The 72,089-nt window shown below is 33.1% G+C and overlaps 3 protein-coding genes across 5 annotated transcripts; 1 reads left to right on the top strand and 2 right to left on the bottom strand.

Moving 5' to 3' along the window:
- Positions 1-22,594: 22,594 nt before the first annotated feature.
- On the top strand, positions 22,595-40,113 carry LOC108982957. Of its 2 annotated transcripts, none has more exons than XM_018954463.2 (10): positions 22,595-22,731; positions 32,068-32,125; positions 32,262-32,480; positions 32,692-35,318; positions 35,474-35,598; positions 35,900-37,852; positions 38,100-38,148; positions 38,237-38,481; positions 38,602-38,706; positions 39,832-40,113. In XM_018954463.2, exons 3-10 carry the CDS (start codon positions 32,288-32,290, stop codon positions 40,064-40,066), a joined length of 5,532 nt encoding a protein of 1,843 aa, XP_018810008.2. In that variant the 5' UTR covers positions 22,595-22,731; positions 32,068-32,125; positions 32,262-32,287; the 3' UTR covers positions 40,067-40,113. The 2 variants fall into 2 exon arrangements, with proteins under 2 accessions (XP_018810008.2, XP_018810000.2); XM_018954455.2 differs by having other exon boundaries at positions 32,235-32,480.
- A 4,043-nt stretch (positions 40,114-44,156) lies between these two features.
- LOC108982973 lies at positions 44,157-48,660 on the bottom strand. 2 transcript variants are annotated; one of them, XM_035685725.1, is made up of 8 exons: positions 48,340-48,660; positions 47,760-47,844; positions 47,381-47,422; positions 46,437-46,605; positions 45,813-45,865; positions 45,486-45,707; positions 44,970-45,016; positions 44,157-44,618 (listed from the first exon to the last, which is right to left on the bottom strand). In XM_035685725.1, the coding sequence occupies exons 1-8, from the start codon at positions 48,609-48,611 to the stop codon at positions 44,564-44,566; spliced, it is 945 nt and encodes a 314-aa protein (XP_035541618.1). In that variant the 5' UTR covers positions 48,612-48,660; the 3' UTR covers positions 44,157-44,563. The 2 variants fall into 2 exon arrangements, with proteins under 2 accessions (XP_035541618.1, XP_035541617.1); XM_035685724.1 differs by having other exon boundaries at positions 44,157-44,613.
- A 5,154-nt stretch (positions 48,661-53,814) lies between these two features.
- Positions 53,815-54,701, bottom strand: LOC108982611 (expansin-A23-like). The gene is made up of 2 exons (XM_018954045.2): positions 54,602-54,701; positions 53,815-54,437 (listed from the first exon to the last, which is right to left on the bottom strand). The coding sequence occupies exons 1-2, from the start codon at positions 54,699-54,701 to the stop codon at positions 53,815-53,817; spliced, it is 723 nt and encodes a 240-aa protein (XP_018809590.2).
- Positions 54,702-72,089: the final 17,388 nt, after the last annotated feature.

Here is a 72,089-nt window from a genome sequence, read left to right as displayed (position 1 = left end):
AAGTAGGCTAAACAAGTTTAGGAAACATGTCCTTTAAATCAACTCTTGGTCCCTTATTATAAAAAGGTTAGCTTATCAACATTTTGGACTTTTGGGTTAGGTAGAATTTAACCAAACAAGGGACAACATAAATGGGCTATTTTTACATCAAGACATGGCGTGACATGGGCTTAGGGGTAATTGGACAGCTTTGCATATCATAATATATCATGTATAAGCAATCTCTTGTATCTAAATTAACTAAGCTATAACCTATTCACAGAAGCAATATTTTAATTAGTTTAGATAAAACATCCCATTAAAATTAAAGTAGCATAAAGTATAGCAAAATTACCCATTAAGAAACCTTAAAAATTTTAAACACTTAAGCTTATGCTTAACTCACTTAATACCTTTTAAAAGGAAGATGTAAAATTATGAAACCAAGCAAAACCTTTTAACCAAACCTCTAGCATTCTAAAAATAGATTACCAACCAAATCTCAACACAAGGCACATGATACCAACATATATAATTTAAAATTACTTTAATCATCACCTATGATTAAAAAAAGTTTAATAACAATATAGTATTTTCGAAATATAGGACAATACGTATCAAAACAACTATAATATCATTCGGTTTGGACCAAAAACAGGATATACATATTTATTTGTAATATAGGAAATTAACTACATCAAAACACAAGCTAAAACAACTTAGTGAGCTTCCAAAATCACATTAAAAATAAATAAGTCAAATTAAGATTTTTACCTTAAGTTCTTATCCCATTTCAAGAGACAAGATAGATGACCAAATAGTAGTATAGCCGTGTGGATGAAGAGCCAAAATAATAGAATTGTTTTAACCCCAAAACCGAAACATAAAAAATCATCAAAAGAAAACCCACTTGATCAATCATGGCTAAATTCGAAATACACAAAGGAGAATGATTAAGGGTACTCTTACCTTACTATTTTCCTCTTGAGAAGAAGGAAAATGGATACTTGGCTTGAAGGAGATGAGAGGAGTTTGTTTTCTTGAAGAACAAAAGGGAGGAGAAGAAGGCTTTAGCTTAGAGGAGAAGGTGAAACTTTTTCTTTCTTTTCCTAAGCATAGTCGACGGCTAAGGGGACTAAAGTGGGTAAATTTTAACTTTCCCCCTTTATGTGTTGCTTTAACCAATGGGTGCAAAAGAGAAAGAAGGTATTTGTTCATTCTCTTGTAAGCCAACATGTAAACGATAGAAAAGGAAATTCTATGGCTTACTTAGGAAGCTTACGTCCAAGGAAGGAAAATGAGTTAGTTTATTTGGTCAAAATTTATCACATAAGCTTGGGAGTTGGATGGTGGAGATCTATCCACCTCAAGGGTAATTTTCACCTACCAATCTAATGGTAAAGAATAAATGGGTCATTTCTTAAATAAATAAAATTAAAGGACTTAAGAGAAAATATTTCAAAATCTTACAATAATACCCTCGATTTATTTTAATAAATCATATTTTTTAAAAATAAAGCATGCTCATCTTAAAATAAAATAATTAAAAGTAATAAAAATCTTTATCTCAAAATATTTATCTCAAAGAATTAATAATATAACGTAAGGACCTACGTAGTAAGAATCGGGTATTACAATAATGCAGTAGGGTGTTGTAACTTATCTTCATAAACTAGATTCTTTTTGCGGAACCAAATAAATCTTGCAATACAGGACATGAGTTCCATATCCAACTTACTGAGTTTCTTTGACAACATTGAAAAAACTTAAGCAAAACTAACTGCATCGGTTGAAAACTTCTGCAAACCTCTAGGACCAATACTCAAAACATCTAAAGAAGATGGACATTCCCATAAAATATGTATAGTTATTTCCTGAACTAAGTTGCAGATTGGACAGATGGAAGTTTGAAATATGTGTCTTCTAAATAAATTGCTTCGAGTAGCCAGTATATCCTAAAAAGCATTTCCATATGAAGTGTTTGAAACATTCAAATTTCAAATAGTTCACCAATATGGACTACCTCCATTAGAAGAAGAAGAACCCCATTTATCTCGATGTTGAATATCCACTAAAAGATGTAATGCACTGCAAACAAGAAAATAACCTTTCTTAGTTCCCCTCCATCGCATCTTATCATCCCCATCTTAGCATTCGAATAATCTCCTTTGCATCTTCCTCTAGAAATAAATCCTTAATGAAACTAGTATTCCACCAACTCATTATTGGATTGAGCAAGGCTACAACTTTTGCATCCCTTGAGAAAGCTAAATGTTGGGATGAACAATATAGAAAAGAGGTTTAAAAATCTACCGATCACTCTATATCCTTATTTTTTGTCCATCTCTAACCCTTCATATAAGACCTTCTTTGAAAGGATCTCTAGTACTCCACATACTTCTCCACGCAAAAGATGGTTTACTGCCTTGATTAGACTCTAACACATGACCATCCGAAAATACTCGACTTTTAAGTAGAAGAGTAGATAAAGAATCAGGCTACTGGAGAAGTCTCCACCATTGGTCTGCAAGTACAGTTTTGTTAAAAACTTAGATGTCATGAAAACTCAAGCCTTCTAATTTAACTTACCACAAATTCTTCAAACTTATCCAATGCATTCTACCTGTGTTTTTTTTCTGACCCCAGAAAAAGTCCTGCATAAGACGATTAATCTGCCTACAGAACGTTTTGAAAGTTGGAAATTACTAATACAATATGTAGGAGTTGCCTGGATCACATCTTCAACATAATTTCTTTGCAGGTTTGAGACAAATATTTTAACTTCCAATTGTTAAGTTTGCTTTGAATCCTATAACGAATATGGCTGAAGGTTTTAATTTTCGATTTTCCAACCAAAACAAAAAGGCCTAAATATCTATCATAGCTCCATATAGCACTAACCCCAATCAAAGAGGAAATATTATCCTTTATTTCCTTTTTTGTATTCCTGCTAAACAATAATGATGTTTTGTCTTAGATAACTTTTTGATCAGACACTTGTTCATATACTGCCAAGATAGTTAATAAATTGCTCCATTCAAGAGAGTTTTCTTTGCAAAATAGAAGATAATCATAAGTAAAAAATAGATGAGACTCAGATAGAACTCTCAGTTATTGGAACTCCTTTAATGACACATTTCATTCCAGCATGCTTTAAAAAAATAGTTGAGCACCTTTGCACAAATAATGAAAATGTAAGGAAATAAAGGATCTCCTTGCCTAAGTCTTCTTGTAGGAGAAAAACTCTGCTGAGGCTTTCCATTAAGTGGAACTGAGGATGAAACGGATGTAACACAACCCATAAGGAGGTTAATTTAGTGCGTATGGAATCTCATTTTCACAATTCTAGCTTTTAGAAAATCTCATTCAACTCTGTCGTATACTTTACTCATATCTAACTTCACTGTCATATGACCAACCCCTTTACCTAAACGTGTATGCATTGTATGAAGAGTCTCATAAGTTGCTAGAATGTTGTATGTAATAAGTCGACTCAGGAAATAAATAAAAAAACACTTTGTTTAGACAATATAATCATAGGTAAAATATTTTTGAGGTGATTTGTCAAGACTTTAGCAATAATTTTATAAAACACATTATACAAGCTGATGGGTCTAAAATTTGTCAACTTTTGAAAACTTTTCATATTAGGCATAAGAGCTATATAAGTTTCATTTATTGAAGTTAGAGACATACCAGAGTTTAAGTATTACAAAACAATACCTACAATATCTCCCCCAATAGCAGCCCATTGAGATTGATAAAAACTTACAGAAAAACCATCAAGTTTCTGGGATTTCAAAAGGGTCATTTGGAAAAATATAATCCTAACTTCATCTTCTTGAAACTCCTTTGTCAGCTTCTTATTCATTTATTCAATTACACAATGTCCCACCACAACAAAACTAGCCTCTATACAATCTGAACCATATGTTGTAAAAAGTCTCTAAAAATAATTTATAAAAGAAACATTAATATCTTTAGCATTATATAAAACCCTTTTATCTTTAATTTCTACACTAGTAATCAAACTCCTATTCCTTCGTTGATTTGCATAAATATGATAAAAACATGTGTTTCTAAGCTGATTTTGTTTTGTCCTCAATTGCCATACCAAATTCTCCTTGTCCATCATATCAGTAATCTCTTTTTGGAGAAAGCGTGTTTAAGACATAGAAACATTATCCATCTTGCACCACAGTCGTCCCAACACCTTTATTTTTGCCTTGAGAGTTGCACTCAAACCCTTCCCCTAAAGTATCGTTTGGATAATTAGTTGAGATGAAATGAGGTGAAATGAAAGATGAAAGTTGAATATTATTTTTTAATATTATTATTGTTTTGAGATTTGAAAAAGTTAGGTTGTTTATTATATTTTATGTGTGAATTTGAAAAAATTGTAATGATGAGATAAGATGAAACACTTTCACTATCTAAACGGGGTCTAAATCTTATTCTACTCAGTAGTTGTTGTTTACTGCTACCAAGCTTGTCTGAAACCTGTGATATAGTTTCTCTTCGACCAAATGTCCTTAATAATAGCATGACATTCATCTTCCAAATTCCACCTAGCCTCACATTGGTAAAGGGTTTTCTATGTAATATAGATTTGTCCTTGAACAAAAACATAACAAAAGGATTATGTTTTGAACATATTGTAAGAAGGACCAAGACTTTATGGACAACAAACCTAGAAAACCATTCTTGATTGGCGACAACTTGATTAAGTCTTTCTCGGGTGAAAGCTGGACTAGAATGATAATTGTACCATGTGTACCTAGAGCCCGATAATCCAATTTCACTCAAATGACAGTCTACCAACACATCCTAAAAGCTTCCATTTTCAACTACTTAAAAACAAGTTGATGGTTAATTGTCTTATAAAATAAAGTAGTTTCATTTGTAGAAAAATCTTCCTCAACTTTTTTCTAAATATACAAAACTCGTTATCTCAATATATTTCATATTGTTATTAAAATATGTTATTTTAATTCAAATAAGATTTTTAATTTGAAAAAGAGCATTGAAAAAAGAACATCAAATTCATTATATATATATATATATATACACATATTAGGAAGATAATAACGTGCAAAGCACGTTTGCCTAGTTGAGTGAATTTAAATTACATGATTTTGTAAAAAACCAAAATTGATTATTGAAAAATTTAATGGTTAAAAAATAAATTTTAGCAAATATGTTTGGATAATGATAGGTTAGTGAAGTATAATAATTACACGTTTTGATAGATTAGAAAACAAAATGATAAGTTCAAAATATATAATAGTTTAATACAAGTTTAGCAAGTTTAACAAAAAGATTAGTCCAAAATGGTACGTGGTTGGTTTGTTGTGCAATTGATCATTCTACATCATTTTGTACGTGATCAATTGAGAGGACGTTGAAATTTTTTTTTTTGTTGTTGCTTTAGTCAATCAGGGTCTGCACCAAGTTGAATCATCCATTCTTTTTGTGAAACTTGTGTTACAATATTTTTGAAATATGGTAAATGTTCATGCATAATAAAAATTTCATAGTTCGGTATGATTAATAGGAAAGTAAAGAATTTATATGAAAAAAAAATTCAAAATAGTCTAAATTAAAAGAAATGTTGTAATAGTCTAAATTAGAAATAAGATTTTTTATTTAAATAATTATTATTTCCAAAGAAAAGAAGATGCAAACATTAAAATTTGATTTTAGATAATGATTTTTAAAATAAAGATTTTAGAATAGCAATACCTCGCCAGTGTGAGTCATGAAATCAATTACTGAACACCCTAATGCTTCTTCTGTAATTTGACCAAACAAAGCTGCATCTAGTTGTCATGTACCATCATCAACTTCAACATATGCTCGACAACTATAAGTGATGAAAATATGATTTTGTGTTAGAAGTAATAGAAATTATATATATATATATATATTTTTTGTAAACGACTAAGATTGAAAAATTGAAGAATGCATACCGTGATTGTGAAATGTTTGTATGTTTGCAATGATAACAAAAAAATGTTTTATTGTGTTTATTGCCCGTTCATTTGTTACAGCCAATGCATGACAAGTAAAAAATGATTTAGTGCAAGTCAACCACAATTATCTTGCCTTCTACCCAAAATTTTGCTTTCTACATTCAGTTAGAGACAAATATTTAGATAAAGTATTTAAATGCATGTTAACATTAGAAAGTACTGTGATTTATTACTAAGAATATGATTTTACCGTCATGGGTTGTAAACTTTTCATAAATTCAGCAACATCGGAAATCTTGATTATCTCTTGGAGACCAACTGTTGATACAGATGTGAATGAGTATTGTAGACATTTTGCAATTATACTATCGAGTAGTGCATCATTCAGTACCACTCTTAAAAAAAAATACAAAGGAAGAAAAAGATTATGAGAATTTAGGCCTCGTTTGTTTTTAAAGATGAGATATTTTTAGATATGTGTGAATAGTATTGAGATATGTTGAGTATAGAAGAGATAAGATAAAATATGTGTTTATTTATAGAGATGAGATGAGATTAGTTTGACTTTTCTGTAAAGTATTTATGGTTGTGGGACCCACAACCGTTTTACCTTTTTTTCTTTTTTTGCTTTTTCCTGGGCTGTGTAACTATGTTGCATTTTGTTTGTTTGTTTTTTTCCCCTAACAGTTTGGCGTTTTGTGCCTTTTTTTTTCCTTACAATTTGGCATTTTTTTTTCAGGATTTTCCTACTACTGGGACCCACTAACCTTGAGTATGTGTTGCGTTTTTTTTTTCTCCTAATATTCCGCATTTTCCTACCAGACCCACTAGGACCCACTCATAAAAGTCTGCCAAAAACTAAACACGAGAAAGAAATGATAGGCTGGCAGCTTTTTTTGTGTATAGTACAATTGATGAATAGTGATAAAATAATGAGAGATGAAATGAAATGAGATAAGATGAGATAAAAAATGAGTGTTTGTTTTCAGAGAGTATCTAATCGTACAAAACTTAGAAAAGTTTTCAAAGTTTTGTGTTTATCACTTAAAGCAAACGAGGCCTTAATTATTGAAAGAGATTAAAACAATTGTGATTAGTGAACATTAATATGGTTGTATTTGTTTAGATATATTAACAAAACATAGAAGTTACAACTTAAGTATAAAATTTAAATAGATTCATAAATAATCATGTAAATATAGATTAGCATTTTTGCAACGATGCTGCACTAAGAATAAGAGGATTGATCGTGAATCTACTTGTTGAAAGTGATGAAAGAGACAATCCTATATTGAAAACATTTAGGGTTAATTATACATAAAATTATTTTATACATAAGTTGCAAGAAAGTATGAATAATCTATATACCAGAATGAAATTATTTGATATTCATTAAGAATATATAAATTAATAAAAAAAAATTATTCAATGATTTATGATTTATTATTAATTGATAGCATATATTATTTTATATTTTATATGATCAATGATAATAAATTAGATAAAAATTATATTTTTGCAGTGAATGTTATGCACATGAGCAACACATGCAGGGGGATTGAAAAGTTTTGGAAGTTCGAGGGTTCACTTTGATACAATTATTAGTTTTGGAGACACATTATGAATTGAGTGAAAGTTCGAGGGGGCAAAATGTAAAGAACCCAAACATTTATGATGAACAATGCCAATATATATGATGTAAAAGAAAATATAGCATTGTCATTTACTAAAAATTAAAAATATTATTATAGGAACCAACTCTTAGCCATGTTCTAAGTATAAATGGCTTAGCTTTAATTATTTCAGAAATTGTTGCACATTCAGCATGTACAAATCGAACCACATAATTAAACATATTGGATTTAAGCTACAAAACTTAAGTAGAAATGATTACTAGAATATTTGCTGAATTAATAGTGAAAGTTAATTATAGAAAATAAATAAGTTAAAACATATTTTTACATTTCATCAATAATATATATTTCTTGAATAGTTATTTGTCAAAAGGCTAATTTATCTCTCTAGATGGCTTAACAAGGATTACAACCGCTAATAAATCTAATAAATGAGATTTAAAAAATTAATCTGTTGATAAATAATTTTTTTAAAATTATTAAAAGTAAATTACCTATTTCTGCAATTGAGTCTTTATAACCATCCAGTTCGTTGAAAGACACGATATTGTATTTTGGTGGTTCTAATCCTTCTTCATCATCTGGTATATTCTCAATGACTGTCCTAGAGTTTAATATCCATTGATAATGATGCATTTAAATTTTATACTTAGGATCCAGTGACTTCATATATGCATTACTGATGTAGTATGATTGATAAATGTGTAAAGTGTTATCTCGTAAATCAATATATTTATCAAATATGGTGGCATGCACTCGATTTCCCTGTAGAATATCAAAATAACTTGATTATTATAAGAATTTTGTTTTGTTTTAGAGTTATATTTTGACCATAAAAAAATATTTTTAAAAAGACGTTGATATGAACAAAAGGATATTTTTAAATGCTAATATATGACTATTTTAAGATAAATACTAACAAATGAATATTATACCTCTGCATCAATCAAAGTTAAAGATTGGTATTTCATTGGTGAGTGTTGCTCGGTTCATTTGGGTGATTTGTCTGCCACAATCATTTTAATTTTTTAATTCTTTGTACTTGGAGTAACATCTTTGATTGATATATAGATGATCTGCATCTAGGAAGCTATCAGTGTAAAAATATATTAAATGTATTAATATATAAACTTTTATTTGGATTGAATAATTGCAATAAATCAAAGAACAGAATAATAATTACATAAAAAAAAATCAAATTAGATATGAAATTGTTTTCTAATATTTGGATTTAAGTTATATAATTAACTTTAGTTACCTATATAACTTTAACTTGAAGATGCTAATCTTAATAACTCTGTATACATATGTAACAACCCGATCCTAAGTTTAGGCTATAAAATAAGTTTTATTGTAATTTTTTCATATAGCTATAAATATATTATTATTATTAATGTTATATTTATTTTTATTGTTATTATTATTATTATCAGATTTTACATTATTCATTTTAAGATTTTTATCATTTTAGTATTGGTATTTTTTTTTATGACTCGATTATTTTTTTTAGAATAACCACTAGAGTTTTATTTTGAAGTAAAACCTTATTTCTCCATATCTCCACCCATAAACCTTATTTCTTATCTCTTGATGAGATAACCCTAATCTCATTTACATTATTATTTTTTAATCTCCTAATTGATCAGGGAAGCCAACTCTAAAATCCTATCATCACTCTTTCTCTTTACTCTATAAAATCCTACGAAACCCTTTGTATAAAAGCAAGAACCTTGCGAGCCGCAAGCATCAGGAAACTCCTCCACGTCTCCTCCCCAGCCCAAATAACACTACGGTAACAAGACCCACGACCCACGACCCCTTCCTCTCTCACGGCAAGCAGCATCCATGCACGATTAGTGCATGCAGTAAACCGCCAGCCACTCCCCTCAGCCTCCTGTCGTGCGACAGTATTAGAAGTCTCAAAGACAACTCCACATTTGCGCCACCATCACATAAGGGTAGATTACTGCCCAGCCCCACGAAGGAACTGCAACCACCTTGTGGAAACAGTCAGCCGCAACACGAACGTATCGGAAACCACTGCCCGAGAACCCAGCTCAACCACGCTGCGGCATGTTGCACCGTTGACGAACTCCTCGACGCAGTCAGCGGCCCGTTCCAGGTTGTTCCACCACCACCCTATGCCGGGGACAGCTTAGGCGTCATAGAGATTGCCGGCCGATTACCTCCCGTCGGACCCACTCATTCCTGATAGCCCACGATCGTCGCCCCTGCTCTCTCTCTCGACTGTGTTTCAGCATGACAGAGCACCCTCTCTCCGACTCACGTTCTCTCTCTCTCGGCGTCTCACCACCCTGCCCAAACAAAGTAGTCGCGCTGTGACCCCTGCCAGCAACCCAGAACCACCACACGTCAGCCTCTCTCTCTCTTGGTGAGCCTTGATTCGCACGCCTCTCTTCCGAGCCCTCTGTTTTTTTTTCTACAGAATATATATTAGTGCCTTAGGTTTTGTTATAGTTTGCTTCATAAAAATGTTATGAGTTTTACACATATACCCTTTAGGCTTTAACACCTTGCCTTGTAGCTTTCCTATGCATTTCACTGAAAATTATTTTTAGTGATATTACATTGTTGCCCTTCGAATAAAAGCTATGGTAGAATACTCGGACTTGCGCTGGACTTGATTTTATCATACTTATGTTTTGAGTTAAGTTACTGTTATTGACTTGTAATATTTGGCTTAATATTTTAAAGTTGAGTTAATTTTATTAAATAAATATATTAGTCATGGGCTCATTTTTATACGAAAGTGTTTAAAGAATTTGAAATATATTTTAAAGTATACTATTGAGCCTAATATTTTAGTTAATATTTCCTTTGTCTATTTAGTAGGATTTTAATAAAATTATTATGTTATACTTTAAATAGAAAAATATAAGGAATATGATAAGTATATTTAAACAATATTAATATTTATTAGGTTTCTTATAAGATTTAATAATTTTGTTAAGAAATGAAACCTATTTTAAGAATTGAGGTTTTATTACTTATTTTAATAGAATTGATTATATCTCAAAATATTATACTAAGTTATATTTTGAAAGTAAGAATATGATATTAGTATTGTAAATAATTTAAGGTATCAGTATTCATTGATTTTTGTGATAAACAGAATATTTATTTGATTATGTTCTACGATGTGAATTTAATTAAATAGGATATTAGTACATTTTGTTCCCAAACAGATTTAGTGATAGTTAATATTTCGTATAGGTGGCGAGCTACGATGTGATATTCAAGAAGAAGTGCAGCTAGGTAAGTAATTTGATCATAAATTAGAATCATCACAGTTCAGCTTATATACAAGTATTATTCAAGCCAGTTCATTGATAGCCATTATTTATGTACCACTCATGTCATATGCAAACATGTCATCCAACATAGCATACGATCATGTCATTCCACATCATGTTCAAATTCAAAAATTATAATTATGTATGTAATATATCATGCATCTCATGTGTATAAGACACATAAACCATCTTAAATTCAAGTGCAAGCTAAGATCTGATCAGTTCATAATATGGCCATTCAGATGCACGGTACCAATGCAGTTCAGTTCAAGGTGGATGTGCAAGCCACGAACTCAGTCGTGGTCCACCATAGTATGCCATAATACTATCAGCGGCTCCCCTTGTTGCAGCGGGACGTGGGGTCGGTGCACAACCTCACACACATGGTTAAGTGTGTTGGCCAGTCAGATAAATCAGTTAAATTAGTTAAATCAGTCAGATTAGTCAGTTAATTAAGTTAAACCAGTCATACATAGTATAAGCATCAGTATAAACAGTCATGAATTCTAAACTCTCAGCATGAAAATTTTTATGAAAACCTTACGCTTACTATGTTCACGTTGTGATGGATTTCTTACTGAGTCTACGACTCATTTTAGTTTATTTTCATGTTTTTAACCACCTAGATGAGGATGATGAATACGTGCAGGCAGGCCAGGAGTAGAAGGAGCAGTTATTTTTAGGTCAGACTTTCTAAAATAAAACATGTTTTTATGACATGAATTTATCCAGTTTATTCATTTAATGTTTTTGGGAGACATTTTATTCGACATTTTCTACAAAATAAATTTCTAATTTCATTTATGAAATTTGGGATCTATTGCCGGATTTATTTTTATGAAAAATACGTGACACTCCTAGCCTACGGGAATGAGGTGTTACAACACAATATTTTTTGTGTAATTTCTTTCATATCTATCAGTTGATATTGGGCGGATTAAAATATTTATTGATGAAGCAGTCTTAGCTATTGATAAAGCCATGTATAATTGCTCGTGTGAAAAAACAGGTTGAGGTAAATATATACCAACAAAATCTAATGTATGTCTTTGTGACTTGTTTATACTCATTGCGAAGATTAATCTAATAGGGAACTGAGTTCATTTGAATGAGAAGCTACTGCTTCCATCAGTATTTGGTAAAAATGGGATTCTCAATATAAAAATCATTTTTTCACTGTCGTGTCCAACTGTAATTTTTGACGATCAAAGTTGCAACAAGTTAGACTCGTACCATTGCATAGTCCTTCTGAAAGATTAATGTTTCTAAACAACATGATTGGACAATTTTTCTTGAGCAACAATTCATGAAGAGAAAATCCATTTGGTGCCAAAGCATTTAAGAAATCTTCCATAATAACTTGTTCAAATGCATCTATTATTTCATCAAAACTATAATATCGTATAAGCTCACCAAGGAATCTCTGAATTAGAAATGCATTTATTTCATCAACATAATTGTTCTTTGGTATTAATATAACTCAATTTATCATATCTGAAATATTCTTTGAATAATCATGAATATTATGAAAAACTATATCTATCAAATGATCTAAAGAAGCAGCATTATTTTCATAACCAACAAGCATCGCATCAGGCATTTTTGTAGTTTCATCAATTGTGATTGGTGACATTCCATTGCCCAATTCTAAGACATATTTTGAAAAATTTGGATTTAATCTCACTCATATATTTTCAATTAAGCAAATCTTGATTAATGTAGGCCATGAGTAGGAAGAAACTAAACTGGCATCCATTTGTTTTTATCTTGTTCCTTGACGAACCACAAGTAGAATTTGACGAAAATCTCCACCGAAGACAACAACTTTGCCACCAAATAATAATTCTGAATCATTGATATCTTGAAGCATTTTATCAAAAGCTTCTATAGATTGTTTTCTTGACATTGAAGCTTCATCCCATATGATTAATTTTGTAACACGTAATAAGTTAGCAAGTGCACTTTGTTTGCTCACACTGCATGTGTTATTTTATCAAAATCTAACGGAATTTTAAATTGTGAATGTGTTATTCGACCTCTAGGTAGAATTGATGCAGCAACACCAGATGAAACAGTTACAAGTGCTATTAATTATTTTGATCTCACTACAACAAGAAGTGCTTTGTATAAAAATGTATTTCCTATGCCACCCAAACCATCAACAAAGAATGTAGTAGCTTCATTTGAGAATATTTTTTCTAAAATTGAATCATAAACATATTGTTGTTTAGTATTAAGTGCATCTAATGCGAGAACATCTTCTTCTAAAATTATGACAGTTAATTCATCATCAATTTCTCTAGATCTAAATTGGTCTTCATCAAAGTAAATATTACCATCTATAAGATGGAATGTGTTGATATCTTTTCTCATTGATTCAAGTATAGAAGAAATAGACCGCAAGACTTTTCTTCTAACATCTGTTGAGATATTTTCGATTGATTTAAAATTAGTGGACATATCTTATTCAAAACATTCCCAAAGTTCTCTTAAATTTGTAGGATTGCAATAAATCAAGATTGTTGCAAATAGTCGTCTCAAACTGATTGACATGTGATATATAGATGCTTCATGTAAACAATCTTCTAAGGAACCATCTCTTTCTAACAAACATGCATGGTAGCTGCTTCACAAAATGTTGGAGCTATAACACCGTTAACTATTTTGAGGTCATCAAATGACAAATGATCTCTTATATGATTTAACAAAATCTGTAAATAATACATTTCGTCTTTGAATGGACTTGCTGCAACAATTCGACCTATGATAGTTTTTTTTTTTCGTAGGGTCCACATTTTATATTGTTGGCCTCAAACATAGAATTCAGGGAATTCTTTATACAACAAACATCAAACAGCTTCATTTGCTTGATTTGTTGCAAAGAAATCTGTTAACATTGATTTTGTGGATAAATCAGAGTTGAGAACATTGTTTAAATTCTCATGTGCACGAAAGGCCACCAAATGTTGATTTTCAAGATACAAATATAAGTTATAAACTACGGGATACATTTCATTAATAATAAAGTCACATATTCTCCACATAGCTTCAATGAGAGTAATTCATCGAGCTGATTGGAGTTGTTCAATTTCATTGATTTGTTGATTGCGTTGTTCAGAAATCAAATTAAAAACAACATGATCGTGACCCTTGTAGATGTATTTTTAAAGATATTTAACTGCTTTAATTGTAGAACAAATCTCCACATTAATATGATAATAAAATGTTGCAATCAAATATGAATTATACGAAACAACCTAAAGGTTATCCAAATTGTGGCCTCTAACCTTGACCAAAATCTCATTATCAGAACGTCTATATTGTGGAAAGCAATAATTTTCAACAGTTGTATTCCACACAAACTTTTTGGGATAATGATTTCTGCAGCTACCATTTTCTTTTCATGCATATATTGGTCGGGTTCAACATTCTATATGGACCATGCATCATATGTTTAATAACAGCATTATATAGATGCAGATTCTTATTTCTGTTAGGTATTTTCGCTCATACAATCTCATCAAAAGATTTAGGAGTATAAAGTTTTCAATCTGTATTTAATATAATCAGAAAATGTGAATGTGGAAGCCCTCTTTTATGATGTTCAATTACATAGACATATGGTGAATTTTTGCCAAATATTTTTTGTTTGAACAACTGATCTTTTAACTCTTCTAATTTTGCTCGAAAAATTCTTACAACCAAATGAGGATGATTTTGTGTCTCTTCTTGTGGCCCCCAGTTCATTTGAAATTTCTTTCCAATTTGGGTTACATGTCATTGTTAAGAAAATGTATGTCTTTCCATAACGTTAGACTAAAGTCATTGCTTCCATATATTTTTTCTGTATATCTCTTGGACACCTAATAAAAGATGAATGCAAAATAATACGTTTGCGAATTTTAGAACTAGTAGTTTGTCCAAATGAAATACTGTCAACAATGCCTTGATATATCTCTGATTGAATTTGTTGTTGTTTATTACGAAAATAATCAAATCTCAATGTTTCAATCTTAACATACATATCAACCCCAAATTGTTGAATTAAATGACCAAACAATAACAAAATAGATCTGACATTGTCTCTAATTTGTAACTTGTAACAATAATATTCACAGCATGAAACAATCGGATCTTTTATTTATTTTTTGTTTAGCACTACAAGAAATGAATGATAAAATATCATGAAATTGTACATTTTACAGTTGAATACCTATTCAAATGCAAGAATGAGAAAATCATTCTAACCTTGCAGTTCTTTTCTAAGTAACTCATCTACTGACATTAATTGTTGAGGGTTAATTGATCGTGTTGTTTCATAATGTGGTAATGTGGTTCCCTTCTTGATCATTTTTATACATTGGTGATAATCAGTATCACTAAAAGGAAATAACAATGGATATTGAAGTGGATCATACCAGCCAAAATAATATTGAACTATATGACTTCCACCAATATGATTAAAAACAACAATGTCTCGTGCTATCTGTAGATTTGAATCATCATTCTCAACCCAAATTGCAGCCACTTATGAAAATGTTGGAGCATTAAATACACGTTGATCTAAACTAGGATCTGATCTAATATGGATCTGTTGATTTTTCAAATTGAGGAAGTCATCAAGAGATCGAAAGAAATCAGAATATGGATTGACATAAAAAATAAACATAAGTTAAGCAATAATTGATGAATTTAATCTTGTTGAATCAGAGATGATTTTCTAATGCATGCTCAGTGTCATAGAAATACAATTGTAAATAAGAAGGACGTCCATCTGAAAAGAAGTAAATCATTAATGTAATGATAGATCTGCCATTATGCTCGAAATGTGTACATTCCTTTATTTCTTTTGCACAAATCTATATTAAATTTGACTCTAAATGATGTAAAAGTAAATTTGTTATTATAAGTTCGAATATAAGTTTGACAAATTCAGTTGTGTTTGAAGTAAACAGTTGATAAAGTTGGCCAGGAACATCATTTATGGCCAAAGAAATTGTTCCATTAGTATAACAGAAGCCGTTAGTTTCATGAGAAAATCTTTTTGCTCCACAATATCTACAAGATGGAAATTGCGGCAAAGAATATGCCTCAAATGGTACAGTTTGTAATATTTGTCAGAAGCGAGCGGATCGTCGACGTCGCTTATCTACCACATAAAACAAACATGTAGCAAACAATTGAGACAAATTATTAAAATTGTTTGAATTATCTGATTACGCATATTACTAAAAGATTGATGAATAGTAACAACAAAATGAGGAAAGCTATGTAACTTTAATTTTTTTCCTTACCCTGACAATGCAGTGGTGTGCTTGTTTCAAAGTTTAATTGGAGCCGAACACAATGTTTTTAATTTCGTACCGTAGCGGCCGGTACGGTTGAAATTTTTCGTTTCGGCCGTCCGGCCGGTACAGGTACTAGATATATACCGTACCGGCTAAAATACCGGCCGTACAGGCCGTTTCGGCCTGTACCGGCCTATATTTCGGCCGGTACCGGCCGATATTTCGGCCTGTGTGTTTTTTTTTTTCATTTTTTCAAACTACAAGTTTATTTTTTGATCCCCAATTTAGATTAGACTATTTATAATTTATATGTATGTATGTATTTATATATAATTTATTCATATATAAACTATTATTTTAGAATATAATTGTTATATATATTTATATATATAATTTATTCATATATCGACTATTCCGAAACGGTACCGGTACCGAAATATTTCGTTTCAGTGTCTTGACCGGTACGCCATCCGGTACGGTATTCAAAACATTGGCCGAACAACAAAAATATCCTATCGAAAAAAATGTTTCCAATTCTCAATGAGAATAACATAACGCCTTATGAAATATCATAGAAAAGAAAACAAAAATAAGTAACCTGTTGAATTAGAAGTTTGTCACAATTGTTTGTTCTTTCTAAACATGTGTTCATCACAACTCATCAACCAAAAAACATAAACTACTTCAGTAATGTTTAGTTAAGTTCAATTAGTTTTACTTAATGAGAAGCATATCTCTGTTTTCAATAAAATCCTTCAGTTCTAATATAAAAATAAAAAACTAAAACCTGAAAAAAATGAACTAAAAATAACATAAAACCGAATACCATACAAACCGAATGAGAAGCATGTGTCTATTTTTAATAAAACCCTTGAGTTTTAATGGAAAAAAGAAAAAACTAAAATCCTAAAAATAGAATAACACTTATTAACCTATTATAACAAAATCTACAAATCCAATAATATATATAAGGGGAAAAAATAATCAACATTCAAAAAATGTAAATTTTTAACCCACTTGCTCAAATAAATACCAACATAAATATAGAAACTGGGAGAAAATAATACTGAAAGATATATACATAGTCCAAAGCAGGTTGAACTCCAAATCAAAAAATACTAACCAAAATATACAAGCTTGAAAAAAACAACTCAAAGACATACAAATCTCAAAACACCATCATTTCTCAAATAAAATACTTCAAATTTCCTGCAAGAAGCAAACCAACAAGTCAGAATAAATAAAGGGAAAAAAATTCACTAAAACACCAAAACATGGAGAAAAAATGGAAGTTAAATATTGTTTTTTAGAAAGATAAATAAACAAAAATGTTCTCTAAAGTCCATTTATTTTCATTTGTTTATTTTTTGACAAATACCTCATTAAAACCCTTAAACCTTATAAAAAGACAAGTATAAATGACAAATCCAACAATATATATAAAAAAAATACTCAACACTTTAAAATTATAAATTTCTAAGAAACAAAGATCCAAATTTTAAAAGACAGATATAGATGATAAACAAAAATTAAATAAAGCAAAAAAACTCATCAACCAAAAACCAGAAACTGATTTCGTCATGTTTGGATAAGTCCAATAGTTTTTACCTAATGAGAAGCATGTCTCTATCTTTCATAAAATCCTTCAGTTCTAAAAGAGAAGTAAAAAATAATACCTTGATAAGAAGCGTGTCTCTATTTTTAATAAAACCCTTGAGTTTTGATAAAATATATATATATATATATATATATATCTATAAGCCAAGAAAAATTAACCAAAAAAAATGTCAAACCCAATTCCATACAAATGGAACCAAATACATAAGACAAACATAGTAACTATTCTTAGAGTGAAAAACAAAAGAACATCTATTAACCTATTAATAACTAAATATACAAATTTGACAATATATGCTTAAAAAATTAAGGAAAAACAATATACAAACCAGGAAAAAAAAATGAAAGCCATATACAAATATCAAAGCAACTAAACTACAAGTAAAAAGATCTAGATTCCCTGCAAGCAACAAACTAATAAATCGATTCAATTAGAAGTTAAAATAAGAAGACATCAACGGGATGACATGAAAGAAGAAATAAAACTCATGTTTCGAAATTGATCGAGACAAGAGATCGAGACAAGAGTTAAAAAAAATTCAAAAAAGAAACATGTACCAAGAAAAGGAATAGAGAAAAACACACAGAGGGGGAAAATCACAAAACAAACATAGAACAAAGAAAAATGAGTAACGAAATAGGGGAAAAAACCACATAGAAAGACCAACACATAATATAAGAAAAAAAAGGGTGAATCTCAAAAGCTAAGAAGAAACTTGATTTTTGGAAGAGAAGATCTTGAGTGAGAAAGATGTTACACACATGAGAGAAGAAAAAAGAACACAAATGAAACTTCAAAATATGCATTACCATTTATATAAACCAAGGGTCAAAAATGTAATTACGCAAAAAAAACATAAATTAGCCAGCCACTCCATGATAACAAGGAGAAAAACAAACAAAAGCAGACTGAGCGACTGACACACGTAAACCCAACCCATTAGTCTGACACACTGTCCATTCCCTAAACACTCAACTCAACGGATAAGAATGAGAAAAAAAAAAAAACTCTGACCGACTGACAAACATAAACCAAAACACTCAACTCATCCCCTCAACATGACACACTAACATACAAACCCATCTGCCCAACCCTTTCCCCAAACTGAAACCATCTCTTTCCCGCCTTAAACAATAAAAAACCATATAGTTAATAATCATGTAGTTAAGAAACCAAATAAATTAAAAAATAAAAAATAGAACAAGCAGTGAAGTTCAACGAAAAAATGGAACTGCCCTTCATATAAATTCACAATAAAGTAAAAATATAATATCGACAGTCAAGAAACACAAAACGAATATATGTCAAACATTATGTTTAATGTCATCTTAAATATAAAATAAATAACGTGTGAGTTATAAAATGAGTTATATAATACATCATTTCTATTAAAGGCTATATATGTAGTGAATAAAAGATAATATTAGAACAATTATACTCCATACTCACTGCTAAATAAACAAAAAGCGTGCATTATATCACAATGACATACCAACCAACACAAAAGATATTTTCAATAAATGCATCAAAATTAATTTAATTCATAAACTTTTTTTTCCAAAAAAAAAAAACCACATGTTTAAAGTCTTCAGGAAATACAACTAAGCATAAATTTTTGTTATTAAAAACATAAATAATAAAACATTTGATTTCTAGAAAAAAAAATACCATTTGAAAAGTATAGATAAAGACCAAGAAAGATCACTAATTTCAAATCCTACAACCAGATTAGACCTAGAGCATTATTTGTGAGGTAAAAGGAAAAAATAAACAATGGGAATCGATAGAAATGCAAAACAGTCAGGAAAAGAAATGAAAATGCTAATGAGTCACAACAGACATAGAATACTATCGGGCTGTTTGCTTCCGATAAACAATGATAATGTCACAAAATACAAATCATTTCTGGATGCTCTTCACAAAGATCATCTACATTAAAGAAGTGAAAGAGAGAACGTTATAACCAAATCCTTAGGATGAAAATAGATAACTACCAAAAGAGGTAGAAGGTAACAGATCCAATCGAAAAACCCAAAAAAATATGCTCCATACCGATGAATAGAAATCACACGACAAGATCCAAATCCAATCAAAAAAAGGAGAAGGAAAACCCAACAAGCACAAAGAAGAAAATAAAAATAAATCCACAGGCCTTTGAATCCAGAAACAACGACAACAAAAAAATTTGAAATCATCCCTCAGATCCAAAGAGATCTAGGCATTGATCTTAACAGATTTCAAGAAGCAAAAAATGAAAAACATATTATGAGCTACTCATGAGAATCACATCCCAGCCATATAAAGAAGAGAAAAATGATCGGAAATCAACATACCCACAGCACATCAGAACCGACAACAAACAAAAGCAACCAACGCGGCTATAGATCTGAGTTATGAGCTGCAGTGAGTGGCATATCTGAGTGGAGAGCTACAATGGGTTCAAATCGACCGCATCTAAGGCGCGGTGGAGGAGATTGGGAGGTGATGGCCTTTGTTTGGTGATGACGTCCGTTCAGCGACGACCTTCGTTCGACAATAGCAGCTGCAGAGAAAGAGAGAGGGCTTGGTGTGGGCCATGACACTAATGAGAAAGAAGGAAGAAAAGAAAAGAAAATGAGAGAAGATAAAATTTGCTTATGGAGAGAAGAGGAAAGAAAAGATGCAGATAAAGAAAAAAAGACTAAAAAGAGAGGGTTCGGGGTGGGTTGTGACACAAATGAGAAAGGAGGAAGAAGAGAAAAGAAAAAGAGAGAAAAAAAACTTTACTTTCAGAGAGAATAGGAAAGAGATGATGCAGAGAAAGAAGATTGAAAGAGAAAAAAAACACTAAAACTACTAACCATGCATCAAAAGATAATTATACTCCTAAAATAAAAGCAAAACGCACAGAACTTATGCATTTACCAACACGACAAAACCGGTAAAACAATAAAAACATGAAAGAAAAAACAGATGAACAAAAGTTACTATTCATTACTGTTTCTAACTGATAGAGACTTTTAATCATAGAATAGATATATAATCAAGGTAGGACCCATATTTACAAAAAAAAACCTATAAAACTTTCTATCTCTCATCCGTTTTTCACTATTTATAAAAAAAATTTGCCATCATTTTACATTCAAATATCTCTTAAATCTCCTACAAATATTGTTGAGAATCTTCTAAGTTCCTTTCTATATTGTTAAATAAAAATAAAAAGAAAGAGAACATCTGCACACTATGTTAAGTTGTGTTTCATTCTTATCCTCATTTTTTTTATTGCACCTTGATAAACTTTTGACTTTTTAGTCGTCAATATTACTCAAAATAAGTCAACACTTGTGGACAAGTTCGGTAAATCTAAATGATGAGGAGCAAAATCTAAAGAATGTTTTTTTTGTTTAATTCAAATTTTAAAAAGCTTATAATTTTATTTTGAGCTATTCCGTTGACTGGATTTTGAGCTATTTTACAATTTTTATTTTAAACGTAGGGTAATTATGTAAAATTGAAATTATTTTTAATGGAGAAGTGCAATCTTTTTGATTGTTTATAAATGAATTATAGAATAATTATAAAAGAGTTGTAAGTTATATAATTTCCCTTCATTCAATAGTAATTAATTTAATAAACAAAAAATCTTATCACAATCCAAGTAAATGGGTAAACAATTTTATGGAAGCGGAAATGGTCTTATTTACTTTAAAAGCATATGATCAATTAGATAAAAAAAAAATAATGAGATTTTTGAAAATTTCACTATACAAGAGCAAAACATTTTTTTAAAATATGACCATCCAAGAAGGATGACCTTTTAAGAAAATTACTGTTAAGAAAAGACAAATAATTTAATATATGACTATTAGAAAACATAGGCATTTAAGAAATATGACGGTTGCCTATATATTTGTATTTAAAATATTTTTTTTTATTGAGAAATATTTTAACTATAAAGAGATTCTATAAAAATAAATTTATAAATTAACGTAATTTATAGATTTATTTTATTGTAAAATAGATATAATATATAATATAAAATTATTTTAGTTTGTGAGTTTACTTTTATGAAATTTATTTATGATTGTAACACTTATCTTTCGATAATAGTTTTTTAAAAAAAAAATATTTAAACAAAATAAAGAAAAATAGAAAGTAAGATGTATAACATTAAGAAAAACTGGATTAATATTTTTTTCTGATATATCTCTATTTTTATCATAAAAAATGGATTCACCATAATAGAGAAATAGACTTTTTTTATTAAAGTCTTATTTGGATACAGAAACGATTTCATCTCATTTCATAATATCATTATAACTTTTTAAAATTTTTATATAAAATATAATAAATAATTTAATTTTTTTAAATATTAAAATAATATTAATATTAAAATATAATATTATAATAATATTTTATTTAATTTTTAATTTTTATCTAAAATCATCTCATCTCATAAGATCTTAAATTTAGCTCAATTCTCAAAATCTAAAATGTTTTAAACACGTTCAAAGCTATCTTAAAATGTCATCCAAAATTGCCTATCAATGGCTTCACTGACACGTGGCAGAATGTAATTGCAGGACCACCGAATTCTCTCTCTACTCTCAACAACTCTTCAAATGGCCTCTCGCTGTCCCCTCCCCCGGCCCCTTTGAGAAGCAAAACGCTTTCCTTTCGCCGAGAGACCAAAGCCACCTTAGCTTCGGACCCGAACCACATCGCTTCATTCTGCAAGCCTCAGCCTCGGTCCCAGCCTCGGTTTTGTTTCTCAGTTCGTTGAAATTTCTCACTATTTCGATCACTTTATCTCTCTCTCTCTTTCTCTCTCTCTCTCTCTCTGACGCCCATTCTGGCCTCTCTCTTCGATTCGAACCCTAAAGCTTCAGAATCAGACACTATCAGTGGATAGGTTCCGAGCTTCAATGGAGGCAACCCGACGTGACTGTGAGTCCATAGTCTCTCTTTCTCCTTTCTAAAATCCCTAATTTTCACTTTCTAGGGACCATTTCCATTTATCAAGTAAATCTATGCTAGGGTTTTGTGTTTTAGGGTTGGGCAGCTTTCTAGCAGCTCATATTGTCGTTTTGCGTCGCTTTGTTTGTTTCATCACTGATTGTGACTTCAAATTATGGTGTTCTCTTCTCGATCTTATGAGTTTTGGTTATGAAATGCGGGATTTTGAGAAAATTTCCGGCTTTAGACTCGGTTTGGTTGCTGTGAATATAGAGGAAAGGGTATGAAACTGAATTTGACTCTTATGTATTTTGCCCTTTTTGTTTATTAAAAAAGAAATTTTCGGCTGCCAATGCCAAAGCCTCTTTGTGGAACCGGGCTTTTGTTTTTTCGTTTTTTCTGGAATTAGTTGTACCCGTCGTTGCTACAGATATTTTTTTTTTTCATTTTCTTGGGTCTTTCTCAGTTTCAAAATGAGGAAAGATTAGCATTAAATTGAATTATTTTCTTTCTTCTCCATTGCCTACAGCCACTCGGTACTTATAAAAAAAAAAAAATTGCCTGCAACCACTCGGTAACTAAATGGAGAGGAAGGGTTATTTTGTCAAGTATTTACTGGTACATTCATTTTCAATTTGCTCCTGTTGTGGGTGTTTGGATTTTTCTAGAGTTGGGATTTGGTGACTTGGTTATGGAGATATTAACTGCTACTTGACAAGTTTATGGCCTAGATTCTAAATCTCTGTTAACTATTGTTTGTAACGAGCAAATTTTAATCTTGATTTCATATGTGATATGATATGAGTGGTAATTAACATCTGGAACTTAAGTCATTTCCTTATGATGATCCATGGCTTCAGGTGCATGCATTTCTGTGCAAACCAATTTACTTGGTAACAAGAAAATTTATCGTAGTATAACTGTGCAGGACAGCTTGTGAAATGGTTAGATCTGTATTGTTTTGTAATGTAATGAGAATATCTGACTAAAGAGTTATGGAAATGATGCTTATTTGTTGTAGGAGTAATGCTATATACCACATTCCCATCCCACTACGTAAGATGTGACACATTTATCACCATTGGATGATGAATATCATTCAATAGAGGATTCATCATCCAATGGTAATAAATGTACCACATGTTACATAGTGGGATGGTAGTGTGGTATATAAAATTTTCCTTTGTTCCAGTAATTAGCGAAAGATGTGGAACATGGAAAAGAAAGCTTTTTTTTTTTTTTTTTATTGGCAACGGGTATTCAGAAACAACGTTCCGACTAATCCCGGGGGTGCACAAGTCGTCGGCGAAGAGTTTTCCGCAAGTGCACTTCGAGTAATTCAAGGAAAAAATCCCACAATCTGATGGCCCCTAGAGATCGTTTGCACGTAAGGGGATTTGAACCTTAGTCCTGGGAGGAGCATACCCCCAAGCCCAAGGCCTTTACCACTTGAGTCAACCCCTAGGGGTTGGAAAAGAAAGCTTTAACAGAAAAGATGCCTATCCTTGTGGTTGTTAAACAAGATTCTATCCTTAATTGGGTCAAAAAGTTCTAGTTGTTGTTGGGAATTTTCTAAAGTGTCGTCAAAGTTATCCTAAGATGGTAGGTATAGACAATATTTATGATGGCTTATTCTTGTAGAATGGCAAACACTGATGAAAGAAACATACTGGGTGGTTAGGCAGTGGAGGATGGTCAGGAGGTGGGATTACTGTGATAAATGCTATTAGCAAGAAATGCTTGAATTGTACAGATTAAAAAAGTCTGTCTTTGTGTGCTTGTGCTAGGTTTTATGATAGGGAAAAAGTTACAATCTTGGGGTTTGTTGTGGTGAAGGACATAATTTAGCACTTGCAGATTGAATCAGGGTATGAAAAGTTTGAATTTTTGTGGCTGAAACAGATGATGATGGGTTGTAGAAATCATGGGCTTTGGCAAACTTAGGTATTTTATAGCTGGTTTGATAGGTAATTACTGTAACTTGGTGGCTAACTTGAAAGAGAAAATATGGTGTACTATGGTTTTGATAGGTAAGGAAAACGACTAGATTTGAGGTTGCAAAGAAAGAAGGAAAGAGAGTAATTTCTTGGAATTTAATGGGCAGTGATGAGGAAATTATAGCTTTAATTTTTGTTTTGATTAGTAAAACAAAGATTTTATTGATGATATAAATAGGCATAGCCCATGTACACGGGACACATACTTTTTTTTTTTTTTTGATAAGTATGTACACGGGACATATACAAGAGTGACACCGAAGTACATTGTCCAACGATACAAGAAAATCATGGCTATTCAAGCCATAGGTGATATGAAAAGTAGTAGTGTGCTAAAGGGAGGGAGGGGAGGGAGGCAGACTTTAAGACACTTACCTCAAAACTCAAATCATTGATATTTCATTCATCATTTTTTTAATTCATTTAGTACTTTGAAATATATTTTTTTAATCGGTAAACAATATTTTATTGATTACAATATGGTCTCCCATCAAAGGAGGATTGGGTATTCGGATGATACCTTTGTGCTTAATGTGGTGTTTATGGACGGAAAGGAACGATATGTGTTTTAACAATAAGGAGCGTGCAGTGGGGGAAATCTGGAATTTATTTGTTTTCTCTCTTTTACAGTGGTTTTCTGCTATTGTACTAAAGGTTGGGAACTTAAATGAGTTTTTGTCTACTTTCCAGCTCTCTAGAATGTAATTAGGTGTCCCATTTTGTATACTTCATGTATACATGGACATTGCCTAGTTTCATTCGATTCAATAAAGATTCTTACTTATAAAAAAAAAAAATGGATCTAAGGTCAAGTTTTGGCATGATGTATGGTGCGGCGATAGGACACTCAAGGAAACTTATCCACAAGTTTATGGTTTAGCAAGAATGAAAGAAGCCTCGATTGCAGACCTATTAATCATCTCCAATGGTATTCCCCAATGAAATGTTACATTCCTCAGAGATGCACAACATTGGGAGATTGATGTTTTTTGGGCGTTCTTTGACATTGCTTATTCCACCCGTTTGTCGGGAGGAGTGGAAGACAAAATTTTTTGGTGCCCCTCAAAGAAAGGGATATTCACAATCCGATCTTTCTACCATGCCATGACCACCTACTACACAAACCCATTCCCATGGAAGAGCATTTGGAGGACAAAGGCACCTATGAAGGCAACATTTTTTGTATAGACGGCTTCTTTGGGGAAGATCCTCACTCTAGACAACTTGAGGAAACGTCGAATCATAGTTATGGACTGGTGTTGTACTTGCAAGAAGAGCGGAGAGTCTGTTGATCATCTACTACTTCATTGTGAGATTGTCATGACTTTGTGGGATGAAGTCTTTGCTTGGTTGGGATTAGCTTGGGTGATGCCAGGAAGGGTAAGTGACCTCGCTTCTTGGAGAGGCATTCAGGACAATTCTCAATTTGCATCAATATGGAAGATGGTCCCAATATGCCTATCGTAGTGCATTTGGAGGGAGAGGAATGAAAGAAGTTTTGAAGATCAAGAGTGTTCAATGGATGAGCCTATAAATTTATTTTTTAATACTTTACTCTATTGATCGATCGTAATTAATTTTCAGTGTATGACTTTTTATGAATTCGTCTCTAAATTAGCTCGCTTAGTTGTTGCTCTTGTATATGTCCCGTATACTTGGGCTTTTGTTTACTCTTTTGATTATTAAAAATTTGGTTACAGATAAAAAAAAAAGACTAGGCAAGAGCCCGAGTATACGGGACATATATAGGAGCAATGCCTAAGCGTGTTAGTTTAGTGATACAAGGAATTAATGAAAAGTCATGCCATGAAAATCAATTAGAATCAACCAATGGAGTAAAATATGGAAAAATATGTTTCTAAGCTCATCCATTGACCACTCTTGATCTTCAAAACTTCTTTCATTCCTCTCCCTCCAAATACACCACCATAAACATATTGGAACCATCTTCCATATTGATGTAGTTTGAGAGTTGCCCCGATTGCCTCTCCAAGAAGCTAGGAGGTCGATTACCTTTCTCGGCATCACCCAAGCTAATCCCATCCGAGCGAAGACTTCATTCCACAATGTCATTGCAATCTCACAATGAAGTAGTAAATGGTCAATGGACTCTCCGCTCTTTTTGCACATACAACACCAATCCATGACTATGATTCGACGTTTCTTCAAGCTGTCTAGAGTGAGGATCTGCCCCAAGGAAGCTATTCATACAAAAAAATGTTGCCTTTAGGGGTAGCTTTGTCTTCCAAATACTCTTCCATGGGAATGGATTTGTATTGTACATTGTCATGGCTTGGTAAAAAGAGCTGATTGTGAACTTCCCGTTGTTGAGAAAAAATATATGAAGACTTTTCTTGTACAATTAGCGTTAGAACTCCCAACTTGAATAATTGAAAGCCTTAGAAAACCGAATAGAAGACTTGTAATACTATTAAAACTTCTAGAATAATCTAGATCCAATGGTCATCTAATCTTGTCAAGACTACTTTTCCTTGGAAGCTTATTTGGAGAAATAAGGCTCCCCACAAAGTGGCTTTCTTCACATGGACAACGACATCAAAGAAAATTCTTTTGGTGGACAACGTTAGGAAATGAGGGATTATAGTGGTTAATCGTTGTTGCATGTGCAGGAAAAGTGGGTAACTGGTGGTTCACCTCCTTTTACATTGTGAGGTTGCTAGCATCCTATGGAACACGATCTATCGATGTCTTTTGGGATTGGTTTTGTGATGCCTTTCCCGGTGGCAGAGCTTCTATTATGTTGGAGAGGGCAATTTGGCAACCATCAATGTGCACTTTTGTGCAAGATGATCCTATCATGCATATTATGGCGTTTATGGAGAGAAAAAACTGGCATAGTTTTGAGGACTGCGAAAAATCAGTGTCGGAGTTGAACTCTTTCGTTCTTAACACCCTCTATCATTGGATAATGATCCAACATGGTGCTGCCCTTTTCTATTTCTAACTTCCAGGATTTTCTAGCACTTTTACATTTTGATTGTTGAAGTGGAATTCTTGTATACTTGCTGTGTACCAGGGTAATATTTCTGTCATTATTAATAAAATCTTTATCTTACTTATAAAAAATAATCTAGACCAAACCATATTACGAAACTATCTCTGAAAATAGAATTTTTTTATATGCGACTCTGCATATAAAATTGTCGGTGATTATTAAGAATTTAGGTCTTCTGAATATTTCATTTGATTTTTATTATCTTCTTAAATGGAGGAACATAGGATAAGGTTTGATTTTAACGTAGTAGGGCTTTAGGTCTTCTGAATATTTCATTTGATTTTTATTATATGCTTAAATGGAGGAACATAGGATAAGGTTTGATTTTAACGTAGTAGGGCGTTTGAGATAAATTTCGACTAGGGATGGTTAAATGTGGATAAATAGTTTGTACGGCACTGTCAGCAATTACCAAAACAAACAATTTAGAGAGGCAGACAAATGACTAGATAAGTTTCATTATGGCCAGAAGGCAACTTACAGAATCGAAGAAGAACGAAAATGTAGAGATGGAAAACTCTAGAGTTTCACTATGGCCAGTGGACACTTAATAGAATTGTTGAAATCTCTGCATCGTCTTTGAATTAAAAACTTTATTTAAACAAGGAAAAAGATTTCCTGATTACTTATTAAGACCCTTTCAACACCAACACAAGATAAATCCAAATAAACAATAAACTTAATGACCAAAAAATCATGAGCACATAAAACTAGAGAAAAATACACGTGATAGAATTTCTGTTTTCTATGAGGGCTTGTTTGGAAAAATATTTCATCCCAAAATTCTCATCTGATTTCATCTCATCTCATTCCTAAACATCACTCAAACACAAATATTTTCAAACTAATCATTACAACTTTTCCTAACTTTCAAACAAAAAATAAAAAATAAGACAACTTTTTCAAATCCCTAAACAAAAATAATATTAAAAAACTATATTCTAACAATTTTTATAACTTTATAATATTTTTATTCAACTTTTTCTCTCTCCTTTCTCAAAATCCCATAAACCATTAACTCAAACTATCTCACTACTATTCACAAACTATCTTACTACTATTCACAAAATTCTCATCTCATCTCACTCCCCAAGCTTGTCCTTACCGAGGAGACAGAAATCAAGTTGGTTCTCCACCTCCCACTAGAATTATTGAGGACGTATGACCTAAGGTGGTCCTACGATGGATTCCTCATAGGTTTTGTAAATCTTGAGATCTTCACAAGGGGAATTTAAGGGTGTTATTTATGGCTTTATCGCAGATTTGGTGTACTCTGAGGAATTGTTCTTGCAATTTTAAGCAAGAGAAAGAATCCTTCAAGGACATTTACTTTCAAATCATGTAAAATAAGATAAGGGGAAGACAGCTTCGAAAGATTGCTATATATAATGGGTGCTTCTTTTAACAATATAATTTCTCTGTGTCTTTTATGAAGTTGTCCTGGATTCCTTGAAAAATCTGTTGAAGAGTGTTGGAAGGAATCTGATGGCACTGTTAGATGGCTTCAATCTGATTTTGGTCCCATCACTGTGGTTAGGAGTGCTTTTACGGTTTTAGCTAAATGATATGACACTGAGAGTTGTGTGATCCAATGACGACTCTTTAGATAATGTGACATTATTTTCTTGATGACATTATTGAAATGAAAATTTTCTTGATAACATGACATTGTTTTCATAGGCTTCTCTCAAATGAGCAAAAAACTCCATGGTGAAGCATTTTTTTTGGCATTGGAGCTCATTATTGGAAGAAGAGAATTTGCAACAATTTTTTTGTACTCATAAAAAAATAATTTTTTTGATAAGTAATAAGAGATTTATTAATGCAAGTACATAGGTATAGCCCAAGTACGCAGGAACTCATTAAAAAAATATATATTTGTAGAAGAATTAAAAAAGAAGGGCTCAAGATAAGGACAAAGGAAAGAATCCATGGTGTAAGAAGCTTATTTGGGCTCCTTCCAAGAAAAGGATGTTCAGCATTCGATCTTTCTATAATGTCTTTAGTCCTCATGATAATAATCCCTTTCCTTGGAAAAAAGTTTGGCAGACTAAGGTTCCCCCAAGATTTGCATTTTTTGCTTGGACAACCTCTCTAGGGAAGATTCTCACCATGGACAATTTGAGGAAAAGAAAAATTGTTGTGATTGAGTGGCATTGCATGTGTAAGAATTGTAGGGAATAGTGGATTGCTCCATTGTGAGATGGCCAACACTTTGTGGATTCATTTTTTCATTTGGGTGGTTTGGTGTGGGTCATGCTCTGCAGAATTGTGGACTTGTTTGACACTGGGAGAGGGCTAGGAGGCGGTTCACAATTTATGTGTGGAGAATTGTTCCTACATTCCTCATATGGTCTATTTGAAGGAAAATAATTGATAGAGTTTTTGAGGACTGAGAATGGACGATGGAGGATTTCCTGACTTTCTTTTTCAATTCTCTCTTCCTTTGGACAGCCTCTATTGACTTTAATGCACTCAATTCACATGATTGTCTAGTATCTTTTTTGCCTTTTGTGATTCTTAATGAAATTTTAATACTAATAAAAAAGAAGGGGGGAATTTAGCCTTTGCACTTTGATGGTTAAAGTATGTAATGTGCAGGTTTTAGGATAACAAAAAAAAAAAAAAAAAAAAAAATCCATGAGAGGGATTTATAATCACGGGCACACAAAGAACAAAGATCCTCATAGGGGATGTGTAATAACAGGCACCTGAATATAATGGACAGCAATTATCAATCAGCATATTGCTGGGTCAGATATTCCTCACTTCTCTCTCCTCTCGTTTCCACTCTCTTGCTGATGGCCATTTCCGGTGTTCCTTGCTGGAGATAACCACTTTTAGCATCTTCCTTTCCTAGTTCACAAGAGAGTGAGGTCACTATGGCTCAGTTTGGATACACAAACCTCTTATCTTATCTCATCTCATCTCATCATTACAACTTTCTCAAATTTCCATACAAAAATATAATAAACAATTCAACTTTTTCAAATCCGAGAATAAAAATAATACTAAAAAATATATTCTAACAATATTTTATTCAACTACTATTCAAAACATCTCATCTCATCTCATCTCATCTGAACTGTCTATCCAAACCCAACCTAAATGTTCTCAGGACTTTGCATATTGGGTGAAGCATGGGTTGTTTGTCTTGGTTTTCTGTGGAATCTAAACTTTTTACTACTCTTTCGCCACACTGGGTGGTAGCCCACTTTTGTATTCCCAATTTTAGTACCCAGGAGTTTTTTGGCCTCTTCCCCCTCTCTCGTTAGGCAAATTTGTAGTATACTTGCTTTGTGTCGCTGCAATTTGGAAGATGGTTCCCTTATGTCTTATGCGGTGCATTTGGCTGGAGAGGATTGACCGGAGCTTTGAAGATAGTGAATGTTCTTTGGAAGAACTTAGAAGATTCTTTTTCAGTACTTTATTTTTATGGGCTTCTGCTATTGATTTCAGTGGTGCTAGTTTTCATGATTTTCTTGTTTATTTTTCCAGCACGTAACTTTTTTTTGATAAGTAATAAGAAATCAAGCACCAAACTTCTTGTAGGTGTTTCCTCTTGTATACATCCTTTGTACTTTGGCTATGCCTATTCCACTTATTCAATATAATCTTACTTCTACCGATAGAAAAAAAAAAAAAAAAAACTTATTGGCACCTACATCCAGACAACCCTTGTTATTGTTAAAGCTCCAGAATGATGCTAGATAACTGGCTATTCCCCTTTAAAGATTCCATTTCATGGCATCACTTTTTTTTAATAAGTCCATTTCGTGGTATTGCTAAACATTTGGAATTTGAATAATAATAAATTAGATTTTCATTTTTTCCCGCCTTTGTGTTGATGCTTGTGTATTCAGTTTTTAAAGGAAACTTTTGAAGAGTCACTTTGCACAATCTTTACTCCGTTGACTTTGTGATCATTGCATCTTCTCCTGCCCCTTCCTTTTCTATCATCTCAAGGAGTATAATGATGTAGGTCTGATTACATGTGACTTGATATGACTTCTTGTACAAAATATTTGTAATTTTATTCTGCCAAATGACAATAGTTAAGGTCCCGTTTGGATACAGAAACAATTTCATCTTAACTCATCTCATCTCATGTTATCTGATCATTACAACTTTTTCAAATTTTTACACAAAATATAATAAACAATTCAATTTTTTCAAATCCCAAGAGAATAATAATATTAAAAAGAGTATTCTAACAATATTTTATTCAATTTTCAACTTTCATCTAAAGCCATCTTATCTTATCTCGCTATCCAAACGGGGCCTAAGCTATTTTGTATGCTGGACTGTGTGCAGGATAAGTTTTAAGGCTTGGGAACTTGGCATTTGCAGTGACTAAATGTACATAAAAGAGGTATGTTTCTTAACACATTTGTATTTGCAGAGACTTTCATATACTGTTATATGGTCACTGATGGAAGTGTAGGAACTTGTTATCTCGAATTTATTCTTATTTCTTTTAGGTAATTTTTCTCCTCTCAAAATTCTAGCTGCTGTAAATTTGTGGGCTGGTTCCATGCCTGGCAACGAAGTTGGAGATAGGGTCCACAATTTCTTTGGTCAAGAGAACTTGTCTCAGGGCCAGCATCATTCACAGGCTGGTCACGGAAACTGGCACGGTTTAAATAACAATCCTTTAGTCGGAAACCAGAGACAGTTCGGTGCTTCTTTTATTTCTGATTTAAAGAACTACAATGTACAACAATCAGGTATCAACAAGTTTAATAAGTTGTCCTCTTGCTTAATTGGTTTCTATCTGCTTGTATGGTCTTCCAGAAGGTTTATTGCAATGAATGAATAAACTTCTCTCAATCCCTCAATTGTTCACATATCACATCAAGGATATATGGTGATCATACTCATATGGTTAAGTGCTATTACCTGTTATTAATTGTACTGCTGTTCTTTTGGTTCTAGCAGACTCTGAGAGGGGAGAGGGAAGTCGGTCTTTGCATGTGCCACATGGTTTCAACTTGACACAATCAAATGTGAGGTCTGAGTTTGGCAGAAGTTTGCCTCAGAACCAGCATACAACTTTGAATGGCCATGTGCATGGGCATCAATTTGTCCAGACAAGGCAGAATGAAGCAAACTTTGTGGGAGTGGATACAGAATCCGATTGCCATAATTTATCACTGAGAGGCATATCTATTCTTGAGTCACAGCAAGGGAATGGTCCTGAGCTTACTAAGAAAAACTCATCAAGGTTGGAAGCTGCTGAATCTCCCGTTAATTATGACTTTTTTGGAGGTCAACAGCAAATGAGTGGCCAGCAGCCTGCCATGCTGCAATCTTTGCCGAGGCAGCAGCCAGGGATCAATGACATTCAGCTTCTACAGCAACAATTCATGCTCACACAAATGCAAGAACTTCACAGGCAGCAACAAGAGGAAAGGCAGCAGAGTTCTATAAATCAGGTTTTCCCTGTTCCAAAACAGACAGTTCCCAACCATTCAGCTGTGCAAATCAATGGCATTCCTATTAACGAGGCATCTAATTCTCCATGGCTGCCTGAGCTTGTGGCAGGTAACACAAACTGGCTGCAGCGTGGTCCATCTCCAGTTGTGCAAGGATCTTCTAGGGGACTTATGTTATCCCCCGAGCAAGGCCAGGCATTGCGTCTGATGGGATTGGTTCCTCAACAGGTTGATCAATCTTTATATGGGGTTCCTATTTCTAGTGCAAGAAGTACTCCAAATCAAAATTCTCATGTTCAAATGGATAAGCCTGCATTACAGCAGGTATCAGCCAGTGGTAATTCATTTTCAGGTCATCAGTACTCTACATTTCCTGGTCAGGTTAGTGTGCAAGATGAAAATTTTTCTTCCAGACAGGATTTTCAAGGTAAAAATATGTTCAGTCCTGCTGGAGGCCAAGGCCTAAGCAGTGGATTTAATTTGGACCACGTGCAGCAAGTGGATCCCCAGCAAAGAAGTGCATCCATGCAAGAATTCAATGGGAGGCAAGAGATAGCTGGATCTTCAGAAACATCACAGGAGAAAACACTGATGCAGGTTGCCCCTTCACAGAGCGTGTCTTCCTTAGATCCAACTGAAGAGAAGATCTTGTTTGGTTCGGATGACAATCTGTGGGATGCCTTTGGAAGGAGCACAGGGGTTTGTAACATGTTGGATGCTCCTGATTTTTTAAGTGGATTTCCTTCTGTGCAAAGTGGGAGTTGGAGTGCTCTTATGCAGTCTGCTGTTGCTGAAACTTCTAGTGCTGATATAGGGCTTCCAGAAGAGTGGAGTGGCTCGACTTTTGGGGACACAGGGCCTCCGACTGGGAATCAGCAGCCCTTAACCATTAATGATAGTAGCAAACAGCCAGTTTGGACTGATAACAACTTGCAGACTGCTTCGGCTTTGAGTTCTAGACCTTTCCCCCCTTCTGATGATGCAAATAGGCCCTCTACGAGTACGAATTATTTTAAGGTTCCAGGATTTCAGCACTCAGGGCTCAAAACTTTGCATCAACAGGGTGACAGGTTACAAACTGGTTCATCTCATACAACTATTGAACGGTTTCAGCAAGAAGGAAGCAAATGGTTAGATCGTAGCCAGCTACAAAAGCCACTTGCTGAAGGCAGTCATATTTATGGAAATGTTGCTCACTCTTCAGGGGTAGAAATAAATGCCAAGAGCATTTCGGGTTCTTTGGCCCATCAGCAGAGCATATCTTCATATAATAGTGGTGGCCAGCCATACAGTAGATCAAGTGGTTGGAACTTCCCGGAATCTTTTTCACCTGATAGTGGTGCTACTTTGAAACATCATGAGAATGAAAAATCATCTCTGCTGACTCAGAGTAGTGATCATAAGGAAGCCACACAAGAAGAAATTGCCCGTGGTGCTGGTCTATGGAGGGCTGCTCCTGTTCCCAATTCATCTGTTGGATTGGAACATGTAAAACCTGGCATAGGTAGCTTGCAGGTTTACAGGGAAGTTTCCAGTTCTAGTAGTATTGTTGCGGTACCTAATTCAAGCACTGCAAGGGCCAACCAGGAAAGAAGCCACCAGCTTCAAAATAATAATAATCTTGATTTCTGGAAGGATGTTCAGTCTTCAGGGAACTCCAAAGGAAATGAGGTTGTGGGGAAATACCAGCATCATCTCGATGAGAACCCTCAAGCTTTGCAGTCATCAGGGAATAATGGGTTGGATAAGGGAGCAGTTGAAACGAATGAAATGGAGAACTTATATAAAAAAGAAAACTCAAGGGACAGTTTTCACTCTAACACATTGCTTCATACTTCCACTGGTGGCTTAAGAGAGAATGTTTGGTTAGATGCTAGTGATTCTCGTACTTTGATTGGGGGCAAACAAAAGTTATCCAATCAAGTTAATCAAAAACCTGGAGCTCGCAGATTTCAGTATCATCCAATGGGGGATGTAGATGTCGTGGAGCCTTCTTATGGCGCAAAATATAATGCTAATCCTCAGGCCTTGGCTCAGCAGGTTTCTCAAGGATTAAGAGGCCATAACCAGGTGCATGCTGACCAGCGATCAGCTGATCATACTGATAGAAATTGTATGGGATTGGAGAAGGTGATTGTTTGAATTATTTGAGAATAATGTCAATACTTTTGTTTGTTTTTGGTTTTTTTGTTTTGTTAAGTATGGTATTTTAAAACTCCTAAGAAAAAAGCTCCTTGGCACCTTTTTATTTAAAATTTTATTGTGGCCATTTACCTGGTTTTCAGGGTGACACCAAAGGCTTAGACGAGTTACCTTCAAAAGGCATGCTTCCGGGCTATGTACCTAATTCATCTGCTTCCTTTCTCAAATCTGTGGGTAATTTTACCCCTAACAAGACAGCTACATCAAGGTAGTTGAATATTTAAGACTAGTTGTTCCTCTTTTAGATTTGATATTCCGTAGATTGATTTTTTACGTTGCCAACTGATTTTCTTCTGTAAATGTTTGTTCGGTAAATTGATGTGTAGCTTATATCTTTTAGACACTGTTATAATAAGAGCATAGTTGTATTTGCTTTCAATAGATGAATGCTAATATGTTTGGTTAAATGTTTACATGCTTATAGTTCTCTCCTGTTTTCTTTGCTGTTATATCATAAGTCACTGGTGAGTTGAGTTGAATTTGTCTTCTCTTGTTTTTGATTTACACAGTCAAAATATGCTGGAGCTTCTTCACAAGGTGGATCAATCAAATGAACATGGTGGCACCAGAAGACACAGTAGCTCTTCTGACTGCTATCTGTCTTCTGAGATGCCTGAAACAGAAACTTCTGATGGACCATACTGTCACCTTCAGCAAAATCAGTCTTCCGCTACTCAGGGCTTTGGTTTACAGTTGGCCCCTCCATCTCAACGGTTGCCAATTCCTGACCGTGCCTTATCTTCCCAGAACTCCTTACAAACAGTTCTTGGTTCATCTCATGAAGCTTCTAGGACTGAGGATAAGGGTAACATGTGGTTGGCTTCCACAGCCTCTGTTCAGTCTTTGACATCTTCGTGTGAATCATCTCAAGGTGAATTTCGGAATAATGTTTCTGGTAGCTTAGGCCAAACAGAAAATAAACTGTCACAGTACAAAGTCCAAGAAAAATTTTCTACAGCTTTTATGTCTGGTTCTTCTTTCTCTAGTAATCATCCTCAAGGTCAGCACATGACTGTTGCAAGTGGACAGCAGATGCCAAATCAGTCTGGAAACATGTCTATCAACAGGTTTACTTCTCAGTCAAAACAGATTGATGAATCTGGTGAGAGAGCTCAAGCTGGTCAATCTGCCCTGGAGTCAGCACCAGATGTCTCCACGAGTACTCAAAATAACCTTGCTTGTTCTGCGGAGATGTCCCAGCTGAATAGTTGTGACCAAACTCGTTCAAGAGATCCAGCTCAACAAATCTCATCTTTGGAGGGCATGCCAGTCTCTCTGCCTTCTGTTACAGCTGGCATTTCTCGACCAGATTCCGTTAAAACAATATTTCCTAATTTTTGGAGCAGTGATTCAAGCCAGCAACATTTATTAGGTGCCCAGCCATCGAAGGCTTCATCTAACTTGTTTAAGTCCCACCTACGATCAGATAACAATTCTGGACCTTTGAATAGTAAAGATGTCCAGAAAGGAGGGAATAGTCTATCTGGATTTTGTGCAACTTCTTTAAATTCAGAAGGCTTTGTAGAGCAATCTGTGAAAGAAAGCCCCGGGCAGCAACTATCATCTGAGAATATTGACCTTCTCAAACGGACATCGAGTGTATTGCAGGGGAATGAGTCCGTTGTAAACAATCCTTCTGATTCATTTCATTCAAATGCTGCTGCTACTCAAAGAGACATTGAAGCTTTTGGCCGTTCTTTAAGACCAAATAATGTTACGCATCAGGATTACTCCTTACTGCATCAAGTACAAGCCATGAGAAGTGCCGAGATGGATCCAAGTAATCGCAGTATGAAGAGATTTAAAGGTCCAGATTCTGGTAGGGATGTACAGCACATAGCTCCTAAAGGAGGACAACAGCCATCATATGGATACAATGATATGGTTCGAGATGCATCGTGTGATTACAGTTCAGGTCCATCTGGAGATTCAAAGATGCTAAGCTTTTCAGCTAAGCCAGGGGAAAGTCGGGATACAAATGCATCTTCTCAGGATATATTGGCATTTGATCTGGACGGTTCTCATAATCTATCAAGTAGTAATAGTGTAGCTGCTGTTCGATCTGAGAATTCTCAGATTAGTCCCCAGATGGCACCATCCTGGTTTGATCAGCATGGAACCTTTAAAAATGGACAGATGTTGCCAACATATGATTTGCGGAAAACTGCCACTACGAAGGGTTTGGAACAGCCGTTTGTTGTTGGGAGGCCATCTGACAGTGTACTTGCTTGCAATTTAATGGATCAAGTTAGTGCTACCGCCGATGCTAGTTATCTAGCTAATGTCCGGCAAAGTCGCTCTACATCGGCAGAAATTGAAAAGTTGTCATCCCCTCATTTATTGCTTCCTGATGTCACTGATCAAAGTCTGGTTGTGAGATCGAAGAAGCGTAAAAGTGCTACATCAGGACTTATACCATGGCATAAAGAATTGGAGGGCTCCCAGATGCTTCCGAATATCAGGTGATTGTCATATGCAGCTCACCAATTCTATAACTTCTGGACGTCAGCATTTATTGACTTAAAATCTCTCTCTCTCATTTGAAATTTTAATTTTGGTGGTTAACTTTCTCATTTTCTTTTTTATTAAATATTCAATGTGTTATTTGTTTTGTTGACATACACAGTGGTTTCTGCCCCGTTCCCCTTATTGATTTGTCCTGTTCTTTGCCCTTTTTTGTTAACACAAGCAAAATTCTGCCTTTTACAGTGCGGCAGAATTAGTCTGGGCCCACACTGCAAATCGACTGATTGAGAAGGTGTTTTTAGTAAAATGTCATCTGATATTATGTTTTTCCTTTGGTATTCATAGTTCTTTGAGAGTTCTAATTGCTTATTTGATGACAGATGGAAGATGAAGAAGCAGTGGAAGATGGATCACCGATGCTTAGAACAAGCAGAAGGCTAATTTTGACAACACAACTTATGCAGCAGCTGCTTCCACCTCCTCCAGCAGCAGTTCTATCAACTGATCCTAGCTCACACTGTGAGAGCGTGCCTTACTTTATTGCTAGATCAGCATTAGGAGATGCATGCAGTGCAATCTCGTGCTCTGGAACGGATACCTGTGTGCCTCCTGACAGTGGAAAACTGTAAGAATTGCTCTAAAGTCATTTGAATTTATGTGCTCATGATGGATGACATTTATGATCAATTATTTTAGTATTATTTGTTATGTACTAATGCTTAGTTTTTCCAAAATATGCTTTTAGCCTGTCTGAGAAGCTTGCAACATTTGGAAGAATTGATGGTCAGTACTTAAAAGTCATGGAAGACTTTATTGGCAAAGCGAGGAAGCTCGAAAATGATCTGTTGAGGTAGCATTTATGTCTTTTCTTTTGATATCTATTCTTCTTACTGCTAACATACATATCACTATTAATTCAGTCAGTTTATTTTTCTTGGATATTCCCTCTTTTGACTTGTTTTTTTGAATTTTTTTTATTTACAATGTTCTTTACAAGGTTTCTCCATCATGTGACTGTTCCTAGTGTCATCCAAAAGTGGCAGGGCATTTATTGAGTTATAGATTCATGACAATTTAATCGTATGAAAAATAATGTTGCACTTATAAGTTTGTCTTCAAAAATCAGTACTGCAAGTGGGTCGCTGAGCCATTTATTTTTGGCTAATTGGTTTGGTCTCTCTCTGGATTTAATCAGTACACTAAATCTTAAATTGTTTGTAGGACTTTTCTGGGTGTGACTGAAGCATCAGTCTGCTGAATATCAATTTGTATGTCAGTTTGATAAATACTATTTGATTTAGTGTACCCAAATAAGACTTCTCGGGTGCCATTATATTGGGTCTGTTCTTTGTGTGCTTTAATTGCACAGCTTTCTTTGTTTAAACAAAAAATATGTAACTTAAATCTTCTTGATTGAACCAATGAACAATGCCAACTTGTAACAATTTTAGGAATTTTAGATACTCTTTCTAGAAGCTATATGACGATTGTATTATTTTCTTGTAGGAATTAATCTTCCATGCATATTTTTCCTAGATTCTCCAATCAGCCATCCGAACATCCTCCTTACACCACAGTTACACCTTCATAACTTTTTCTAAGTTAAACAACATAAGAGCACGAGCATAGGCATTCTCTTCAAGTTCCAAACTACTAAGAGTCTATTTTGGAATATAATACACAGCACAAAAGAAAAAGTCCAGAAAAGCTACCTGGACTTCCAGGTAGCAGGCAAAATACTCCTTGATATCTGTCAATATGCGGGATAAAGAAAGGCAGCAAATTGCAATGGAGAATAAACAACAGAGCTTTATTGAAACTACCTGGATTCTACAAGATGAATTAACACATAGCATGTTGCTCTAATCAGTGCAATATTATTTTTTTTTATGGTATTTGGTGTATTTCTTTGCTTCATATTCATAGCATGCAGATCTCTCTCTTTCTCTCCTTCCTAATGCTTGTGATTTTGCAGACTGGACAACAGAGTCTCAATAGTAGACTTAAGACTGGAATGCCAGGAACAAGAGAAGTTTTCTGTCATCAATCGTTTTGCGAAATTCCATGGCCGGGGGCAAGCTGATGGGGCTGAGACCTCATTGTCCTCTGATACAAATGCAAATTCTCAAAAATCTTTCCCCCAGAGATATGTTACTGCACTTCCAATGCCTAGGAATCTCCCAGACAGGGTACAATGTCTTTCACTTTGATCATTAATTAATTGATTTTTTCCTCTTCCTTGGGCAAATTGTCTTCATCCCTTGTGCTTCTCTGGTCCATTTTCTTTCAACTTATCTGATGGTGCGCTTTGACACAAAAGAACCACAGGAGTGGGAATGTAGGAGAAGAATGGATAGTAGATTGCCTCCTTAAACCCAATGGAGGCTGTTAGATCTTTGCAATCTAGGCCATTGGTGTCATTCTTGAGAAATATTAGTTGGTCCTGTATACATTGGTAGTCTAGAAAGAAACTGCATTACTGCAATGCCCCGTCATTTTTATGTAGCTGGGGAGGACAGAGGCAGAGTGGTTTTTCAGTAGCTGCTATAATTTCAGGTAATAATGTGATTTGGGCATGAGTTTCGAATCAGAAATTGGGTTCTCTCTCTTCTTTTAGGAAAAAAGGAATAACAGGGAGGAGTTGTGGGCAGAGACTTCCAATTTTTTACTGCATTGATTAGGCAGTTAGGCTGTTAAATCTACTTTCTAAACCATTGGCACTGTGTGCTTGCTCTCTCTTTCTCCTTGGAGAGGATGATTTGGCTGCACATCTCATCTCTGTCAGCTGAATTATCCCAAGTGTAAATTGGACCTAATTGCTTTAATTGAACAAACCCAGCTAAAACTAGAGACAATAACTAAAAATAAAATAAAAATAAAAGTTCCTATTCCTCACCTGCCTGGCTGGCTATCTTGATTGATAAAAATAATGCAATTCGAGGTCCACAAACAATAGTAATCAATCGTTAGCACTGCTTTTATTTCTCTCATGATTTTTTTTTTTTTAATGACTCATGATATCTTACTGGAGGTGGTGTGTTTAAACATTAACTTGTAGCTAGCAGAATCCAGTAGGGTGTTACTATGGTTGATAAGTAGAATCCAGTAAAGTTATCCGTAGTTTTGAATTCCGTTCAGGCTGAAGCTGCCGGAATTTTCCTTTCCGGGGCAGTACTCGGTACACTATGTATTTTCATTCCGTTTTGTTCTAAATTATGACTCATTCCGGCTTGTTCCTGTTAATTTTGGCCCGTTTTGGCCAATTCCGGACTATTAATCCGTTCCAAACTGTTTTGATAGCAAATTTGTAATTTTCTTGAGTTTGGATGACTTTTTTGTAAATTTAAAATCTAGATAGCATTCATGTGGTACTTTAAAATATAGTACTCATTTATATAATTTTAATTTTTTAAAACTTTAAATTGTACTCACATTCCTTTCTTCTCATCTTATTATTTTTAATAATTTTTGGATTCTTTTATTTATTTTTTCTTTGTTTTTGTGTATATCTCAACTCAAATTTGTTTTTTAATATGAGTAATGTTATATGTATTCGTGGAGTGTGCACGCTTGTGCCATACAGTCGTTTTAAAAAAGAGTGATTTATTATTAAAAAATTATTATTTTTTATGTAGATCTCGTATTTATTTATTTATTTATTTTAAAGTGATTGCACGACACTTGCGCACTTAAGATTGCAATTATTATTTCTATTAATATTATCTTTTAACACTTACCTTTACATTTTTTAATGTTTTCGACGTATATTCATTTTATAAATCTCTAATTCTTTTTATATATATATATATATATATATATACACATACAAATACATACATGATATATACTTACATATACGTGTATTCATTTTACGAAGTATCAGTTTATATGTTTAAATATATATAGCTAATTCCTAAACGATACATCGCACCGATACCAAAATCTTCTATTCCGGTATTTAAACCGGAATGATTATCGGAATGGAAATTAGGACATTGAAGTTACCGCCGGTTGGCTCCTCATCTAACGCAAAGCTAGCATTTGCCTAACAACCATTCCCTCCCCACGTCTCTCCCACTGCATAACGGCGAACTACTTGACTCCCCGGAACAGAGGACTAATTAGTAATTGCATTTTTCTGTTTAGGCTAATTTAAAGATATTGCACACGCTTTACCACCTGAGAGACATCTCTCCGTCGCATAGTAATTGCAGTAATGACTACAAGACAGACAATAATAAATGTGAACAAAAAGAAAAAAGAAATGTAACCTCCACTACTCTTGGCAGAAATCAGTATCTCTTCTATCCTTCATTTCCAATTCATTTGCAAAATGCTGCATGGAATGATGATTCGTATATTTCTGTTCAATAAAGGTGTGTTGGTTAACAAAACCTAGTTAAGATTGCAGTAGGGGTGTAACTAATCCGGTTCAATCTGGTTTTTGAGAAATTTTGAAACTGAACCGGTATATACTAGTTTTGGAAATTTAAGAACCGATACAGACTGATTCATCACCAAAACCAGAATTTTCGGTTTTTTCGATTTCATTCGGTCCGATTTTCCGATTTACCATTTACATGTGACGCTATATATGTTTAATATTATAATTTTTTTAATACTAAACTTAATTGTGAGAATTTAGTATTTATTATTAACAAGTATTAATTCTTTAATATTCAATTATAGTAGTATAATATAAGTAGTGTCTAACTTATTAGTGAGATTAATAAACTTGAATAATAAGATTAAAATAGTATACTTAATGTCTAATTATACTAGTATATTAATTTTATGTTATAAGATTAATAGACTTAAATAATAAGATTAGAATCTCATGTTATATTAATTAGAAATGTAGCATGTAATATATATAATAATAATAATAATATAAAAATTATATATAATATAAAAAGTGATCAGATGGAGACCTATTAGTTGTTATTATCTCTTTCAATGTCAAGGGGCTTGTCTTCTACATATATAGTGGTCGAGCCTGTCTTCCATGGGATGTTGGTTATGCGGTCTACCACTTGCAATATTTACACCAGCCAGATTTCAGCGTTGCGTATATATTGAGGTGGAAAAAGAAAATTGAGACTGCTTTGATTCTTGTTTAAAAGAAAAATCTATTTTTTTTTTTCATTGACAAAAAAGTAAAAAGATATTCTAAAAACTAAGTCGTTTATCGAAAACTCATTTTTTAATAATATAGAAAATTAATTATATGTTTTTGGAGTACATTATATTGTTGCCAGCTCGTATAGATATATTGTAATATTCATGCTCAATTTATAAATGTCAGACCCACTTGTTAGATGATTGCAGAAAAAATCTCCACGATCGAGAGGACCTCTACTAGTAATGTGGATTGTGATTATCGATCTAATTCAAAATGAAAGAGAAGTCATGACATACGTTGATGGTCAAGTCATTAAATTTGAAAGGTCGTGCATTAATTAATTAAGCAGGCAGTGGATGTGAAGATGTCCATTGACTTGAAAAATCAGCACCAGTAATACTAAAGCATGATTTCTATGACCCATTGATATTTAGGAAATCCCTTGAAAACTATTGAGATTTATAAGGGTGTATAAACAAATTGAATTTGTACATACGTGGCTAGACTTTAAGAGTGGAGTATGATCTAATTTTATTCAAGCACACTTGAGTTTACTTGTACATCATTCATAACCTTATAAAAACATCACTCAAGAGTTTGAAATTAAAAAAAAATAGAAAAGAAAAAAAAAATGAAAGAGTTTTTACTTTACACAATCTCCTCTACATAATAAGCCATTTTTGTGATGGCTACATGTCCTATCAATTGTCGAAATCCTTCTCGACCACTACCGCAAATGAATGCTGTTTTTTATGATACTCATATAATTTCATTCTGCCATGTTAATTATATTTTGTTTTCGAATTTTGTAGCAACTTACACATCAACATTATTAACTAGCCTGCCTCTTGTATTTTACGTGAGCATATAATTAATATATATATATATATATAATGCAATTGGTGGATTATTATTAATTATGATATGATATAAAAAATCATATAAAATTATTTTATACAATATAAAAAATTAAAAAATATATATATTAACCAGTCCAATCCGGTATTAGAGAAAGAAAAATGGGAACCGGACCGATTTTATTCGGTTTTGAGAAAAATAAAATCGATACCGGACCGAACCAAACCTACCGGTTCGATTTACTGGTTCACCGGATTTTTTTTTTCACCCCTAGACTGCAGTAAACATACCATGTAGATGGTAGCCAATGCAAGGGAGGACAGGAAATCAATGATGCATAATTTTTGGGCATTGTGATTGCCAAATAAACAAAATTGTAAAGAGCTTGCTCCAAACTAAGGGCAAGCTCTTTACACATAACTAAGGGCAACTGTTTCGTCCTCATTTGCCTTGTGCTCATGTAAAGCAGGCTTGGTTTTATTAGAAACCAAACTTCTATTGGGACGGCAACAGTGATACATTGCTGACGAAAAAATCATCAACGTGGATACAACTCTATGGCTGGACAGTTCTTCAATCTTTTGGCGCTCTGGCAAAAGTCAAGCTTTCCATGTACTGCTAGATGAGTAGATGCTAGTGTTCTGTCAATGTGCCTTGAATGTTAAACATCCTTCATGGTCTGAGGAAGTGGCAAGTTAAACCCAGTGATTCTTCTTCCAAGAGTAGCTTATGTGAGGCTGACATGCATTTCCTCTCCAATTAGAGAAAATATTTCGTCTATCCTGTGAAGAAACAAAATTGAAGGTAACTTTTGTGGCAAGTGATTCTATGTTATGTTGAAGGAAAGATAGCTTAGAAACGTATTTATCAACACATATTCCATGGGTGAATATGGTTCTATCATCAACAATTTGGAAACAGACATCCCATTTTAGTCTTCAACAATTTGAATATGTTTCTGCTCTTTCTAGCCTCCGTGCCAACTCACTTTGGGGCAATAGGTGCTGTGCAGTCGCACATTCAAGCAAGAGTCACGCTTCCCGTTCTTTATATTTTTCCCTTCCCCACATACAGCTAGGATGAAAAGAAAAGAAATAAAGATTAAAATGAGCTTGAGTTATTGAGTACTTTACCTATGAACATTTATGTTGACCTCTGCAAGCCATGTTGTAAGATAAACCTGCAATACAAGTCAAGGAATTCAGTAAAGCGCCGAAAAGAGGGAACTCAGTACAGCTCATTTTTTTCTAAAAGTTGGCAACTAGTCATTTACTACAACACTTTGCATTCCAATATTTTTCAGGACCAAAGATTTAAGAGAAAATGCTCTCACAAATTGCTAGGATATGGGGTAAACACTTTGTTCATGATGGTAATCCTATCTACATGGCCCATGAGTAACTTGAGAACTAAAAGATCTCCCCCATTTAGCATCACCTCGAGACGTTCTGACTAAGATATCTTTGATTTATTTGACAGCAAATTGGACTCTTTATAACATACCATGCATTACTCTTATGTTGACTACAAAGAAAATGTGGAAGAATTGGGTCCTAGACTTAATCCACCATTAGTCAACTAGTGCAGGTGTGCAATCGCACATGTATTTATATAGCCTATTGAGTGTTTTTTAAATGATCAATAAGTACCTGCAGAACCTCTGGATTTGGCTGGTTTTTACATTGTACAGCAGGTGTGTCAGATTTCCGATCCATCAATTTTGGTGGGACTGGCTCACAAGTTTCTTCAGAAAACAAGTTCAACGTACTCAAATTATCAAATTCTCCTTGATAAAGCTGATCCCCCCAATGCAACCCAATGTCTTGTGGAACTTCACAACTAATGGACAGAAACTCCAGTACTAGCAACCGCTGGCCCAACCACACGATACCAGTCATGAATCAAGAAAAAAATGGTCCTGAACAAGTTCAAATTAAATCAGAATTTCCTAATAGCCAAGGGAAACTGCAATTTACCTTCACATTTAGTTCCATTATAAACATCCGAACAAGCTCCTCCGCCAGTTTCTCTGACATTGTTTGAGTATAAGAATCATCACAGAAAATGAAACTAGTATTATGCAGAGAGATTTAAACTTAAACCAAACAATTTAGAATTTACTGCTTAAATAAGCAAATAAATTTATTGAGAACAATAGGGGAAAAAAAAACCTTGCAGACTAAAGTATACAGGAAAACACACCAGCAACAGAGGGCGAAACAAAAGGCAGGAAAATATCCAATGAGCTCCTCACCATAAAAATTCCAGAAATTTCTGTAAAAATGCTCCATTTATTGTTTAGACATTGCCATTTTCTTTCCTTTTCATTAACTAAAAAGTTCTGACATCACTCGTCTTCCTGGGTTGGCCAAGTTTTTTAAACTAGTTCAGTGGTTTGTTTCAGACTTTCATGAAAATGATCTAATAGGACAACTAATTACCAAAAAATTCAAAAGATAAGTCAGGGATGATGCAATTTTATGCTGTCAAAAAATGAAGAAAAAGAAAGCTCATCACTAATATGAAAAAGAACAGGATGCGGTAAAAAGAGTTGCAGATGCATATACCGATAAAAAAAAGAAAGAGTTTCAGATACATACCATGAGAAGAGATTGACAAAAATACAAAGACAGAGACTCCACCACCATCTCCAGTGTCATTCTGATCTCCAGAAGAATTAGAAAATTGTACAAGTGTACTATTGCTTGTCCCGGTTTGATAACATCTCATGGATCTACAGGCATTGACCATTTGGGTTACAGCAGCCACCTGAAGATGGCTTATCAAAACAAAGACAACAGATACAGCTACTGACTTATTTGTATCACTTACAAAAAATGTATCAATTAATATAAAAAGCAGATGATAAAAATGATACTTACTAAGGCATTGCTTGAAAGACTACAATCTTTCTCAAGAGCAAAAGATGTTCATTTGACATGATTCAGAAAAAAATAGCAAACATATCTTATTTTTCTTCATTAGTTCTTGATAATTTTTCTATAACAAAGATTCTAGCATGTCAAAATAAAAAGATCAAATGATACCTTTCAATTCATTTTATAGAAACAAAAAAGAATTGACCACATTGTCAGGTTTCAGGCTAGAGTAGAAACATTGGCTTTGAATTAGGCGTTGAAGGCCAACACCAAAGTCAATCAAATTTCTGATATTTTCCAAGATTTTGACAACACAAAAGAGAATCCCACTCAAATATTTTGCTAGATAGTAGATTCTTAGATGGTCAAATAGATAATATATATTTTTTTGATAAGTAAGTGCAAATGGATGGAAAAAAAATATATTTACAAGTACTTAGATGATCAAATATGGTATTCTAAAATGAGGGCTGCACCATATGATTATTTCCTGTTAAAGTTGACTTAGAAATAGGATATATTTGCACAACTGTAACATGTATGGCTACATTAATTAATATTAAAAAGATGCAGTGAAAAGAATTTGAAAATACCAAACAATAAAGAGGAGAAAAACCAGACCATGCATTTGGCAATAACCATTCAAAATTATTAAGCATACGTACCATGTCCTTGTATGATGATAAAAGTTTGATCCGGTAAAGTTCCTGAGACAAAATTCAGTAGATTAGTGCTAGAGCAAGGAAACCGGATTAAAAAGTACTGTATTGAAGATTTGAATACACCATAATCATAAAAGTAATTACAAGAAGCTCTTGTCTGCATGGACCAAAGGTCCTCTTGTGATTTTATTTTGATAGGTAAAATAAGATTTTATTGATCAAGTAAATAGGCAAAGGCCAGCTGCTTTCCTCTTGTGATTTTGTTATTAAACCCTATTCTTAATTTGACCTATGTAAAAAACCAAAAAACTGGTTGATGTTCAAAGAAAACATATCTGTTTGCACAGTATCAAGCACAACCACATGCATAGATAACAATTACCTGCTGCTTGCACAATTTCCGACAGGCTTTCTTTCTTATATCTGGCATATCGTTTAGAACACCTAGCTCCAACGAAGGCATGTATCTGAACCAATTATTGACCCATAGGAAACCGAATTTTCAGGACTCAAGTAAATCACAATAATAAGAACCTCACTGATATACAAAGCAAAGCTTCAACCATAACCATGGCTTTATATCAAAGTCAGCCCACAACAAAATGAAACGTAGAGTCCAAAGTCCGCATTAATTTTTTTGAGGCTAAATCAATACCGGGCACAGTTAAATGAAGCTTCTCCTTTTTTAGGATTCCAAAAAAATGAATACTCTCGATCCAAGAGGACAAAATATAAGTTAATTTTTTCTCATATCACTCAGCATTCAGAAACAAAGCAGAGAACAACTTGCAGACATAATAACCGATCCAAAACACAAAAAAATGTATGGACAAACAACATCCTAAATTTTATGTCAGCAACAAAGCAGAGCATAACATCCAAACCCCACGACCCAACAGGAAAAAAAACACCTAATGAAATTACAAATATAAACAACAAACAGAGGACAAAATGTACAATACCTCTGAGAAAGATGGACGTTGACGAGAGAATTGGCGTGGGACTTTCCACTAGAGGAAGAAGAAGCCCATTGCTGCCTATGAGAAGCCAGTTTTGACCACTGGTTTCGGAGGTTTCGCTGGGCGGCTGGCCTCCATAGCCTGCTCATCGATGAAGGCGGCGGTGATGGGCTAGAGCTAGGGATCGGTTGGGGCTTCGGATAAGAAGAGGAATAAGAAGGAGGAGTTGGCGACTCGAGGGCTTCCATTGGTGCGGTTTCAGGTGGCTCCGCCATTGTTGTGTCTAGGACTCTAGTAGCTATGCAATTGACGACTCAATTCCCTTGAGCGAGCTCAGTATACAAATAGAAATTTATAAGAAGTTAGTAAATACATTATTTTAAAAATAAATTTTAAAATTCGAATAATTTTGCTATTTAATTAATATAATTACTTAAAAATATAATAACTCTTATACAATTCGTGGGTTAATGTCATTTGAAAAAGAGACTTGCAAAAGTAAATTTTAACAAAAATTCCATTTTCGGCATAGAGCACACTCAATAAAATATTTACATGACATAATTTGATTTTAAGGTAAGTTTTAAAATTTAAATTTTACAAATCAAATTTTACCATTTAATTAATATGGGTTGTGTGTTTTAGAAATGAGTCTGGCTACTTTGTCGCTCGGAGCAGCCCGCTCTACTTGACTGATAGTTGCAAAAGTAACTTTTTTTTTCTTTTTTTTATTCACATTTTTTAATGTATTTAAATATTTTTAAAAAATAAAAAAATATATCAATACACTTAAAATTACTTCCTTCATCATTAAGTACAAAAAATAAAAAATTTCACTAAACAGTCAAATGGGGCGGTCAATTTGGGGCAACAAACTAGCTTTTTTCTTTAGAAATTGGCTTGAGAATGGAATATCTCAAATTTTAAAATTGAATTTGAGTGTTTCGAATATAAAATTATTTTTATTATAAAATAGATCTAACTAGAAAAAAGTTAGGATTACAAATTTGGAGGGACCGTGTACTTTTAGGTTTAGAATAAATAGTAGAATTGAATATTTTTAGGAATACCTTTAACAAATTGATAAAAAAAAAACAAGTACAAAATAAGAAAAAAAAAATATTTCAAACTTGTATTCTTCCATGAATGTCAGTAATTTTACATCTAAAATTTTCATATGTTACAATTAAGAGTAGATGTTAAACTATGGAAACGGTCTATATAGGAATTATAAAAAAGATGCAATATATATAAATCATAAATAAGTTTTGTATTTTGCTAATTAATAATGTATACCAGTAACGTTATATGTTTAAAAGTTTTTAAGTATTGCAGTTGCATATTGTGTAGCCAACTATCCAGTAAATATGCGATTTTTTGTTAAATATGTTTCACTCAGATAAATATAAACTTTAAAAAAGAAATAATCTAATGTAAATATTATATTCTAATTTAATTTCTTGAAATAAAACAGGAAAACAAAATATATTTATCATATAATATTAAATTATACCAAATTCTAACTTGATGATATAGAACAAATATCTATTAAAAAACTGTTGATAATTTACAAGGCACCCCTTAAGATTCGCCATTTAAGAGCATTGGCCAGTGTCAACTATGAATTGTGGACAAGAACAAGAAGAAAAGTATAAAAAACTAAAGGAGATATACAACTTAGACAAGGTTATAATATATATATATATATATATATATATATATATATTTCTTTTTGTCAAGCCTTGGGGTTGGGTGGGGGGAGCTTTTTGGTCTTTTTCCTCCATCTAACATCACATATCAAATCATGTTAATTTATCAATTTAATTTTATAATACATATGGTACCTTTGAAATGTCATTTTACATTGTAATATGCAATAGTTTAATAAAAAGACAATGATACACCATCCACTATATTATAATTCAATTATTACTATATATTAAAATATTCTTATTTAATTCAAAATTTTTGTACTTGTAACAATTTAAAGTAAATAAAATAATAATTTTTTATACTAAGTTGTAAAGTAGTATGATGCAGAGAACCACAAGACCTTTAAGAAAAAGGTAGGATCTATATGTGTATATATATATATATACACATACTTTTTCCAGAGTGGATTCCATTTTTTTTTGCAAAGAATCCTTATGCTTATATCAAGTATTACTCCAGACCTTGACAATTGTAAGAAAGGAGCACCCACTACTTCTCTTGGAGATTATGAAGTGGCACTTAAGTCACTTTATGAGACTTGATGCCTTAATAGCTAGCTCGGGGTTACGCTTAGAATAACCCATCACTCATTTGGATGACACTTGCATAAAAAATGATCTATTTCTCAAATGGTTCTCTCTAGTCTCGGTATCTAGATTATGAAATTTGTGAGTATTGTTCTGTTACTACCACGTAGCATACTTCACCATTGATATAAAGATCGTGGACGAATAACAACGCTGGAGAATCCGTGAAAAAACTGCACTAGATCTACAATTTATCAACGACATAATATTGCTTCCTGTTACATATTTTGATATAGTATTTCTAACAATAATGTATCACCACTTGCTGAATTTTAGGATATGGGTAGTAGCTGATTGTGGAAAGATTGTAGATCAACTTTTCTCTATTTTTCCTAAGTAATGTAATGTAAATTTCGTACGAATAATTTGAGAAAACTAAAACTATCATTAAAAAATAATTTTTTTGGGCGAATCCGATCTTTTCTTTCAAAGGACTTGTACGCCATAAATTTGCACAAATCATTTACTATTTTTAATAAGATAAGCCGTGAATTGCTTGTACGTACACTGAAGTGGAATGAAATGGCCAAAAAGAGTGCCATCAAATGTTGATCTTTGCTAATGAGTTTCGAAAGCTTTAATATAACAAATATAACATCAAGGGTACGTATAGATGTTCTAAAATATGGACTAAACATCGATCACTCAATCATCTCTTAGATGTTTTGTCCGTAGAGGTTAAATCCTCCTCTCCTATGGAGGGTGGACAGTGGCAGAACCAGAAATTTGTTTTAAGGGGGCCAAGCAAAGCTAAAACTATAATAAAATATTTTTTGTTCTATTTCTATACAATTTTTTCTACGGTATAGAAAAATCTGATAGTAAGATCTAAAATAAAAATAAAATACGTTTAATACAACCTATGTATTAAAAAATTATATGATATGTTAAGAACAATATATCATTGAAATAACATAAAGACACTCATACAAATATATCAAATAAAAGAAGTACAGAATGTCTAAAATTGTAACTTGCATTCTTTTAAAAAAACAAAATCATCAAGTATTGAATCTAAATAAAAAAAACGTTAAAAACACTGCATCAAATTTAATAGATTCAATACAATTATATATATATATGAATTAACATTAAAATAAAAATAAAAAAAAAAGAAAAAGAAAAAGAAAAATAAACCGTGTATCAGACAATGCAGTGGCGAAACTATCAAAATTCAAAAGCTAGCCTTTTGGCAGATCATCTAGACAAGACAAGACTTTAAAGTTTAAACTTTTAGCATAGAAAAAGAGAACTGCAGTGTAGAGGCGGCATTGAAGGAGAAAAAACCATCCAAATTTCTTTTTTATTTTTATTGAGAGTAAAAGCGTGTGATTAGGTTATTAGATTATTTTATTTTATGTGAGATGTATTTTATTTATTTATTTTTTTGAATTGGATTAATTTTTTTTAAATTGGACTTATAAGCTGTAATTAATCTATAAAATCAAAATAATTTTGTAGAGGAGGGCCACCACAAAATAAGATTAATATAATTCTATTAAATTATAAAAAAATTAATATATATTGTTATTTTTTTAAAACGGGGGGGTGCCCCTTCATAGGTACGCCGCTGAGGGTGGGGTATGAGTGTTATCTCTTAGACGATTTGTCTGTAGAAAGTTACAACAATAGTTAAGATCATATCAATCACAAAGAAATTTATGTATTGGTGAAGTTCTAAATGCAGTAATTGACTTGTGTCCGGTCATAGATATAACTTTTCTCCGATGAATGAATGAAGTTAATTTCCCATAAAGAAAAAAAAAAAATCGATCACTCAATGTTGAATAAGCTTCTAAAACATATGTGAAGTCTCTAAAGCAAATATTTCACATTTTACAAATGCAATCAGTCTTCAACAGTATTGGTCCAGGTGATCCATCCTTTGGTCATGCATTTCTCACTCTCCAATAATAACCCTGAATTTTGAGTATCTTGCACGCCATGCACCAAGATCATTTCATTTGTCAAACTACTCGTATCAACCAAATAATTAGCATATTTCTCAAAGAAAAATGAAATATCCACAAAAGTACTCATGCACCAGAATTCAGTGATCTTCAAGCTGTCGCAGCGCCAGCCACCGTCCATGGCCGGGCATCAGAGGTAGTTCCAACTCAGTCCATAGATCGTCTTGAGATATCAATCACCATATATAGACAACCAACACTGAAGTATATATATAACTTATATTAATCAGGCAATAAGAAAAAGATTACAGAATTAACCTAACAATTTCCACCTACGTACGTGTGTATATATATATATATATATGTTATTTCTGAAGCTTTATTAATATAGAAGAAAGAGTTATTTATATAGATCCAATATCATTGAAACTCAAGACTACTTGTATAATTGAGACAGCTCCTGCAAATATGAATGTCAGCATGCAGTACCGCACTAACAGCTAGCTCAGCTGATTATTTGAGGCAATCAGCACCAGCATTCCCAAGCATATTGACCTTGTATATATATATATAAAGTAAAAAAAAAAATATTAAATTAAATGGCTGATCCTGATCATATATTAAAGTTAAGGTAGTTTCGATATTGGGTGGTCATATATGTCTTTATAAAATAAATTAGCGTTTAAAAAACACTTTGTCAAAAGTGTTAATTTATTTCAAATATATTAATTCTCTCCACTTCATCTTTTTGCACCTTTTGAAGTTTCATATTTTAATATTGCCTTTTCATAGACTCACGTTGGAAAGACGTACGAGAATTTTTAGTGCTTTATCATGTCTCTCTCACATGAAATGACACATTTTTATATATTTTAGAAAAAAAAATATATTGTAAGAAAAAATATATGAAAAGGATGATCATATGATCATGTAGTCAATAGCTAGTAGCTATGACTATATATGAATGTATTGAATTATAAACTTTCCGGCTCAAACGTTGTACCTTTTTAATTAATATGCTATAAACCATGGAGATATTTTATTAATTATTCCATTTAAAACTAAAAATAACATTGATAAGCATAGAGAAATTAATTCCATAGAAAGAAAAAAGGATCATTCTTTTCCAAATGAAGAGATCCTATATATAATATATATATTCCATAATAATTCATAATATCCCCCAAATTACCATACATAAATTATAAGTAGATTATTATTCTTTAATTTCCAAATAATAAATCCCTATTATATCATGATGATCATGATCAATAGAAATTCCTACGTCCCTCATATGCCGTATTGAATTGCCAATTTGGTGGTGCAACATTTAAAGACTGCACAACCTTACCATCAGAAGCAGTCACTTGGAAAGACAAGCTTTGCCCTTCCAACCGCTCAGATGTCTGCCAATTTTGGCCCCAATTTCTAGTCATTTGTATCCAACTACTACTGTTGGAACCCTTGATCTTCACATCAGCAACTTGGCCAACACCTCCAACATTATACACAAGCACAAGTAGCCAGTACGAATTTCCCTTTATCTCAAACTTAATCCCACCTTGTTTGTAACACATGACTTGTCGATACGAAACAGGAACAATCCCAGCTTTGTATTCTGCAATCTTGAGGAACATTGGCATGGAGAGATCGAAATGTTTCTGTGGTGGGTTGCACCAAACCCCTTGGGTTTTGGTATAGTCAGGAGGACAGAAGTTGGTGGCTGTTACTCGGATTGAACCTGCCCCATGTTTGCACCAAGGTGAATCTGTGCATCTTAGTTCATAGCAAGCCCCGCATGCCGACCCATCTTCGAAAAGTGCGGTGCTTAACGCTGTTGTTGCAAGACCATAACCTTGTTTGAATAGATCTTCATAACCACAAGCTCCCACTGCATGCAACACAAGATATGATAAACAAAAAGACAAAACACATGAACCAAAAAACTCTGTCATGTATGTGTGATGGTGGTGAAATAAGATTTGAATTCATTGCATTTAGTTTTTGTGTAATATATTAAGGAGATGAAAACATTACACACACACACACACTTACTCATGGTGTCACCACCACTCATATCACCGTAGAAGGTTGCATGGGCATACTCCCACCCTGCATGAACACCATTAGCAGCAAAGGCCAGAGCCATGATCATAGCCCAATAAGCCATAATATTTTCACGACCAGTCTTCATTTTGACGAGATGACTTGACTCAACTTTTTTTTTAATAAGCAATACAAAGATTGGGGCTAGTTAGCTTCTGAAATTTATAGGCCTTATGAAGGAAAATGGTGAATGGAGGATGAGATAGTGCTGATCAATTTTCACTAGAAATGGAATCGTGATGGATTTTAACTTCTTTTTGTAACTATATCTATATATGTATATTTCAATCTAATAAGAGGGTATATATATAGTAGGTACATACAATATATATAATAATTAGAGTAAATTGAATTCCAATTTTATTTATGTAATTATAGATTTTCTGCCTTATGCAGATCGACTCAATATATATGTGTATATAATATGCATCTAATTTTACTTAATTATATATCCTATTGAATCAGGTAATTAAATTAGTTTTCCTCATTGGGTGGCATCTTTTTGGAAGGTTCTTAATTAAAAAAGGAAAATATTTTAGCCACAAATGGATTATACAAAATTAAACCTACAAACTGATGTGGTTTGATGTAGTGCATCAGATTGTAAAGTTACTTTTATTATAAAGTAGATCTAACGGATTCTATGAAACCACATCAGTTTGTGGGTTTACTTTGTATAATCTCTTTATGTTTGTAGCAGTTCTAAAAAAAAAAAAAAATATTCGTACGTACATATAGATAATTTTGATGGTTTGGACTTATACATACATACATACATCTATATATATATATGGCGATGATCAATATGAGTACTTTATTTTCGCATAATGATCAAACTTATAATCAAATATATACATAATATTAACACAAGAAGGTATTATAAATATATATTGCTCATCGACCTAGCTAGGATGCATGATGCTCCTATATTGTATAATGGTATGTAGTAAATTAAAGATCATAAATTATAGAATAATTTTATTTCTTCAAATGAAAGTAGAATATAATCTGATGCATGGAAGCCCAGTTCAGAAAATACAGTTTTTTGGCAAAATAATTTTATATCTGAATAAATAATGCAGCCTTATAAGTACTTTTGTGACTCCCTAAAGATGCCTTCTTTTGATGGTGGCAGTACATGATTTTTTGCAACTCTATCCATGATATTGGTGGTAATTAATTACAAAAAAGCTAATAATGTCTATCACAATAACGTGTTCGACATTAATCTTAATTACATGCGTGCAGTACTTAATTAATGCCTTCTACACATGAATTAACTCTTGTGCTTGCTCTATACCTAATAGATTAATTTTCATCAACTATATGATGTTGAAAAACCTATATATATATATTTACAATTCAGTGTAGAGGATACACCCTCAACATGATTGCTAGTCGATGATATAAATGACCGACGTGATCATATTACTTTGAACCAACTGATCTTTGGTTTCATGATATTTTTTTTTTTTATACATGGGAGAGGGAAGATTCGATCATTGGTTCTCTTAGTGAGGAACCAATTGGCCGGTCTAAAGGACCTCGGCATCTTTGGTTTCATATTTCGTTTGTGAATCATTCTAATCTTTCTATATATGCTGAATAGTAAGTATTACTATTAAAGATGATTTTTCTTTTTGTGCTGATGGTATATATATAGACACATGATTATATATAAGAACAATCATTAATTGAAAAAGGAAAGAAGTAACAATAAAGAATATATAAGATCATCTATCTATATATATAAATATACAAATATAATATTGGCATACAAAGAGTTATTAATTAATTCCATCCCTAGCTAATTGTGCAACAAATGGTAAATGATACTGTATCTAATTAGGAACATCGTGAATGATATTAATGACACATGATGCTGCGATTATTATTATTAATATTATATATCATTGTTTACAATGGCTGAATTTGGGTACCAACCACTACAAGAGATTGTGTTTTTTGAGACAAAAAATTTTGTCTCAAAAAACACAATTTTCGTCCTAAATTATATTTGGAGATGAAAAAATTTCGTCTCAATTTTGTCTTGGAAAGACCGTCTCAAAAATGTTTTAGATACAAAAATCAGATTTCATTTCAAAAAATCATTTTTAGAGACGAAATTGGGCGGATGCAGTCGAAACCGTTCGAATGGATACTTTTTTTTTTAAACAAGCCAATTTCGTCTCAATATATTATTCGAATGAAATATTTCTTCATCTGAACTGAGACGTCCATTCGAACAATATAAAATATTCATTCGAACTAATGTCCATATTTGATCCTGTTCGAACGAACGGAGTGTTCGAACATATTTTATGCATTTGAACTAATAAATTTTTCAAACGACTTGTGTTCAAACAAAAATTATGTCTGTTCGAACATAAATTTTATTTTCGGAAATTATATTCGTTCGAACTGGGTTTTGCACATAAATGTTGTTCGAACATCCGTATTTCTCTTTTATCGTTTGAATGTCTTAGTTTTTGTTTGAATGGGTCTGTTTTGGTTCGAATGTAATTACAAATAGTAATTTACCGTTCGAACTGTATTAATCATACAGATAAAAATTTAATTAAAAATACCATACTAATATTACACAATTTGTAATTCAAACATCAATTTTTTAAATGTTTTGGAACATCATAATATAAATGCAATGAAAGAAAAGATAAATTTGAAGACTATGGTGGTGGCATAGAGTTTTGAAACATCATTGACTGGAATTGTTCAAATATTTTCTGGTTATTCAACTGCATCCTCTCTTCTAATCTCGCCTCCGAATCCGCTGCTTGATCTAATTGGGTTAGCAACTCTTTTTCCTTATACCTCAATCATTCTATCTCTAGTACTTCTTCCTCCAATTCCTTAGTCTATATGTTTAATACATCTGTGATATACTAGTAAAAAAAGATAGCAGCGATATTAACTGATAAACAGGATCTTCAAATATATCACAAACTTTCTCTCATTCTTTTGGTGGAATTGCTTGAAATGGATTTTGGCGCGCCTCTATTATAGTACTGAACTTCTTATAATGTGCATGGCATCGACCTTTGTACCTCCGAAATGCATTCAACATCAGTTCCTCAACCATTAATCAATCCTCTATTTGGCCAAAATTAAGCTCAAACTCATCATTTCAAAAATTATAAACAATTAGTATAAATACAAAGTAACTTGAAAGTAACATGTTATATACTTAGTTGCTTGAGATGTAGCTTATTACCAAACAACGGTTTTTTATGTGGTCTTTCACATCTTGGAAAATTTTAGACCAAGAGGATGTAGCAATCGGTGCATACGTGCGAGTAAGTATACCAACATAAGAAGCAAGTTACGCTGCCGAATCTCCGCAGCTACCGGTGTAATTATTAGGAATATCAACCTTGATTTTACGAACTTTCCTTACTTTCTCTATGCAGACACCCCTCGTAGTGCCTCTACCTCAGTGCTTGCTTACAACAATTATATATACAATAATTAAAGCATAAGTTTTTAATTAAATTAATTTATTTTATAGATATATTATTTAAATTGAGCATAAAATATGATATTTAATTTGATAAAATACATTATTCTGGGCCTAGTGATGTTGGCTCACTATTCATGACAGGTGAACTATACGAGGAGTCAGTAATGGATGGGGATGACACACGTGTTGCTTTGCGTTTGGGAGGCATATCTATTTGAAATTGTAACAAACTATTATTCAAACAAACGTTACAGATATTTATATGTTAATATTACTTACAAAAGTTCATGTTTGAAATTCATTTACTATCCGTTTTGTTAGACCAGTCACCCTCATCCTCACTAGACATTTCAGTTGATTCATCTTCTTCCGATATTTCACCCTCAATTATTTTGGGTTGAACATCTTCTCTACGCAATGAGACCATATCATATTGGTTTAGATCAACAAATAGATTGATGCTTACTTCATTTTCTTGAATGCTTCTTCATTTGCTAGATTGTCAACTTCTTCATATGGTTCGTTTGCCTTTGGAATGTAATCATATACATTTCTTGGTGCAAATTTTTCTACTACCCGACATGGGTTTTCGTACTCCGGATCATCTAAATAAAAAACTTGATTCGCTTGGCAAGCGAGAACGAAAGGATCATCCTCATACCATGTGCGAGATGTATTGACACTCACAAAATAATCATCGTTACGCACTCCTAACCTAGGATTTGAGACATCCCACTAATTACATTTAAACAACCAGACCATATATCACCCCATGCACTTTAACGCTATGATATCTTCCACAATTCCGTAGAAGTCAATGTTATCATCCCCATGGCTTCCTTCGACTACGACCCCACAATTTTGAGTTTTTCTATATCGTTCTCTATCAGTTGTATGAAATCTATATCCATGCACCAAACATCCTGAGTACTGGATGGCCCGCCTGGACGGACCACATGCTAGAGCATACAGTTCTGGTGAGATTTCTTCTAAATTTTCACCATATTTCAATGCAACCTATATCAATAAATATTATTATATAGGAAAAAAGTAGAGTTTAGTGGTATGAAATTCATATTATAAAATGAGGCTTAACAGTAATACCGTATGTTCAAACCACGAGGAAAATTCCTCTTCGTCCATCTTTTCTACGTCAGTTACACCATTCGAGCGAAGTAGTTGTATATGTTTGTTGTGCATGTGCATGTTCATGTGAATGTTTAATTTGTATGAAGTTATACTATATTATTATATATAAATTTAAAGATAATATTGATTTAGATGATCATCACTAACCTCAAGTAGTGATAAATCTCTGCGCAGTTATTCAAGACATACGATTGAGCTCTTTTAAACTCTCGCCCACATATATCGTAGCCCCCTTGTACGCCTATGGGACGCACGATCTGGGAAAATACAGTAAATGTCGATGAGACTCCCATCTCTCGCCCGCCTTCATAATTTCGATCTAGTCTTGTAAATCTAGTATCAGCCCCATGAAAATACATTGAACAAAAGGTATGCCACTCATTATCAATATATGACTCTGCAATCGAACCTTCTGGACGAGCTTTATTCCCCACAGATCGCTTAAGTTTTCCCAAAAACTGTTTAGGATACATTCATCTATACTAAATTGGGCCAGCGACTAAAGCCTCACGAGGTAGGTGTACAACCAAATGAACCATTACATCAAAGAATGAAGGCGGGTACAAACTCTCGAATTTGCACAATATTATTGCAATGTTAGCTCCCATTTTTAACAATGCATCAACTTTCAACGTTCTACTACAAATGTCTTTGAAAAATCACCTGATTATGCTCAAAGAATAATGCGGTAGTTGTAGCACAGTTTTGGGGTGTCGATTCCACAGAGAGACGAATTAAAAGAATTGTATAAAAAACAAAGAAACTAAAGAAATATATTAAATGATTAATGGGGAACAAAGATTAATTTTAAATGCAAATTAAAGTGAAGCAAAGTGACTAACGGAAAAAGTACTCAAGTTTGACAAACAGAAAAGCATCGGGAATCCCTTGCACAAATATGGTATTTTAATTATTCTTAATTCATTGAATAACTCAATTGGAAACTCAATTCCTAATATTTCCAATCGAAATGTATAGATTTATAAACCAAAATTAAACCAAATGTAACTCTTTGAAAAATCATTCACCACTTTTAAAATACGTAAATTATTATCACTATTGAGAAAATCTAACGACGACAATATACTCAGGAAGAGATATTGCAGCAAATAATTAAATCAATAAAGATAAATAATTGATCCAAACATAATCAAAGAGGTAATCCATTCAATAGAAAAAGCATGATTGAATCCATAAATAGAATAAATTTTATGATTATTCGGAGAAGAAATTATTAACAATGAATTGAGAATGATAAAACAAAAGAGTTTTAGTAATTGAAAATCAAATACATAAATAAAAAATAAATTAAAAATACCATCTAATGTGCAACTTCATCCTTAACCCTACTTGAGAATTTAGTTACCTATAAATATAATGGATAACAAAAATCTTAAGAGAAAAATAGAGCAAACGGCGGCCATGGAAATTAATTTAAGATATTCCTCCTTCAAACTGAGCCGTCTCCTCTCTTCTGAATTTTTCAATTTTGTGCTAATGATATGCTTAAATAGAGTAGGAAAAAAACCCTAATGTCTTCATATTCCCGCACACAAAATCGCCTAAATCTTTGGACTCAACTTGGCAGCCACGTACACACTTCAGAAGTTTGAATTTAAAAATACTTATTAGAGACAACTTTGTAGCCCTTTAAGATAGATTTCCAACGCATTATGAATCGTGCCAATCTGATATTTGAACGGAAAGTTATGATTAAAATACTAAAGTATATTCATTTTGTCTCCTAGCGCATTTTGGACTCTGATCCGAATTACTCTCAAACCCTATCATTATTCTTATTTGAAGAGTCCTACACTCGTTGAAAGTTCTTAGGTTGTTCCAACGTCTTGCCCACTTAAAAGTCCTTTGAATTTGAATGGGTTTGGACTTGCTCTTTTATAAACTCTGAAATTAAAAATAAAAATCTGCTCAGGAGTATCATAAAGTAAATAGAAACTCAATTCAAGAATACACATTAATTTCAATGATTTCTTTTAAAATTTTAGAAACTCAATTCAAGAAGACACATTAATTACAATGATTTCTATTAACATTTTAGCATTTTAGTCCAATAATGGGATATTTAGAATGTACTTGCGTACACTCATCACACCTACCAACTTGCTTATTGCTAGTTCTTAGCAATTTCTATGCTAAAGAGACGAAAGAGATGAGAATCACTAAAGTAGGCTACCAATTCACATTTTCCAGATTCACATATAAAAAAAAAACTAAGGAATCCAATAATCCATCAAGATCAATCCATTTATAGCAATTCACAGAGTGTGTGTGTGTTCTCCAAGCTATAACCATCTTACCATTAACCTTGACACATGCAACATCAAGAACGTCTCAAGCAAAATGTTCAACTCCATAACCCACGGGTATAATAGTGTTTTGTGTAAGGGCTCTCTCTATGGAGTTGACAAGTGGTGTACACACAATCACATAGAGATTTAGGTAATTATGAACAAGCAACAAGCAAGCATTGATCTTATGATAGGAACACTAACAAATGAGAATTCAACCATTCTTTCTAAAAGCTTACTTAGGATTAGAACAGTCAACACAAAAGGTTGTAACGTGACTTAGGTTCGGGGCTATATGAAAAAAATGAAAAATGATTCAAAAAATTCCAAGTACATACAAAGAGAATCTTATTAAATATCTCAGTAGACCACACTTATCACTTGTTGTACTCTCCAACTTTTCAGATCATCAAATAATGCATATTTTTCCTTTTCTTTTTTTTTTCTTTTTTTTTTTTTTATAATTTGGTGAATAATTATGTCACCCTGGTATTTTGCTATTTCTACCCAGTTTTGATATTTTTGCCTTTGAAGCTCACTCACTTGAACACTTTATAACTCATATTCTTCTCTTTTCTCTCTCTCTATTTTTTTTTATTCCGTGCAAAAAAAATAAGAATTCCACATCTAATACACACCTGGAAGTAACAAGGGTAGCGAAAATAAGTGTGTAGGTTATACTCCAATGTGGAGAGGTAAGGATAATGTGGACATATGAAAAGAAAAAGCTACATGTGTTTATTGGCTCAAAGTTGGCTACTAGGGATCTATGATGGAAATTGTTAGCTTGAAAGACTCAAACGTTGATCCTAAGTTGTCGTTCGTCATATCCCAAATATATCCACCATCTTACCACAAACCATGTAATGATATTCTCACAAGAAGTACCTAATTCAACAGATCAATAAAAGCTTATCACAATTTACTGTATTTGTAGGCTCTCAATCCTCTCCAAAACTCACATGAATACTTAAGCAAAAGAGTTCTCTAGCTACATGTGTCAAACCACCATCTTACCACAAACCTTGGAGGAGTGCATTAGAGGTTCTGTGAATGCCTTAGCAAAAATGATTATAGTAGGTTCGGTGAATTCACGAAGATGGCTATGAATGAGAATGAGTACACATGTGAAAAGGATGCACGTGTGATGCAAAATTAAAAAAAATTGACACATGAAAATATGCCACAGAGTTCCAACAAGCATTTTAAATATTGAATTTGCATATTGAATTTGCACCACCACCACCAACTTAAATGAAACATTGTCCTCAATGTTTAAGAATCAAATTTGAATGGGGAATAACTAAAAAAGGTCCTGCTAAGTGACGTGGATAGTTCACTAAGCACCTAAGATGGTAACCTGAAATGACAAAATGAAACTAACATGTAAACAAAAACAAAGAAAATAACAGCAAACAAAAATGAAAAGAAAGAAAATAAGAGAAAACAAAAATAAAACAAAACAAATAAAGAAAAACATAACTACGTGGTGTGGTCAAGGTTGATAGACTGGATCCACAAGTGGAATGTCTTCCACTTCCGAAACTTGTCTATCAATTAATACTTTAAGGCGTTGACCATTTACTTTAAAGATCCGACCATCCTTAGGATTTTCTATTTCCACCACCCCATTTGTAAAAACATTCTTTACTACAAAAGAGCCGGTCCACCTAGACCTAAGTTTTCTTAGGTGCTTATGGAGTCTAGAATCATATAAGAATATTCGATCATTAGGCTTAAATTTTTTTCTCAAAATATTTTTATCAAGAAATGCTTTTGTTTTAACCTTATTGATTTTAGAGTTCCCATAAGTATCATTTCTCAACTCCTCTAACTCGATCGACTGAAATTTTTTAAGCTTACCCTCATTCAATTTAGAAGAAATACTAACAGGAGAAGTGTCACCTCGGTCGAGAAATGCATGCTTAGGACCTGGGGGCAGTGGCTTCAATTCCAATTTTGGACCATCCATACTTGAAGGAATTTGCTTTTCACTTTTCTTAGGCAACTCCTCAAATTTCGGTTACCAAGCCTGTGTTCCATAATCCTAAGTTTCATAAAAATTAGCACAAATATCAACAACATTAGATGAATTACTAATACTATCAAACTCAGAATTAACAAAGAAATATTCAAGGGGATCAGAATCATGAGTTGTGTGAACTCCCATGTCTATGAGTGTGTCAATCATGTATGTTTGTTGGCACTCATTATCCTCCATGGGCTGCTTATTGATGATGAATATGTTGACCTCTATGGTCATGTTTCTAAAAGATAGTTTCATCAGTCCATTCCTGTAGTTTATAAGTGCATTAGCTATAGTAAGGAAATGTCTACCTAATATGAGAAGAATATTAGAGTTAGACTCAACAACCGACTGAGTATCCAAAATTAAAAAAATCAACAAGATAGTAAAACTTGTCAATTTGGATCAAAACATCTTCAACTATCCCTCTTGGTTTCTTAACCGAACGGTCAACCAATTGAAGTACAATAGAAGTGTGCTTAATTTCACCCAAACCAAGTTGCAAATAAATGGAATAAGACATCAAATTTACACTAGCTCCTAAATCTAGCAAGACTTGCTCAAATTCATGATTTCTAATATTACATGCAATGGTGGGACAACAAGGATCCTTATATTTAGGAGGAATTTGCTACTCAATTACAACACTAACTTGCTCTGTTAGAAATGCTGTCTTCTTAACATGATACTTCCTCTTAACTGTACACAAATCTTTGAGAACTTTTGTATAAGTAGGAACTTATTTAATAACATGCAAAAGAGGAAGATTGATCTTTACCTGCCTAAGGTTTTCCAAGATTTCATTGCTAAAATCCAAAGTTCGCATACTAGATTTTAAAGCTTGAGGAAATGGTACCTTAACTGGTCTCTGGATTATCTCAGCTTCTTTGGGCAACTCAGCACTATCCTTGCTTTGTTCCTCTTTAACATCCTCTGGCTTATCAGTTGTTGGGATGTGTGAGGACTTACCACTTCGTGTCACAATGGCATTGATCTCCTTCAATTTTTCTTTAGCCATATGTTGACCTTGGGGTATGGATTGAGCTTGAGAAGGGAACTTGCCACACTCATTCACACTCAAGGAGCTCATCAATTTGGAAACTTGGCTCTTTATCACTTTATTTTCTTCAACCACCTGCATAATCAAAGATTCAAACTTTTGATTAGTTTTATCCTGTACCTCAATAAAAGCATGCAAAGTGTCTTCTAAAGAACTCCTAGAAGATGAAGGTGCATGATATGGTGCAGGATATGATCTAAGGGTTGTACAGGTGGCTGGTTTTTAGACTTCCAGCTAAAATTGGGGTGATTGCACCACCCCGGATTATAGGTATCAGAGTAAGAAGTAAAAGTCTTCTTGTACATACCTAAGGCATTACATTCTTCCTCATACATTCCTCTCATCTCAACAAATGTGAGACATTCTTGGGCGAGGTGATCTACCCCACCACACACAAAACATAGTCCAAAAGACTCTGCATGATTAGCCACGTGTATTGGCTTTAAGTTTTTAGTTTTTAACACATCTCGCTCCCTAGTGAGCATCTCAACCTTGGCCTTTAGGCTATCCTCTTCCCTGAGATGGTAAATTTCACCACTATTTAAGTTTCCTGTAGGTCGTGACCTATTTGTGCTTTCAGTAGTACTAGGTCTAGTTCAAGTGTGAGCTTTTCCAACAAGCTCATTGAGGTATTCTATAGCCTCATCAGGATCTTTATGTAAGAACTCACAATTACACATTATCTCCACAAATTGATGCTCTCTAGGTGTAAGTCCCTCATAAAAATAGCTCACTAAGCGCCAATTTTCATACCTATGGTGAGGACACATACTCAACAACTCCTTAAATCTCTCACAATAATGATACAAAGTCTCACTGTCCTTTTGTGCAAAGGTGGAGATTTGCCTTTTTGAAGTTTTGGTCTTATGTTGAGGAAATTATTTATTAAAGAAGACTTGAGTCATCTCATTCTATGACCCAATAGATCGGAGTCTCAGTGAGTATAGCCAACTCTTAACTTTATCTTTCAAAAAGAAAGGAAAGAACTTAAATCTCACAACGTCATTAGTTGCATTTTGTCTATGAAAAGTCACAACTACTTCCTCAAACTCCCTAATGTGCACATATGGATTTTCATTTTCCAAGTCATGAAAAGTAGGGAGTAACTGTATCATTCCTTTTTTAAAATCCAGTTGGCGAGTATTAGTTGGAAAGATAATGCATGATGGTGTGGCTGTGCGTGTAGGGTGGAGGTAATCATGAAGAGTTCTAATGGGTTGATCCTCGCTCATTTCTTCGGGACTAGATGGATTGTCAAATAAAGGATTTAAAAAATTTGATTCTGACTCTTCCACAGGCCTACAAGCAAATCTACCCAAGGTGTCTCTATATCTGTGCATGCAAGGTAAAAAAATAATACTAAAAAAGTAAAAATACTATAGAAAGAAAGAAGAAAAAATAATAATGGAGCAAGCTAAAAAAAGGGACGAAGTTACCGTATTTACAAACTGCTGAAAAGAAAAACTATCTAACAATTCTTCTATCGTCTCCTCAGCAACGGCACCAAAATTTGATTATACCTAAAGAATAATGCGGTAGTTGTGGCACAGTTTTGGAGTGTCGATTCCACAGAAAAACAAATTAAGAGAATTGTAGAAGGAACAAAAAAACTAAAGAAATATATTAAATGATTAATGGAGAGCAAAAATTAATTTTAAATTCAAATTAAAGTGAAGCAAAGTGACTAACGGAAAAAGTACTCAAGTTTGACAAATAGTAAAGCGTCGGGAATCTCTCGCACAAATATAGTATTTTAATTATTCTCAATTCATTGAATAACTCAATTGGGAACTCAATTCCTAATATTCCCAATCGGAAGGTATAAATTTATAAACTAAGATTAAACTAAATGTAACCCTATGAAAAATCATTTCTCACTTTTAAAATACGTAAATTATTATCACTATTTAGAAAATCTAACGATGACAATATACTCAGGAAGTGATATTGTAGGAAAGAATTAAATCAATATAAATAAATAATTGATCCAAACATAATTAAAAAGTTAATCCATTCATTAGAAAAAGCATGACTGAATCCATAAACAGAATAAATTCTATGATTATTCGGAGAAAAAAACATCAACAATGAATTGAGAATGATAAAAAAAAAAGAGTTTTAGTAATTGAAAATCAAATACATAAATAAAAAATAAATTAAAAATACCATTTAATGTGCAAGTTCATCCATAGCCCTACTTGAGAATTTAGTTACTCATAAATATAATGGACAACAAAAATCTCAAGAGAAAAATAGAGCAAACATCGGTCATGGAAATTGCTTTCAGATCTTCCTCCTTCAAATTGAGCCATCTCCCCTCTTCTGAACTCCCCAATTTTATGCTAATGATATACTTAAATAGGGTAGGAAAGAAACCCTAATGTCTTCATATTCCCGCACTCAAAATCGTCTAAATTTTAGGACTCAAATTGACAGCCACGTATGCACTTAAGAAGTTTGAATTTGGAAATTCTTGTAAGAGACAACTTTGTAGTCCTTTAAGATAGATTTCAACGCATCAAGAATCGCATCAATTCGATATTTGAACGGAAAGTTATGATTAAAATACTAAAGTGTGTTTATTATGTCTTCTAGCGCATTTTAGACTCTGATCCGAATTACTCTCAAACCCCATCACTATCCTTATTTGAAGAGTCCTACACTCATTGAAAGTTCTTAGATTGTTCCAACGTCTTGCCCACTTGAAAGTCTTTTGAATTTGAATGGGTTTGGATTTGCTCTTTTATAGACTCTTAAATTAAATATAAAAATCTGCTCGGAGTATCCCAAAGTAAATAGAAACTCAATTTAAGAATACACATTAATTTCAATGATTTCTATTAACATTTTAGCATTTTAGTCCAATAATAGGGTATTTAGAATGCACTTTCATACACTCATCACCCCCTAATTCTGTGAGAGTTGTACGAACATCTCGAGTAAACTTTTCATGCACACCAACCGGCAACAGACGCTGCAGAAATACATGACAGTCGTGACTTTTAAGACCGGTTTTGTTCCAATCCTGTGTTCGAATACATCTTGTCATGTTTGAATCATAGCCATTGGGTAATTTGATATTCATAAACGAATCACAAAATTTATTTCTCTTATAATTTGAAAGTGTATACCATTCGATGGATTTATAAGCTGACGACCCATTATCTTGTAAATGCAATTCTGGTCTTATCCCCAGCTTCTTTAAGTCTTTACGAGAGTTAGCTGTATCTTTTATCTTTCCTTCTATTGACATCAGAGTGCCCAATATATTCTCACATATATTTTTCTCAATGTGAATAACATCTAAATTGTGGCGCAGTGTCAAGGTAGACCAGTATGTCAATTCAAAGAAAAAATATATATATTTTTTTATCTAATTCAACTTCACTGCTTGTCGTTTTCTCTTTTAAACCCTTTTATCTTTCCCAAATCTGTTTTCTGAAACATCACCCAACTACGCGATAATATCATTCCCTGACAACTCTGGCGGTGATGCCTTGTGCTCTAACCTTCCATCAAATATTGCTCTATTTGAATGCCATCTATGATCAAGTGGTAAAAAATGACAATGTCCCATAAAACATAATTTCCTACCATGAATCAACCACTGAGACTGTGTATATTTATTGCAAATAGGACAAGCCATTTTACCTTTTGTGCTCTACCCAGACATATTTCCATATGCTAAAAAATTATTTATTGTTCACATCACTGCAGTATGCATCTTGAACTCCTCGACGAGGCCGCATCGTATGTACTGACACCCTGATTCCACAACTCTTTCAACTCTGCAATCAGTGGTTGTAGATATACATCTAATTCATTCCTTGGTGACTTTGGTCCTGGTATCAGTAGAGTCATAATAAAATATGGCAAGTTATAAGACATTAATATGACATGCCAAGTACTATGAAAAGTGCTCATGCTGCCAAATGGATTAAAATAATCCGTTGCTAAACCAAGACGTACATTGCGAAGTTCTTCAGCAAACCATGGATATTCGACATCAAATTTCTTCCATTGTAAGGGATCTGCAAGATGCGAGAGGAAGTTTTCATTTTGGACTCTTTCTGTGTGATGCCAAGACATATCTTTGGCAGTCAACTGGGACGTAAACAATTTTTGAAGTTGAGGAATCAACAGAAAATGTCTTAACACTTTTTGGGATACATTACATTTATCAGATGTCCATCTTAACTCATGACACAGTGGGCATGAGTCAAATTCTGCATATTGCTGCCAGTAGAGAACACAATCATTTTTACAAGCATGGATGATATTATAATCAAATCCTATCTCTCACTTCAATTGCTTTGCTTCATAAAAATTACAGGGTACTACATTATCCTGAGGAAGAGCTTCTTTAAATAATTTTAGCAACATGTAGATGGCCTTGGCAGAAATATGACAAATAGTCTTAATATGAAGCAATCTCACAGTGAAAGACAACTTGCTATGACGAGTGCACCCCTCGTGCAACTCTCTTTGTGCAGATGTTCTTTCTCCATCACTCATCCCAAATATTCCTGCCCCTATATTGCCTACATTTCAGTCATCTCCTCTCTATTATCATCACTGTCATCAGGATTATCCACATTAATATCGTCTATGTCGGTGTCATTACCCTCCTCCATCTAACTGATCTGACTGCTAAATCCAACTTATTTGGGAAATAGTTAGCCATGTAAGACCCAATGTGAGTATTTAGGATCAATTTCATTTTCAAATAAATGATCCTCCACTACCACCAAATTATAAGAACTAAGATATTTGCACTTCTTGCACGGACATTTCATAAATCCTTGACTGTCAACACTTATGCGAGCAAACTGTATAAAAAACTTCACCCCTTGTGCATACTCCTTATAGTCTTGCCCAAGTCTATCTCCCAGTAGCATCCAATTTTTATCTATTGTATTTCTGTTACTTGTCGGATGTCTATCAAGAAACACCTAATTCATAGGATAAATACTATAAAAAAAATCCAACTTTTATAAAGTAGTTGATCCTATCCCATTCGAGAGACTATCATCTATATCGCATATATACTCAGTCCTAAACTCCAATGTTACTACAAATTTCGGCAGCATTTCCCTACAATTCTTCAAGTATGCTAGTTACGATAAGTCGTCAACCCTATTAATGGGCCAAGAAACTTATAGACCACATACCCGAAGAATATAAGGAATCGCTGAACCAAAATTTTAATTGACTAACATAAGAGTTTAAACTGAATATATTTGCCGTATAAATGATAGAATCCCAAACTATCCACTTTAGACAATTCAAGAGTTGTACCCAAAAATTCTTTAAGAGAATATTTGACCACAACTCTCGAACAGGCCTAAGGTTTAAGTACATATAAAAATAACCCTAAAATTCAAAACTATCCAACTCCTAATACAATTATACAATAAAATCACAAATACATTACAAAATTACATTCCTAATCACCAATATTATAAATATTTTATAAGTACTATACATTAATTTAACTATGAACAATTAGTAACTATGTTATATTATATTTTAAGTTTCTAAGTTAATTTTAATGCTTAATATTTTGTAATTATACTATATTATTTTTTAATTAAATTTTTTATAAGTATTAAACATTAATTTAACTATGAACAATTGCTATGTTATATTTATATTTTAAGTTTCTAATTTAATTAAATATATTATAAGTATATTTTATAATTATATTAGATTATTTTTTAAGCAATTACTATATTATATAATTATATTATATTATAATTTAAGCAATTACTAGGATGCTGTTCGAACAAGATTCTTATCGTATATGGTCCCGTTCAAACTAACATTATAGCGTTCGAACGGGACAAACCCAGATTCCAGACACGAAATAGAGACAAAAGATTTGCCAAAAAATACAATTTTCACAATCACAATCTCATAAGATGTATATTGGCAGAGTGCCCATTTTAAATGAGATTGCACAAACATAAATATAGCAAAAATCTTAACATAATTAATTATAAATTATAAATTATAAAAAATCTAAAAATTATAAATATTAACTTGAATTTAAGCAATCCAAACAAAAGTATCAATCTACAATACCTACATATGCATAAAACACATTATGAGAAAACCTAAATCATGTGTAATAAACTAACATTAATGAAACTCGAAATACAAAAAAACATAAAACAAAAAAAATAATACCTTTTATAAACCTCTCATCTCTCTCTCAAGAATCCCTTCTCTCACTAAGTATATTCCTCTCTCTCTCTCTCCACAACACTCTCTCACACACACAAAATCGGCTATCGTGCTCTGCCTCCAAATAAATTTTCATCAACTGTGAAAATGAACTGGAGGTTGAGGTATTTGAATCTATGAAGCCCCATTCGAACTGGACATTTAGCATTTGAACAAGAAAATTTCGAATAGGCGCCAAATCTGCCGCAATTTATTTCACGTTTGAACGTGTAATTTTGTTGTTTGAACTAACAAATCAGAATATTCCTTGGCATATTCTTCAAATATAGACAACCTCAAAGGGTATTTTCGTAACACTATTCGACCAGTGCGTTCGAATGACTAATTTTCACGTTCGCATAAACAAATATTCAGAGTATTTGGCGTGAAGTTTCGCTCCAAACACATTCCATGAGATAAAAACGTTCGAACGAGACTTTATTGGGTTCGAACCAATCACGGATATTTTAATATTATATACTTTATAATAACTATATATTATAGCAACTATTTTATATTGTAATTGATAATATATAATGTACTACAAGTTTAATAGTTAATATAATACTTTTATTATATACTAACTATTAATATATAGTACTTATTAATATATATATATATAAATATACTTTTGGTCTTCTAATTTTGCACTATATATTATATAACTTACTACCTTGTAATATAAAACATAATAAGTATAGTTACAGTAACTTATAATAGTAACTAATAACTATGGTAACTATAGTAACTATAGTAACCAGTAACTATAGTAACTCGTTACTGTAGTTATGATAACTTGTATAGTTATCATAACTTACAATATTTGCACTGTAGTAGCTATAGTAACTAATAACTACTATATATATTAATCATTTTAACTTGTATAGTTATCATAACTTATAATAGCTATAGCTATATATATATATATATATATATATATATTTTTTTTTTTTTTTGAGAAAGTCGGATACTTCATATTAAAAAAATCCAAGAAGGTTTTGAATACAATGAGGATAATCCTCTACATGGATGGATTCTTCAGAGAGGTCTAATGAACTCTTTGCCAAAGTATCAGCCACTACATTAACCTGCCTAGGAACATGCTTAACAGACCAAGGACTAACTTGTTTTAGCAACAGCTTGATATCTTGACAAATTAGGTTAGAGGAATTCTAGCTATCCTCCCTGCC

This window comes from Juglans regia, chromosome 2 (assembly GCF_001411555.2).
Source record: "Juglans regia cultivar Chandler chromosome 2, Walnut 2.0, whole genome shotgun sequence".
In the NCBI taxonomy this organism is placed as follows: Eukaryota; Viridiplantae; Streptophyta; class Magnoliopsida; order Fagales; family Juglandaceae; genus Juglans; species Juglans regia.
This window is presented reverse-complemented; position numbering and strand designations above follow the sequence as displayed.

Excerpts from the sequence above, each read along its gene's own strand:
- LOC108982957 (XM_018954463.2), top strand. The coding sequence starts at position 32,288 with ATGCCTGGCAACGAAGTTGGAGATAGGGTCCACAATTTCTTTGGTCAA. Across the intron at positions 35,319-35,473 it reads ATTGTATGGGATTGGAGAAG|GGTGACACCAAAGGCTTAGA; the intron begins GTGATTGTTTGA and ends CCTGGTTTTCAG. Across the intron at positions 38,149-38,236 it reads CAAATCGACTGATTGAGAAG|ATGGAAGATGAAGAAGCAGT; the intron begins GTGTTTTTAGTA and ends ATTTGATGACAG.
- LOC108982973 (XM_035685724.1), bottom strand. The coding sequence starts at position 48,611 with ATGGCGGAGCCACCTGAAACCGCACCAATGGAAGCCCTCGAGTCGCCA. Across the intron at positions 46,606-47,380 it reads TATCATCATACAAGGACATG|GTGGCTGCTGTAACCCAAAT; the intron begins GTACGTATGCTT and ends AGCCATCTTCAG. Across the intron at positions 45,708-45,812 it reads TAATGGAACTAAATGTGAAG|CGGTTGCTAGTACTGGAGTT; the intron begins GTAAATTGCAGT and ends TGGTTGGGCCAG.
- LOC108982611 (XM_018954045.2), bottom strand. The coding sequence starts at position 54,701 with ATGATCATGGCTCTGGCCTTTGCTGCTAATGGTGTTCATGCAGGGTGG. Across the intron at positions 54,438-54,601 it reads GAGTGGTGGTGACACCATGA|TGGGAGCTTGTGGTTATGAA; the intron begins GTAAGTGTGTGT and ends TGTTGCATGCAG.